This window comes from Pogonomyrmex barbatus, unplaced genomic scaffold, assembly GCF_055798465.1.
Source record: "Pogonomyrmex barbatus isolate J1 unplaced genomic scaffold, ASM5579846v1 scaffold16, whole genome shotgun sequence".
NCBI lineage: Eukaryota > Metazoa > Arthropoda > Insecta > Hymenoptera > Formicidae > Pogonomyrmex > Pogonomyrmex barbatus.
The window spans coordinates 7,122,338-7,194,426 of NW_028297112.1; the positions used below are offsets into that span (position 1 = coordinate 7,122,338).

General features: G+C 40.2%; 2 protein-coding genes, 1 long non-coding RNA gene and 2 pseudogenes across 3 annotated transcripts; 4 read left to right on the forward strand and 1 right to left on the reverse strand.

The window, feature by feature from the left end:
• The first annotated feature begins 818 nt into the window (after positions 1 to 818).
• LOC148937186 (uncharacterized) lies at positions 819 to 3,400 on the forward strand. The gene is made up of 3 exons (XR_016138641.1): positions 819 to 924; positions 2,334 to 2,372; positions 2,464 to 3,400. It is a non-coding gene; the product is annotated as an uncharacterized LOC148937186 (long non-coding RNA).
• A 20,516-nt stretch (positions 3,401 to 23,916) lies between these two features.
• LOC148937187 (uncharacterized) lies at positions 23,917 to 29,450 on the forward strand (annotated as a pseudogene).
• Positions 29,451 to 35,120: 5,670 nt separating this feature from the next.
• On the forward strand, positions 35,121 to 38,067 carry LOC148937188 (uncharacterized). The gene is made up of 2 exons (XM_089074149.1): positions 35,121 to 36,079; positions 36,195 to 38,067. The coding sequence occupies exons 1-2, from the start codon at positions 35,121 to 35,123 to the stop codon at positions 38,065 to 38,067; spliced, it is 2,832 nt and encodes a 943-aa protein (XP_088930275.1).
• A 7,267-nt stretch (positions 38,068 to 45,334) lies between these two features.
• On the forward strand, positions 45,335 to 46,567 carry LOC148937189 (uncharacterized). The gene has a single exon (XM_089074150.1). The coding sequence runs from the start codon at positions 45,335 to 45,337 to the stop codon at positions 46,565 to 46,567; it is 1,233 nt and encodes a 410-aa protein (XP_088930276.1).
• Positions 46,568 to 47,952: 1,385 nt separating this feature from the next.
• Positions 47,953 to 49,796, reverse strand: LOC148937190 (stromelysin-1-like; annotated as a pseudogene).
• Between the last annotated feature and the right edge of the window lie 22,293 nt (positions 49,797 to 72,089).

A 72,089-nucleotide genomic window follows, 5' to 3' on the forward strand; every position in this document is an offset into this window, starting at 1 on the left:
TGTCAAAGATTTTAATCATGATATATACATGGACTTCGCATATGATTAGAAAAGTAAAGCTAACATATCGAGCTCCTCTGTTCTTCATTTCTTTCTATGCGAAAAATGATGCAATAAGAAAATCAGCTTCTTTATTTTCATTCTCTTTCTAGATGTTCGCTTTACTCGATTAAATGACAGAGCAAAGGATGTTCGTTTTAATAATAAAATTAATAATAACATTGCAGTAAAAGTTTTTAGTGATACAAATCGGTGTAAGCATTGCTTTATTCTTACTCATTGAATGTCAAGAATAAAATAACATTTGTGTTAACTTATATTATTAATTTATAGAGTTTCAAAATTAAATAGTAAAGCATTAACTAGAAATTATATAATATAACTTTATAATAACTTTTAAACCTCAGAAAAAATGTAGGTGATTTTCTGTAAATCTTAGGCTCGAGTGCACTAACATTATTTTAATAAGTGATATTTAATATATAATATTATGTATTATATAGAAAGAAAGAAACAGACAGAGAGAGAGAGAGAGAGAGAGAGAGAGAGAGAGAGAGAGAGAGAGAGAGAGAGAGAGAGAGAGAGAGAGAGAGAGAGAGAGAGAGAGACAGAACGTGAGGAAGAAAGATCGATAAAAAATAAGGAAGAGAAGGAGAGAGGTAAAAAGTAAAACTAAGTAAAAATAATCTTAAAATAAAAAATTTCATTAATTTGTAAGGTAGTGTAATTTAAAAGATAATTGTTACGCTGTATTGTCCAGAATGATTTTAATTTTTATATTATTTGCAAAAAACAAATTTTTTATTCTTATAGACAGAAAGTGAGAGAGAGAGAGAGAGAGAGAGAGAGAGAGAGAGAGAGAGAGAGAGAGAGAAGAACAAGGAAAAGAAAGATAGAAGAATAAAGGAAGAGGTAGAGAAAAAGGTATATTTAACAATTTAATCTTAGAATCTTAGAATCTTAGAATTCGAATACTCGTAAAAGATTCAATTTTTATAACGAAAAGTATTTATAAGTAATATTTCGAATCTTGCAAGTACTTGTTTGTATATTATTGGGGTTTGTATATTATTGGGTTTGTATATTAAAAATGTGTTAACAAAACTTACATGTTTCAAAACATCTACTTAAATTTTTTGACATATGATAAATGTGTTAAATAAAAATAATGATATTATGTTAATATTTCAATAAAAAAGAAATATAATCTCAATTTTAATTTAAAATAAACTAATTATGTGTACGATTAACTCAAATTTTATGATAGAATAAATATATTCATAAATGTAATAGTATATTTTTAATTCATATAATGTGTAATTTATGCCATTTATTTGTTAAAAATTTTATTTCTTAAAGATTTATTAATGTTACGTTTTGCTTTTGTTAAATAAAATGGCGTTTCACATTCTATTTATTAATGTTAAGTTTATAAATAATACATATTTTAATTTAAAAATAACTTTTTTAATTTTTTTTATAAATACATTGTACTTGCGAAATAATCAATCCCGATTAATTAATTTCAAATCTTACAAATAAATACTTGTTTAAAATACTTTTTATCGTAAAAAATTGCATCTTTTATTACAAGTAGTACTCGAATTCTAAGAATTCAATTGTTAGTTTATACATATTGTTACGTCTTGCATAATGTCCACAATTCCTTTCTTTCGAACAAGGGCTTCAAAATATCTCGAAAAATTCATTTCTCGGTGAAAGTTATATTGCCCACTAAACTTTTTTCTCTTCCTTGAACAAATAGTCTCGGCGCCAACAGGACGGTAAAACCCGAAAAAGAAATTTTCCTAACGAGCCAATAAAACGGGGTAATAAACAATTGAAATTCCATCACGTAACGGAAATTGCAAATCTTTTTTTTTTAATATTTTTATTTCCCCCTTCCTAAAAGTCGGAGGCAGGAACTCAACTTAACCAACCTGGAAAAGCCGAGAAGTATTTTTCGAGATACGCACTACCTTAGTTGGTAAGTTAGATTTAATACGCCGAAAGGCCGTTAAGGCCAAAAATCCAAAAATTCAATTAGATATAAGGGACACGCCCTAGAACCTCCCCCGTATCTCCAAAATCCTACATAAGCCGCAACTCTGATCGCGGCTCGTTCTCTGTCTCTGTGCTCCGCAACTTCTCTGTGCTCTGCAACCTCTCTGTGCTCTGCAACTTCTCTGTGCACTGCAACCATCCTGTGCTCTCCAACCTCTGCAATTACAAGGTTTCTGTCATCCAAAATTCTCACCGTGCTTCCAGGAACCTTCCTAGTGAACAAGTTCTCGAACGTGTTTTTTTTAATCCGAGTGAATGTGTTCCAGCAGACCAGGATCTCCAGTACCAGGACTGTCACCACATCCAAAGTAAGTTGAATTATTTATTTACTTCTGGTTTCCTTCCGTGCTTATCTTCGCAACCCAAATTTAACATCCGTAACTTATATTCATTTAATAGTGAACAACTTAAGAATTAATCGGAAGACGGTTAGACGGCAATGGCGGGAAGCTAGATTCCAAGCACGAAGCCTGTTGGACCAGGCCTATCGAAAATTCCTTCAGTCCATCAACCCGAGCGTCGGAGCTTCACCAACATCCGAAGATAGATCTCACACACCACCGCCGCGAGTCCCAACACCTTACGCACCGTCCCCCGAATTTCCGCCGTGAGACTCAATGCCTCGCATTCTATCCTCCGTTTTCCACCGAACCTCTCCTTCACCCTCGCGAATCTCAACACCTCGCACTCCATCCCCCGTTTTCTGCCAAACCTCCCCTTCACCCTCGCGAATTTCAACGCCTCGCACTCCATCCTCCGTTTTCCGCCGAACCTCTCCTTTACCCTTGCGAGTCTCAACGCCTCGCACTCCATCATCTGTCTTCTCTCTCTCACTTTCGCGGGCCTCGACGCTTCACGTTCCGTGGCCACCTCGCCCACAAATTCCCCCTTCACCAACGAGTTCCACGTCAAGCGTGGAATTCATTGGCGAGGTTCCACCGGTACCGCCGGTACTCTTCGAAGAGGACCTTACGTTCCACGACATCCTTTCCCTATCTCCACCGAGACTCTTCTCCCGGGGGCATTCACCATAAGCTCCGAATTCATTAACTTAACCACACTTTGGGATCATGTAACACGCAACCGACCTGACAACATCCCAATATACATCACTGGTGTTCCTTACCCCTATTTAGTCCCTGTCCGATACTTTTATAGAATGTTTCCACTTTCAACCTTGAGAATCCGCGAACTCAATTGATAATCCCACCGAATCTTCCTTTTATCTCCAACGCATGCACGCACGCACGCACACACGCACGCACGCACGCACACACACACACACACACACACACACACACGCGCGCGCGCGCGCGCGCGCGCGCGCGCGCACACACACACATCGAACTATGTAAAAAAAAAAACACCATTATTGAATGTTAACTATAAGTTATTATTATTATTATTTTTATCCGAATATAATAATTTTTACTTGACTACACTACATTCTTTTTCTATTTATTATACTTCATTAAATTTAATGTTAAAATTAAAATTCGTATATTTCATTTAAAATAAAACCTCAATCATTCCCCCGCTCCAAGGATTGCGCGAGATCCTGTCCCGGGTTAAAGAGATTCGGTTCTCTTAAAGTGATTCGGTCTCGCCGAGACGAGATGAGATTAGCTCAAGTCCGTCTCGGTCTCGATTTGGTCTTAAAATTTTCAGTCTCGTTTTGGTATCGGTTTGGTCTCGACAATGACAATCTCGTCTCGATCTCCGTCTCGAGTCGAGACTCTCGGTCTCGATAATCATAATAAGTATTTTTTCAATTGTTTTTATGCGATTAAACTTAAATTATCCACTATTTTATTAATTAATTAAACTTTTAAATTATTCACTATTTTATTAATTTAATTTGACTACAAAGGGGCAAAGAAATGAAAGCAGAATCAATAAAACAGTTTTTAGAATTTTACAAAAATTATTATGATGAAAAACAAAATGATAGCAATGATTGTACAGAAACAATTGAAACAGACGAAAATGAAATATGTATTGATTCTCTATACACGAAACAAATTAAAACATCAATTCAAGAATTCGAAACGTACATAAATGCGCTAAGAGCATCGAAAGAATATGCAATACTAAATTGGTGAAAACAAAATGAAGCAACATATCCTATTTTATCAATAATGAATAAGAATATTCTAAGGAATTACCGCCACTTTTGTTCAAAAAGATTATTCTCCAAAATAGTTTCACTCTCATTAGTTATCAGAAAACATAGAAATAGATTGAACGGAACATCGGTACGCATTATTTCATGTTTAAATTCTTAGCTGACTTGGAGTCTTAAAAATAAAATTCAAATATTATAATAGTATATAAGTATTAATGATAAAATTAAAATATATTGTAACATATTACACACACACACACACACACACACACACACACACACACACACACACACACACACACACACACACACACACACACACACACACACACACACACACACACACACGTGTATATATATTGTTGCGGCCGTGCAATGTTCCGCTCGGCGCTGCCCCCGAGGAATCAATCAATATTAATCAATGAGAGTTTTAAGTGAGAATCAGCCCTTGGCATGCGTCGTTCTGCGATTGTTTTCACGGCCAGATTCCGCAGCGGTCGGACGCGTTTCTGTGCCGGTGTATCGTTGGCTTAATAAAGAGCGTGTTTTTCTTAAAACAGTGTTCTCCTTTCCGGAAGTTTCACCGAGTACCACGATCGCGAGAACAACGCCGCGAACGCGACAATATACCCATAGTGTTTTTAAAAATTTTATGAACATTTATAATCACATTTGTATATTATGATTATTATTATGTTTAAATAGAAAATTTGTAAGTCGCCATTCCGTCAGAGACATGACTCCGACACATTCCTCGTGCCTGAATTATTATTAATAACATTATTAATGAATAATTATTATTCTCATTAACGAATTAGGATTCATAGGTATTATTAACCTAATAATTTTTTTGATGGTTTTCTTATCTTATATATTATCAGTTATCTTATATATCATAAAATTCGAGAGTCTCGATATCGTCGAGACTCTCGGCACAAAAGGTCTCGTCTCGGTCTCGAATTTGTGCCTTAAGTCTCGTCTCGCCGAGACCGAGACCAGTCTCGATATCGTCCGAAACATTAGGTTCTTTGATCCAAAAACGGATCACCGATCACGTTAGCGCAGGCACGAGTTACAGCGTCATCGTTGATTTGTTACCTTGTGCTCAAAGGGTGCGCTCGACTTACAGGTCACTACCTCAGCGACGATCTGAGAGAACAAAAGCAGTTCCGTCGTCCACCCGAGCGTCCTCTCTCTCTTAAACAATTGACTTTTGCTTTCCTCCGGAGCTCGTAACAATATTATATCGTATTATCACGAATGATTTACACGGTCCTTGCATCGTACACGATGCATCGTTACACGATTTTATGTATTTTTATTTTCAAACATTTCGAAATGTTTTTTATTTTAGCATTTAATTATATGCTTAATTATATACTTCTTTATTTATTTTTATCACATGAATATACACAGAAAAAATTTTTTATTAAAAAGCAGAGAGATACGATCTTAGTATAAATATACATAAAAATATATAAATTAAATTTGAAAAATTTTATTAAAAATAGTTTATAATTAAAAAAGCAAAAATAAAACATAAAAAAGCAGGAAAACAGGTTGAATTTATTTTTAGATGTGCATAATTGAGATTGGAACATATAAAATATCAGCATCTTATAACAAAATAACGGAATATTATAACGCGTTAGATCTTAACATAAATAATATTATTGAAATACAGTAATATTGAAATATTTCGTTAATTGAGTCATAATTAAATATAAAAAATAAATATATTGTATATACGTTGTATTTAACCACGATTACATAATGAATTGCCAAAATTTATGGCATGCCATCAAAAACTTCTTTTATATGAAAAAAGTATTAGGAGAAAGATATATTCATTATGATTATTAAATACAACGCATATACAATGTACTTATTTTTTATGTACTTATTTTTTGATTAATCAAATATTTCAATATTACATTATTTTAACATTATTTATGTTGATATCTAACAAATATTATAATATTTCGTTATGGATTTGATATTTTGTAATATATATATATATATATATATATATATATCTCCTAAGTTAATCTGAAAAAAAAACATAATTAATAAATTTTTATCTAATTAATATACGAGGGTAATCTGAAAAGTTTTGAGCCTTAACATGACGTTACTCACGAAGATGACGTTACTCAAAACCATTCTAGTACTACTATAGTATATGCTTTGAAAGACTTTTGTGAAAATTTCAGCCATTTTGGATGCTCAGTTGTTATTTGACAGTCGTTTGTGCCAGTTGATGTCAGTGTTTTTGTAAAAATGGAAAAAATTGAATATCGTGCCGTGATTAAATTCTTACATTTGAAAGACAATACGCCTGCGCAAATTAAAATCGAGTTGGACACTGTTTACGGGGACCCATCATTTACCACCGTAAAAAGATGGGCAGCTGAATTTAAACATGATCATATCAGCTTGGTTGATGATGAGTGTTCGAGACGGCCAAAAACTGCGATCACCGCTGATAACATCGAAAATGTTCATCAAATGATACTGAACGACCGTCGAATCAAGGTTAGAGAGATAGCAGAGGCTATGGACATATCGAAAGAACGCGTTTGTCATATATTGACTGAAGAATTGGATATGCGCAAACTATCCGCGCGTTGGGTGCCGCGCTTGTTCACTTTGGACCAAAAACGAATTCGAATGAACATTTCCAAGGCCCTATTGGAGCGGTTCAAGCGAAACGAGTCAGATTTTTTGCGTCGATTCATAACTATAGATGAAATTTGGATCCACCACTACACTCCAGAGACAAAAGAACAGTCAAAACAGTGGACTGCAAAGGATGAACCTGCTCCGAAAAAGGTGAAGACGATTCCATCAGCTGGGAAAGTAATGGCGACTGTTTTTTGAGATAGTCACGGAATTATGTGTATCGACTATCTTGAAAAAGGTAAAACAATAACGGGAGCGTATTACGCATCATTACTTGATAAGCTGAAGGCAGAAATTGCAAAAAAATTGGCCTCATTTGAAGAAGAAGAAAGTGCTGTTCCATCAAGACCTGCTCACATTTCGGCGGTCGCCATGGCCAAAATTCACGAAACTGCACTTCGAATTGGTTGAGCATCTACTGTATTCACCAGATGGCTCCCAGCGATTTTTTCCTGTTTCCTAAGCTTAAAGTTTCGCTTGGAGGACAGAGATTTTCATCGAACGAGAAGATCATCGCATACGTAAACGCTTATTTTGCGGAGCAAGACGCCAACTACTATTTGGAGGGGTTAAAGAGGTTAGAGTATCGATGGGAAAAGTATCGACTTAAAAGGAGGTTATGTTGAAAAATAAAACTATATTTGACCGAAAAAATACTTGTTTCTATATTAGGCTCAAAACTTTTCAGACTACCCTTGTATATTACAAAATATCAATATTAAATAATGAAATATTACAATATTTGTTATGGATATATATATATATATATATATATATATATCCATATATCGGCTGTTCAGCGCTGTATAACGGCTGCCACAACATTGAAAGATATCGGCGCTGTATAACGGCTGCCATTGAAAAGTACCGGCTGCTATTAGCATTGATTTTGATTATCTATCCGTAGTATGGAAATGTCTGTACACTGTTACGTGCGAGTCGCGACGTAATGTGTAGAGGAATTAAGAATTCAGAGAATTCATAGGATTGTTGTAAGGTTGAATTTTATTTCTCGCACACGATACACTTGACGAGATTGCGATGTTTTTCCTTCGAGTTTTTGACGAGAACTACTTTCGTGTTCAGGAAGGATCTTCGTCCAAGATGAGGTATTTTGCTGACGTAATAACCAATAACGCGACGCGTTTTGATGCAAGAATATAACGGTTGGGACGGTTTTCTAAAAGGAGAAAACTACATGAGAATTTTGGAAAACGTGATGATGTGTTATGAGTTGTTTGGACAGGACTAAAGTGAAAGTGTGTCGGAAGAGGAAAAAAGGAAGGGATGTCCTGAATTACCTAAATAATAACGCGATACTTAAAATTTGTTCGACAAAGGGGAACAAAAAAAAATAATAGTTTTCAAATCCCGAGTTTCGGCACGTAACACCTCTCCCCTTAAATTGAAGATCCTTCTTGATATACCGTAAAATACATTCGGGTTTCATAGATATAATTATAATCAATTTGCGTAGCTTAATAATAATAATCTGAACGTGACAGTATGATGGTTTAAAATTACAATTATAACATATCGACACACACACTAAGTTAATTACTTAATAGTTTAATATAATCATACGCAGATATTACTTATATATATATATATAAGTAATACTTTCACTTTATATATATATATATATATATATATACGTGACTTACAATTAGCGTTAAGTTAGATTTGAAAGTCGATCATTTCGAGAATGAGATCGGCGTGTCTCTGTATTTCTTTTGGGTTTAAAAATTAAATTATCTTGGGAGGGTTCATTATATTCAGTAGGAATCGCAGTAAATGTAACTACTTGTCGATTATTATCTTGCAGATGCGTGTTAACATTATTATTGAAACATTTGTAGAAATATTGAGTACAACCTTCTTTTGGTACGCAACAGACTTTAATAATGTGAATGATTTTGCTTATTAATGAACATTTCCCTATTATATACAAAATAACTAGACCGACAATGGTATATAATATATAATAAAACCAACTAGTTACCTTTCGATAAAACATTTCTGTTCGATGATGTTTACCTAATTCCTCCGCTTCTCTATAAATTTTGTCTAAAGCAGTGCTCGCTGTTTTTAAATGGACGTCTAAATTAGGAGTTTTACCAATATTTAATAAAGGGAGATCTGAAATGTTTACATTATGTTTCTTAAGGTCTTCGCATAATTTGCTCGTATTAAGTTTAACATTAGGTATGAAGTCTTTTTCAATGGTATTAATAATTCCCTTTTTTCGACTTCGTAACAGAGCATTATCTGAAATGGCATCGCAATTCGCCGATAATTTAATAAGTCCGGTAGAGAATAATTGGGTTTGTCGTGGTTTGTTATCTTCGCACAAAATATGAAGAGTTTCATTACAAAGAGCAGTGTATAGCCATGAGTTTGTAGTTTTTAATTGATACCAAACTGTGTTGTGAATTCTCATTACTCGGATATCGCATTCTTTTAGTATGCTTTCTAATCTAGCTGATCTTAATAATTCAGATTCACAGTTATAAATCGCCGAAATTTGATATAATAAATCCGTTTGTTTGCAAATCATCACATTATTAATGTTGTACCCCGGATGGGCTACAACGTTAATTTTAGAGATAGTCGGGTTCGTTAAGCCTAAGGAGTTAGGACTCCGAGCAGGATCAAAAGAATGGAAGGAAATCTTCTTGAAATCACTAACATGCTTTCTTTATGTTATTTGGTTTATTTAACAATTGCACAATTTCTTGGATTTAATATTGCTTATTTTATTTCTTTCACACACGGTTAAACGTCGGCGGGCGCGTATCGCGTTACTCTGGCGGCCGTCGACCGAGTATGTCACCTGAGACGTTGATAGTACGGCTCGCGTGAACTTCGCTGTACTCGTGTAATATCTCTTATAATTGATAATTATAATAACGATTCCGAACGACACGTTATGCTTGATTGATTCCCGACTCTATCTATTCCGCCTTGTGTAACCGGTTATATAGTCTGATCGATGCCTGGTCAGCATTCTGATCGATTGCGTCGATCGGTTGCGTGATATTGATTAATCAATATTACGCTCGGTTTGATCATCAAGTTTAGGAATTTGCTGATAGGCTTTTTCGCAATGTTCTCGCGATGCATTTCTGCGGTCTTTCGAAAGACTGGTCGCGATTTCGGCGGTCACACATTTGTGTCATCTTTCGAAAGACTTTTCGAGGTTCATGCGACCTAATTTTGTTGCCATGCGGACTACTTTTATTATTGGTTGTAGACCTGGCTACAACATTAATTTTCTTACATTTAGATACATTATGCTCCGTTAGATGAGTATACAGTTGTTTATCGGATCTAATACCTAGGTAAGTATAAATTGGATTTATGAACGCATAAATACTCCTTTCGCCCTGCTTGATTGGTAGTGGGATTGTGTGATATAAGGTGAAATCTTTTTGTTCGATTAACGGCATTTCTATTACATAAATTAATCGATGATTTTTATAAAATACGTTTACATCGCTAACATCTATTAGATTAGTAAATTCCAAGGCTACAGGCAATCGCTTATCATCTAACGCATATCGGGTCGCTTTTAAATTATTGAACAATTCTTTTGATGTGAGTATTTTTGGATGAATCAAGTCTCGACGTGCTAATAATATGGCGTCTGTTAATACTCCTAATTCTAATTCGTATTCAAGCATCATTTCCGAACACTTCATAAGATATGAATTAATTTTGGTATTTAACTGTACATCAGATAACGTTTTCGTGTTCTTTAAAATTTCTTTATTAAGAGTATTTAAGTTAAAATCTACTTCTTTATATTTTTGTTTGCTTGCTTGTAAAAGCATTTGAAAAATTACCAATAGCAGACTGAATAATAGTTATTTGTTTTTTATATAGATTTGTTAGTTGTCGTGAGTTATTATATACGAGATCTATTTGTTCATTATAATAATCTGCATCGGATGAATCTAATGTACCAAAAAGAATTTTCGCTATTTGACCAACAAAATCAAAAACTCCTCGTTTGGATCTGCGCTTGAATTCGTTTACATCATCGGCTCGTCCTATTAAATCGTTAATGGTTTCTCTATCAATTTTTAAACTTGCTATTTTACGTTTTAAGCGCTGTAATTCTTGCGCTCCCGAGCATGTTGTACCACGCTCGAAGTTATATGTAATGTAACACAAAAGATCTATCTTATTAGTATAAAATTTTAATATTTCTTCTTTTTCTTCTAATGGCGCAAGGTTTACATAATTTACAAATTTCCAATGGTCTCTAAAAATATGTAGTTCTCCTAAATTTTCGAAATAAATCCCTGCTAATTTCTTTAGCGATTGATTAACGAAGAGGTTTGTTTCCGAATACCATCCTTATCATCCTGCAAAGAGAAATTAGCGCGTTTCAATTTATTGACATGTAAGATTTGATTACGTCTACCTCTTTTAATTTCATAATTAACATCGTTTATTCGATGCAAAACTTCGAATGGACCATCGTACTGATCCGATTAATTTTTTACTGCCTGTTCTAACTGTCTCGTGGAGTACGTAAACATAGTCTCCAGAATCTAGTATTAAAGGTTTTACGCGTTTGTCATAATATTGTTTAACCGATTCTTTAGCTTTTTGGAGATTTTCCGCTGCGTGTTTTTTCAAATAAGTTAGTCTGTCAACTAAATCTACGAGAAATTCTCTATGTGTTATTCCTCGTCGTGGCTCAACAAGAGTAATCGTAATCGAAGGTAATCGTTTGCGATCAAATATTAATTCATAAGGAGATATCTTTATACTTTCATGATACGAGGTATTATATGAGAACATGCGGCGTCTAGAAACGAATCCCAATTATTCTGATGCTCATTAATATAAGGTTTTAAGTATTCGGCTAATACATGATGAGAACGTTCCAATGATCCATTTGATTGTGGATGATAAACGCTAGTTTTGATTTGTTTTATTTTAAAAATTCTGCTAACTTCTTTCATTATTTCTCCGGATATGTTACTACCTTGATCGGACAACAATTCTGCAGGTGAACCAAAAGTATAAATAAATTTATTAATTATTATATTAGCTATCGTTGTACTATTAGTATCTGATAATGGATATGCTGTGCAAAACTTTGTCAACTGATCCTGCGTCGTCAATATATATTTATTCCCAGTTTCTGTTTCCGATAGGGGTCCTACAATATCTATCGCAACTTTTTGAAATGCCTCGCTTGACGTGTCTGTAATTAACATAGGAGCTTTCGTCTTTTCGCGGACTAATTTTCGGAAAGTTTTTGGCAATCGTGACAAGCTTTTATATATTTTTTCACGTTTTGTTTCATACCATCCCATGAATAATATTGTTGAATTCGTTTTAATGTTTTCGTGACGCCTTTATGACCACTGATTTTTGAATTGTATAATTCTTTGAGTATATCTTGTTTTGTATTCGGATCAGTAATTTCTTTAGGTACGGATTCTAATAAAAATGCTTTAATTGGTGTGTCTTTAAATATATATTTAATCATTTGAGTGATTCTTGCTTTATTTGTAATATCTCCTATCGGAACTATTGATATTATCGTTTGATTATTCAACATAGCATATTCTTTTAATTTAATTAAACACTCGAATATAGTTTCTAGATTTACAAGTGCCTGTTCATTTTCTCGTGTAATAAGATGTATCTCGGTTGAGCGTTTCTTTTTTATTACGTTAATATCTCCTGGTATTAGTGTTATATTTTTCGCTCTGTTTCCGTCAATTTTTGATAGTGTAATTTTAATTTTGGGGAAAGGATCGCTTCTTTTACTAATAATCCTTTTATGTTGCCTGAAGTCTGAGGAATTATATTATTTGTCTTCCATGAATCATTTAATGCATGTTATAGAAATAAACTATAACTAGGATTTACGTGATTGCTACTCGAAGCTTTACTTTGTAAGGCTGATATTTGCGGTATTCGAGAAAGAGCGTCTGCATTAGTGTTTTGTTTTCCTTCTTTGTATAAAATTTCGTAGTCATATTCTTCTAATTTTAATCTCCATGGATCTTTAACGTTAAAAAGCCAAATCAATGATTTATGATCGGTTATTATTTTAAACTTTTTGCCGTACAAATATGGTCGAAAGTTTTGTAGCCCACACGATGGCTAAAAGTTCTTTTTCTGTGGTATCGTAATTACGTTCTGCTTTGTTAAGTGTCCGGGAAGCGTAAGTAATAGGAAGATCGTATCCATCTTTACCCTGTGATAGAACCGCGCCAATTCCTTCGTCGCTCGCGTCTGTAGTTAATATGAATTCCTTATTAAAATCCGGGTATTGTAATATAGGTTCGTTCAACAGTAATTCTTTGATTTTTCGAAATTTATTTGTTGTTGCATTTCCCATTTGAATGATATATTTTTTCTAAAAAGTGCTGTAAAAGGTTAGGTAATTGCACTAAAATTTTTTATGAAATGTCGATAATCCTACAAGGTCTAAAAACTGTCTGAGTTCTTTATGGTTTTTCGGGACGGGATATTCTTTTACCGCTTTTATTTTTTCTGGGTTAGGTTTCACGTCGTTTTCAGAAATTATATGACCTAGATAAAGCAATTCCTTTTTGAAGAATTCGCTTGTCCGGTTGTAGACTAAGACCGGCTTCTCTTAATCGTTTAAAGAGTTGAATAAGTTTTTCAGTATGCTCTTTCAATGATTCCGCATAAATGACAATATCGTCTAAATAAACAAAACAAATGTTTCCTTGTAAACCCGTTAAAACGTTGCCCATTAGTCTTTGGAATGTCGCGGGAGCATTCTTTAAACCGAAGGACATTTTTTTATATTCATAATGACCATTAGGTGTACTGAAGGCGATTTTAATTGAGTCTTGTGGATTCATAGGAATTTGGTGAAAACCCGAAGCTAAGTCGAAACATGAAAAGTATCTGGCTTTACCTAGTTGGTCAAGAATGTCCGTTATGTTTGGCAAAGGGTATGCGTCCCCGACTGTTTTTTTGTTTAGTTTACGGAAATCTATTACCAATCTCCATCTTTTGTTACCATCAGCGTCGGGTATTTTCGGTACTACCCATAACGGAGAATTAAACGGAGAAAGTGAAGGCTGAATAATATCTTGATAATATCAAGCAGTTTATTTACTTGTTGTTTTATTTCCTCTTTATGAACAGGAGGGTATCTATATTGTTTTACAACTATCGGAGTGTCATCTGTGGTGAAAATGGAATGTGTAATTCTATTTGTACCTTTTAGTTTATCTCCCTGTAAATAAAATATATCATTATAATTTTCGATAACTGGTAGTATAGAGAGCTTTTCTTCTTTATTTAAGTGTTCTAGTCGTAAATTTTTTTTCAATATTTTCAATCTATCCGTTAAATTATTTGAGATAACCGAATCTATAGAATATGGGGCTGTCCCTCGGGCTCGTGTCGATTAACACTGCTCTACATTAATTGTGGGTCTCGATGTTAATTTCTTCTTCCGTTGTATTAATTACATACGTACGAGTTTCATTATTAGTTACTTTTACAATATTATTTATAAGGAAAATATCACGCAAAATTTCTTGTTGATTTATTGATCCGTTTTCGATATTATTTTGTTTTGTTTTAATTGTGCATAAACATGCTTCTAGTTGGTAGGGTTACTATATTATTAAATTCTAATGGATATATTTTATTATTTCTGATTGTAACGGTTCGCTTTTCAAAATCTATTTTTGCATTTTCCTGCCGTAAAAAGGTTGACCCTATAATTCTCTGTTCTTTTAATGGAAATTTGCTAGGTACTACGTGAAATTCATGAACTCCGTTTTCTGAGTTTAAGTATACTGTCCCAAGAGTTTGTTGCTTTTCTTCTGTTATGCCTTGAATTTCAACTTTGTTATCCTGATATACTAACGTGTCGCGAAGTAAAGAGCTTGCTTTAATAATATTAATATCAGCGCCCGTATCTAACAAGAATTGATCTGATGGATTTGTGAGTTCGTTGAAGGGGACAGTGATAAAGAAGATTTCGGGAGGTTGTTCGGATTGTGTACGTTCTTGCGTTGTTTCTATTATGTGGATTGGATTCGCGCGACTCGTTAATTGGCTTAAGCGTTGTGTGCTCTTCGCTTGGCCTTGGTAGTTTAAATGCGAATTATTAGATTGATTGCCGTTATAGTGATAATTATTTGGTGAGTTGATAGAGTTATTTCGATTATTATAATTTCGTCTACTATTTTCTTGATAACTATTAGTTTGTGTATTACTATTATTATTATTAAATCTGGATCTTGAATTATTGTCAAAGTTTTGCACAGTATTAAATTCGTGATTATTATAGCGATAGTTATTGTGTGGAAAATTTGAGTTTGTATTTCGGTTTTGCATATTAAAATATTTTTTCCTGCATTCGTTTTCGGAATGACCGATCTTTTTACAATAATTGCAAGTTACATAATTTGATTGATTGTGATTATTAAATTTAAGTTCTGTCTGTATTCTGTCTGTATGATATTGAGATTTTCTAACAAATCTAACAGTACTTTCTATCGCATCTTCTAAAGTATTAAATTTTTGCACTAAAAGATGTTGCCCTATATGTCTATGCAATCCACCTATAAAATGATCTATTAGTTTATTAGTAGCAAATACTTTTAGTCCTGTTCTTGCCGTCGGATCAGGGTAGTTAGAAATCGCGACAATCATTTCAGAATTTAATTTTCTTACTTTATTAATGTTTTCCTCCAAGGATTCATTCCTATGCTGTCTGAGATTATTTATTTCCAATTCCCAATTATCAAAAGATTTGAAATTACCGAATTCTTTTTCTAACGCGCTACATAATTCGTCGGGATTCGTTATGATATATATTGACCTAATTAACCCAGCGTCTCCTGTTAATTTAGTTTGTAAAACAGCTCTAAAGAAAAATAATCTTTCTTCTGGTTCAGTTAATTCGAGGACTTCTTTAAAGTCAGATGTGAATTGATGTACCGGAACATTCGTATCATTAAAGATCGGCAAGAGTGATAAGCTATGACGAATAGAAAAATAACTATTGCTTGTCGAAGTAGAAGATCTTCGATTTTGTTGGTCACGGGTATGGCTTGGTTCATCCATAATGTATACTAGTGATGACGCTCGATCGTTCGTAATTGTCGGTTTTTCTTTCAAAGATATAGCGGACTCGAAACTATTATTTATAGAGCTACTTTCGGAACTATCTGTATTATAGTGCGCTTTGGAATTTCTATAACTCATATGACTTCGTAAGACTTACAGTAACAGCAGAACGTAACACGTGGTTATCCGGGAAATATTCATCGCTAATGCAGAATCTCGTCGTTCGATGAGGTTGTTCAGAATGCCGTCGTTCAATGAAGTCCTTTTTACGTGTCGGTTGTCTACGGAGTCTCGTCGTTGCCGTCGGCGTTGTCTCGAAAGGATTTGTTTTCGTTCCGGGATGTCTCGTGGTCCTTTTCCGCGCGAAACTGCGGGGTTTCCGTCTGCGACGTATCGGCTCCTTAATGCCTTTTACCTCAAGTGATTTTTTTTTTTTGCTTTTATGCCACAATTCAGGGTTTCATCGGACTATAGGTAGCCAAATCGTACAATTATGAGGAATAATCGTGCCTATTGTCGCCTTCGTCAAGTGGGAACAATAATCGTCAACCAGACTTTAATCTTCTACTAGATTGCGAAGTTTTCTCGATTTTAATCTTGATTGACTGTGTTCTCTTCCTTCGTGCTTTGTTTCGTTGACTCAGTCTTGTTGGCAAAACAGAGGGGTTGGTAGATGCTTCAACCTTCTTAAATGGTTCGGTACCGCTGCCACCAGTTGATACGTGTGAGTCGCGACGTAATGTGTAGAGGAATTAAGAATTCAGAGAATTCATAGGATTGTTGTAAGGTTGAATTTTATTTCTCGCACACGATACACTTGATGACATTGCGATGTTTTTCCTTCGAGTTTTTGACGAGAACTACTTTCGTGTTCAGGAAGAATCTTCGTCCAAAACGAGGTAGGCGGTATTTTGCTGACGTAATAACCAATAACGCGACGCGTTTTGATGCAAGAATATAACGGTTGGGACGGTTTTCTAAAAGAGGAAAACTACGTGAGAATTTTGGAAAACGTGATGATTTGTTATGAGTTGTTTGGACAGGACTAAAGTGAAAGTGTGTCGGAAGAGGAAAAAAGGAAGGGATGTCCTGAATTACCTAAATAACGCGATACTTAAAATTTGTTCGACAAAGGGGAACAAAAAAAAATAATAGTTTTCAAATCCCGAGTTTCGGCACGTAACAACACTCAAAGAATCTCATGACTTTAATGCCAAAAGAGAATGGTATCATTGTTCGCAGTGAATGATTGACAGATGTACATATGGACCATTTCCAACATCTTTTACGAAGTTGTTCAGAATACGCCTGTGGAAACATGGCGAATACAATTACCTGATACCATACAAACTATACTGATAGATAAAAAACATATACAAATACTATATTCATCTCAATATAGTAATGTTTATTAGATGGACATGTAGTTGGATTGGATATGTAGTTTTATTATGATAGAAAAAATATTTATATATGAATTTATTAGGTGTACAAAAAAGTTCTGAGATTTAGATTTCATACAACCGAAATAACAATTTAAATTTTATATATCTTCCCGCTCTTTTGCGGTTTTAAAGCATTGACATTTGGCCTTCTAAAATGCCATACGGTTTGGCGTTTAATGCACATAACCTCAAAAATCAGTAATGTTCACGATGGCAATAACAAAAGAGCATATTCGATTTTCCATCCACTTCGCGTTTCATCTGAAGAAAAATACTGCTGAAGCCACTGCAATGATTTGTGCTGCATATGGAGAGAACGTTGTAAGTCATACTACATGTAAAAGATGCTATCAAAAATTTCGCCAAGAAGATTTCAGTCTTGAAGATGAACCGCATGCTGGACGCCCTCAAAGGTTGAAACGGACGAATTGCAAGCACTGCTGGATATAAACTCTGCGCAAACTGAAAAGGAGCTTGCAGAACAGCTTGACGTTACGCAGCAAACCATTTCCGTACGTTTACATACGATGGGAAAGGTTCAGAAGGAAGGCAGATGGGTTCCGCATGAATTGTCCGAAGACAACAAAAATCGTCGGCGTGACATTGCACTCACTTTGCTTTCAAAGTTCCGGAAAAAAGATTTTCTGCACAAAATTATTACAGGCGATGAAAAGTGGATTCTTTATGATAACCCTAAACGTAGAAAATCATGGGTTGACCCTGGTCAACCTTCGACATTGACGCCAAAGCCCAATATCCACGCCAAGAAGGTTTTGCTCTGTATCTGATGGGATTGAAAAGGTGTGTTGTATTACGAGTTGTTACAACCGGATGAAACAATCACGGCAGATCGCTACCAACAACAATTGACCAATTTGAGCGATGCATTAGAAGAAAAGAGGCCATTTACTGGCCAAGGACGTCGTAAAGTGATCTTGCTTCATGACAATGCTCGACCACATGTTGCGAAAGCGACTCAGGACCATATCTTTGCGTTAGGCTGGGAACTTCTCCCGCACGCGGCGTATAACCCAGACATGACGCCTTCCGATTACTACCTCCGGTCGCTGCAGCATCATTTGGCTGATACACATTTCGTGAGATTTGAAGAGATACGAAAATGCATTGATGACTTTATCGCTTCGAAGCTGTTGAGCTTCTAGGAATTCGTCAAGGAATTCACAAGCTACCCGAAAGATGGCAAAAGGTCGTTGATGCAAACGGGGAATATTTCTCTGATTAATGTTTTTTTGTTTGTTTTTGAATAAAAATTGAATTTAAAAAAAAAGCTCAGAACTTTTTTGTACACCTAATATGTATGATTCTTTAAATAATAAAACTTTACATAAACATCATGAACAATTTTTAAAAAATTATTTCCAATATATGATTTTCAGAAACGTCCTGTCAAATTTCCTATTGTACAACGTCAACCGAACTAGTGATGTTCGCTATAACTTTTGCACTTTCATTATTATTTAATATTAAACCCGATAAAGTAAAATATGATCAAGTTGATGCGTTCTCATTTGATATTCATTTGAAATTCTTGAAACAAATGTAATTGAGTATTTTCCACAAAATCCACAGAATGTTGCTCAAAAAGTACTTCCATTACCAGTAATACGAGCGAGAGAAGTTGAAGCAATTCGTATACGAACAATAAGTCAATACGAAACGGAACAGCAGAATCGATTAAAAAGATATCGCGATGTTTATGCTACTAAAGCTACAAGAATTAAATAAAATACAGTCAATGTTTCAAAGTACAATAAAGAAAAGACATTTATCGCAAAGCATTTCTAAAGAAATATAATTATTTACGCAAATTAATAATATTCAAACTGAACAAAATAAAAATGAGTGTTCTCAATATAAAGATCAACATTTATATCCACAGATTTTACAGTTAATGCAAAATGTTTTAAACAATGTGGAAGTACTAGTCAATAATGTTCAGACTGAAAGAAAAATAATTAAATGTTCTCAGAATAAGGAAAATCAAGAAAATTTAGAAAATAATCTTACTAAAAAACGTCATCGATATCTACAGAATTTAGAAAATAATCATGCAAAAAATGTCGTTGATACGAGCAGAACTTAGAAAATAATCGTATTACAAATGTATCGATACAAAAATGATTTAGAAAATAATCGCGCAAAAAAACGAATATGTTATTTAAAAAATTTCCAGCACAAACAAAATAGACAAAAAGAAGTAAATTATGATCGTATGATTATATAATAAACGATATTATGAAAAAAAAAGAATTGAAATCCACTCTTGTTAGAAGTAATCGATGTTGCCAAAAATATCAAAAAATAGTGAAAAGTTTTTGTCATGAAATAATATTAAATTTCATAATCCTAAAGATATTGAGGAGATTTATAACAAACTTGATATTAAAAATCATGTTGAAAAACGGTTAGAAGCCGAAAAAATTGTTTGTTGTATGCATATTCGAGACAATTATATCCGCAGTATGTATAAAATGTTAGATGTACTAAAAAAGAAATCAGAAGTTTGAGTCTAGCTCTTAAATGTAAAACAATTAATGTTAAATTAGTTGCATTTTGTGGCAAATCGAGGCTGTTACGTCGCAGGCGAGACGTGCTACGCGTGGAGCGAGTCTGCTCGCACTGGGCTGCGTGTTGGTTTTTTGCAAAATAACTTGACCGGATTACTGATATAAATTGCGGTTGTATAATCCGTATAGAAAAGTCGATAGTCTCCTGGAAAAGACGATATCATGCGGTCCTATCTCTGCGTCTACGTCAATGACGGTAGGATTCGGTAAATCGTAAAAAGAAGTACTTTCTTCGCGTAAATATTCCAGAAATGCCACGAATGCCTCGGAGCAGGGATCGCAGTCGGTTACCTCGCGCCAAATAGCCAATCCAGTGCCGCAAGAATTGCAAAGCCTTTCTTCTCGAGTAGTCCCAACGTTAATATAATGTCTTAAGATAGCGGTGAATTGTTGATCGAAATTATACTGGGATTTACACTCTAGGCATATAAGACTGGCGGAATTTGTATCGGTAGCTATACCGACAAGACCATAACCGAATTCGACTACACACCGAGAGATACTTATTTGGTCGTTAAAGACGGCGGCTGGATGTGTTCTTTCCTGACGCGAGCTTTCCGATCGTCCTCTGCACATAACGCGTTTCACGAACAAGAAATGAAAATTCACTTACCTTTCGTTGGCCCGGTTCCTGGATTCGGGCTTCCGATTCTCGTTGTCGGCCTGGCGGATCTCGGGATGCACACTAGGATGCGGCGTTGCTGGATTCGGAGGACTTGGAGCCCACAGGCTGTTCTCGAAATACGCTTCGTATTCCGGCTGGTAGGTTTCTTCACACCCGAGCAATTCACTCAAATCACCGGTGAGCGCGGATTTAATTTCGTATAAGGCGCGGCGAATTGCACGCTGACGTCCGGCACGGTTTTTACGATTCTTAGGCATCGGGAGTGACCATGAAGGGAAAATACTACTTCCCTTACAAGTTACGAGTATTAAATTGAACTTTCTAACGCGATGACAATCTGTAACCCTCTGTGGAGAGTAGTGCGGGTGGACGCACAACTTGCTAGCCAAGAGGCGGGACAGGTTATCAGATATTTCGTAATTTGACGGTTTAAAAGTGCGTGAGAAGCGATACCTCTCTTGGGGGTAGTGCGGGTGGACGCACAACCTGCTAACCAAGAGACCAAGCACGGCCTCTCTGGACGCTTGCGTTTGATTGAATTGCGCGTGGTCACTCTACCTCGCGAACTCTGTCGATTGTACGTTTCGCTAGGAGGGGTGGAAGGGTTTGGATTTATTAATTATTTAACACTGATCACTTTTCACTTATATATATATATTGTAGAATATTCAGATACAAGATTAATACAGAGATTGATTAAATTGAAAACGCTTTTACAGTTAAGTTTAAATTGAATGATGTTAATAAAATTGGAATTGATTCGAATTTATTTCTTAACACTAGAATTGGAATTGATTTGAGTTAACACTTAGAATTGGAATTGATTCGAAATTATTCTCTTAGCACTAGAATTGGAATTAGTTTGAAGTTATTTCCTACTACTAGAATTGGAATTGATTTCTCTTAACACTAGAAATTGAATTGGAAGAGGGAGTTCACGGACTGCAGGTCCTCTCCAGTCGTATTCGCGGGATGAACTGAATGCAGTCGGCCGTGCACTGATGTGCTTCGATTCGGCGGCTCGAAACTGCGGCGACGCTATGGTGGGGTGCGCGCCCAATGTGGGAAACGCTGGCGGTGGGAGTGCGGCGCTCGCGTGGGAGGCCAGAGAATTGCCCTGGTGGGGCTCGCGGTGGCCTAGGGACGTATCACGTCTATTCCTTGTTCCGTGCTATACAAAAATTATCTCTATAAATTTGAAAGGAGTAACATTTTTACCATAGGGCATAAAATTATTAATTTATTCGTTTATTCTGACGCGACAGACGTGACAAGGCATACAACTTTGTCCGAAAATTATTTTAACGATTCTATGTATCGTAATATTACTTTATCACAATCTGTGGACTTAAAAGATCAAAATACATATGTATTATCTTTAATGAAAGAATAAACATGATCATACAGAGATCCTGTACCAACATCAATATTTCTTGACAATAAATTTCGGGGAATGCTTGATTTTATTTGTTCCAAAGATCATCCGATCGGAGAAATAACACATTACTTTTGACGACGAGAATATCACGGTAGAGGTATTCAACATTTTCATTTATTACTTTGATTTAAAAATGTACCAATTATTGGTACATTTTGGAACATATTGATACATATTGGAATCTTCTCCAGAAGAAGTGTCTACATTTATTTTACAACATATAACTTGTAAATTGCCAGATAAAAATATTTCACCATTATTATACAGACGAGTCAACACATATCAATAACACAAACATAATGATTATTGTCTTCGTTCTAAGAAAGTAGGACGTAAAGTTATTCGTATGTTTCGGTTTTCCGAGTTTTGTCACAGAAGTATTTGTTATGAGAGATGTCGTAAGTTCAATAGCAGGTAGGAAACAATTAAAACATAAAACATAAAAATAGGCTTTTGACCTTCCTCGAACTGATACCGAAATTGGTATAAATGATTATAATTTCATTCTTCTTACCGCGTGGGAAGGAAACATGGATATACAATTTATAGGTAAAAAATCATATTTACTTTTTATGTTAGTATATGAATAAAGGCAGGAAAATGTGAATTATCTGATACTGTCCTTAATAATAAAAATAATAAAAACAAATCGATGGCGAGCTATCTTTGGAATATTGCACTTCATGAATAATAGGAAATGTGGAGCTTTTGAAGCTGCTGATACATTGTTGTATCAGTATTCCGTTATATCCAACGGACTGATCCAAATACGACTGTTAGGTGGTTAGATGTTAATCAGATACAGAAAAATCAAAAGCTATAAGGAAATTAAAATTCTTGATAAAGATTCTACAGACATATTTTATCCATCTTTAATAGATAATCATTATCCAGAGAGACCAGAAGAATTAGAATCGATGTCATTATATATATATATATATATATATATGAATTTGCACAGTAGTTTGACATTATGAAAATAAAACCACAAAATAAAAAAATTGAGTTTTTTAAGATGGCTAATGGTCGTTATCGTCGTCTTAACGACGATAGCGTGGATATCTTATTAATCACTATAGATATGATGTCAAAACGCGACCAAAGAATTATTTCTTCTCATTACTCCTTATGTTTAAATCATGGCAGAAGATTGAAGAACTTAAAAATGGATATAATACCTATGCGGAATCATTTCACAATGTAAAATTACATCTTGTGAATGCATTGCAATATCACGAAAAGTTAGAAGAGTTGCAAAAAGCATTTGAAACTGCAAAACAATTACTTTAAGAACATTTAGATAATTTGACAAAACAAAATGTGTCTCAAGATGATCCTGATAATCCAATAGGTGTTCAAAATGTTGAAGCTGGTGAAGCAATGCAAGATTTTAAAGATCTTGACAACAAATAGGAAATAAATATATCTGAAATGATTTCTAAACTGAATGTAAATCAAAGAAGGTATTTGATAGAGTCATTAATACCGTTACGTTAGATAAATCGTTACTACGATTATATATTAGTGGAGAAGGAGGTACTGGCAAGAGTTTTCTGATTAAAACAATTAAGTATTGGAAAACAAAATCTTAACAAAGATATTACCATAACAGCACTCACTGATATAGCAGCATTTAATATAGATGGTTTAACAGTTCACAGATTACTGTAGTTACCTGTCGAACATGGTCATACTCCTAAATATAAACAACTATCTGATCAGGTTTGAAAATTATACGAACTGATCTCAAATATGTTATTCTTATAATAATTGATGAAGTATCAATGAGATTGAATTTGATTTTAATGTATATACATTTACGACATCTGAAATATTCGATACTACTAACTGTGATGATGGTTGGTTTGGTCAAAAACATATCCCATTTATTTGGAGATTTGCTTCAATTACCTCCCGTACATGAAGATCCTGTTTTTATTAGATGAAAAAATTCATAAATATCTTGGTTTTTTAAGTGCTACTAATCTATGGACAATTTTATTTGATTATGACGAATTGACGATTAATATGCGTCAACAAGGAGACGGATTTTAGTGTGAATTACTCTCGAGAATTCGCGTTGGTTTATTAACAAAATCTGATTATGATGTGGCGGTCACTGCCTCGCGAACGCACCATCGACACACCGTCGCGCGCAGTCCCGCGCAGCATGGTAGTTCGCGCGCCCGCCACTAGATGGCGAATTGACAAACCACTTTCTCGTGTCTGAAACGCTACAACGGAGCTATATAAGAGCGGCACTCGGCATCGCTCTTCGCCTCAGTCGTCTCGAATCAGTTACTGGTAAGAGCTACACTGAGACGCCCTCCGAGCTCTGGAGGCCAGCCCTGGCCTCATTGCTCATCATACGGCAGTTTTTGGCCTGCTGGAAATCGCCGACCAACATTCGGTCGTACTTCCCGCAGCAGTTAACGCCACGGCCTTCCGGCCTTACGTCTGACGGCCGTGAACGCCGCCAAACCGGCCATACATACCTCTGACGGCCGTGAACGCCGCCACATTTTTCTGGCTTACGTCTGACGGCCGTGAACGCTGCCAAACCGGCCATACCTCTGACGGCCGTGAACGCCGCCATCCTCCCGGCCTTGCCTCTGACGGCCGTGAACGCCGCCATATCCATCTCGCCTCTCTCCTACGGACGTGTTCCGGTCAGCCGTGAACGCCACATCACGTCCAGGAAGGTCTCTCGCGGCCAGCGACGCCGTCCAATCCGCCCGTGTCCGGGCGACCTGCTCCAGGCCGCAGTCTCAGCACGCCGATCTCCATCAACTCGGGGAGCCGCTGCGCAACAGGCGGACCTCCGCCGGCGTATCTCATCTCCAGGGGCCGCCCACGACGACTCGTCATCCCCGGGACGATCGACGCTGCCTACCATTCAGAAGGCACCGGCACCACAACGCTCGCCGCCGCCGACCGCGCCGCTACTTGGGCATACACCTCCCTCGCCGTGCACCGACGAGGAGGGGCGAATCGCTGAACGACGAGCCAGGCGCCCAACCGGTCGCTGCAAGCAACGACTCCTGGACTTGTTCGGGTCGGCTTCCTCTTCCGAGGACAACCTGCCCCGACCACCGACTCCACCCGCAGGGGACGCGTCGAGTCCCTCGGCTTCCTCGAGCGCTGCAGCACCCGAGCGACCACCGACTCTTGGCCGCTCCTTGGAACTCGACGCGCAACAGGATAGGCCGTGGCAACTCTGCGCCATCGAGCTCGGCCACGTGCAGCATCGGCCGCCGCGCCGTGACACTCGCCGCTTCTACACCGAAGCCGCCATGCAGACCGCGGGACTACCACCGGCCCAGGTCAAGCCTCCAACACTCATCCCCCCGGCCGCGCCGAGGAGGAGCCGGGGCTCGTGAGAGGCGCAGGGAGCGGCTACAGGAACTTGCGCGCGCAGAGACATACGCGACCGAGTCACCCACACGTTTCTCTCGCGGGACCCAAACCAAGTCCCGCCTGCCTTTGTAACATTTTCCTTTGCGTTTACAAGAATATAATGGCTTTTAATTAACTCAGCGTTCCTTGATTGTTAGCATGCATGCAATCTTCACATATCCTTCAGTTTGCGCTCCTATTATTCAACGCATAGCGATACTTGGCTGATAAAACCTTCCGCTTTGCTTGGTGCTGACACTCACACCGTTGGTCCGCCACACAGCTGATCGAGGATATTCCCCTCGGACCGAGAACCAGCTTTCACAGCCGATTGCGAGCGATACAGTGCAGCAGGCCACACTCACTCTCGAGACGCGGCACACACACACACACACGCAATCGTCATCCACGCTACCAAGCACAACATCCAGCTACACATCAACAGCCATACACATCACAAATTGGCGACAATAAACTGGTGACCACTAAATGCTACACCCATAATGAGAATTATTCTCGAAAAAAGAAAAATATCTTTTAAAGGTGAATTTTCCGAAGAAAGAGTAAACGAATTGTATGATTTTATTAATAATTTGCCATCTGATACTGTTTGTTTATTGCCTTGTCATATGTGTGACATTCTTAACACTGCAATGTTAAATCGTATTGCTTCAAAAGAAATATTATTAATAGCTGAAGATACAATTGATTGTGTTTCATATATGAAAAAAAAGGATTTCAAAGATATTGACAGATAACAATGATGATAATACTAGAACAGCTGGACTTTCAAAATAAATTATAATTAAAATTGGAGCGAAAGTTATGATAAGACGCAATATTAAAGCTAATTTGGGCCTTGTAAATGGTACAATAGCTACAGTTATTTCATTTATACATAGGATACAACTACTGACTATATAGAAAAGATAAAAAATAGAAAAGATAAATATATAAAAGATAAAAAATATAGAAAAGATAAAACTTCTTTTACCATCTGGTTTGGAGTATTTTGTTGAAAGAGTGAATGTTAAGTTTCAAGTGATGGATAGAGCATATGTTATTAGAAAACAATTTCCATTAGCCTTGAGTTATAGTATCACCATTCATAAAAGCCAGGGATTAAATTTGCAAAACGCTATTATGGATATAGGTAACTCCATATTTAATTACGGTCAGGTTTATGTTGCTTTATCTCGAGTAACATCTCTGGATGGATTGCATTTAATTAATTTTGATTCTTCATCCATATTTGCTAGTGAAGAAGCTATTATAAAATATAATCGGTTAAAACGAATACATAATCCAGAATTAGAAATAATTACTATTTCGAAGGAGCGTCATCATAAAGTTAAAGATGTTTCATGGATATTATTGAAAACAATTACTTCTGTTCAAGAGTCAGATCAAAAAGCTCTTTCAAAGGGTACTAATTGGATTATGTATGGTTTTCAAAATATAGACAAGGTTTCATGTTATGCAAATTGTTGTGCGGGTCGTTTCGGGGATCGATCAAGGAGTCGGCGGGAAAGAGGCGCTCACCACTTTGTTCGATAATCAATAAATTTTATTAGAACTTGATACAGATTGTCCTTTTTAATTCGGACCGCGACAGACGTGACGGCACGGCGGATCTCGACGAGTCTTCTCCTAGTATCGGTCTCCCGTTTTTATCCTGTTCCAGGCGGCCGGTCCTTGCCGTGTCATTAACATGTTCGTCAGCGTTCGCGGTATATTTCTGGGTCGCGCGGCGGCTTTCCGCGTAAGGGCCGCGCAACCTGGTTAGCAGTTGCTTCACGTGGAACGGTTACACAATATTTGCGCGATTAGCACGGTAGTTGGTAATCGCTATCGCTTGATAAAATAATAATTCGTCGGATAAAGTATCGCTTGCCGCAATCCGCTTTGTTAGCGGGCGTGATTGCGTTCTCGGCGCTCGCGACAAAATACAATATTACAATGTTTATTGCATTTATATATTATCAAACAACAATTATTAAATTGCGATAAACTAGATGTATTAAATTTACTTGCACATCGATATGAACATAGAATGAACAATTTGAATATCTATGAAATACGGAAATCTTTAGGAGAGAATTTTTCGATTGCTATAAAACGAGATGCATTCGAATTTCTTACATCTCTGTACAAAATATGATTACATACAAAATCTAGTAAATCATCAAGTTATTGCAACTTGTCGGTGCAATTCATATGGTGATACAAAAGTTACTACTAAAAATAATACTCTTCTTTCCATTTCTATTAACAATATGAAAAAGAAAAGTTTTGATCTTAATCTATTAAAAACTACATTTTCATCACACTGGCGTCAATCGTTTGACAAATCATGTTGTGAAAGAAATGACATATTGTTTAAAAATGAATTGGTTTTAACGAGACATACTTATTATACATTTAATATCATTTTCTTTACAGGATGGTAAATTAGTAAAAATACTACACAAATTTAGCTTGCGTGCAGTACCGACAACTAAATTACTAATAGCTGGATAAGCATATAAAGTTATAACGGCAGGGCCGTTACTTGTAAGGAAAATATATATATATATATACACCTGGCTTATTTGTCCTGCGCTGCCTATCCTTCTTGCACGCACACCGCTCGCACTATTCCACTCGCTTGCCTGTACACCGCACGCGCCGTCTCGCTCACGCTATTGCTCATGGTACCCCACACGATACCGACTCCCCACCGCCGGACCGACACAGTGGGGAACGCCGGCCGGATATATAAGCCCGGCCGGCCGAGACATTGAGACATTGAGATCCCATCCTGCGATCCGACTCCTGACACTGACCTGACCAATATCTACTACCTCTCGGGGCCAAGGTTTCGCTTGGCTCTGCCGGGTTTCATCGGCTTTCTCTACCTTCGGGCTGAGGTTTCACTCAGCTCTGTCGGATTTCGCCGACTCCTGTCACCGCTCCGCGGGCTGAGGTTTCGCTCAGCTCCATCAGGTTTCGTCGGTTTCCGTTGCGAAGGCAGGGCTCGACGTGGCACTCAGCCCTGCCCGCAATATCTAAACGTCCCGCCTGACATTAGCTCGTAAGTGCATGCGAGTAAGGCCGCTAGTTATAAGTCGGTAATTCGACGATCTTTAGTTGTAATCGCGTCGTAGTGATTAAGCCGATCGCACGCCGCACCTGTCTAGCGCTTTGCATCAACCGCTTTGCGTCAACCGCTTTGCGTCTCCGCTTTGCATCTCACCTCCTGCTGCTGCCAACTACATTGCGACATCTCCTGGCCCTGTACGCTGTATCTATCTTTCGCTAAATAAACTATCTTTTTCATGTCAATCTGTGTTCTCATAAGCTTGAGTTTCTTCTCCTCTCGAACCCGGACACCGACGAGCCGATCCGAACGTCGAGCGAGGTGACCGCGTCACAAAGTAATAAATGCTATTTTTCATCATGGAACTTGTATCAAAAAGGATCATTATATGAACATGTGTAGAGAAGGAACATCTAGCACTTGGTTTGAAATTGATGATGCGCAAGTTACAAAAAAGCAATGGCCTAAGGTGCTAAAGATATTTATATATTATTTCTACAAAAAATGGTTACTAAACACGTATATGCAAAATATCATAGTTATATTTAACAAAAAAATTATTTATATAAAGAAAATGTCAATTATATTTATTATATAAAATGTGTCAAGCGTAGGCGCACTTCTCAAACACGAAAAGATGCTTAACACTACAAAATGCTATCACTAAAAAAATTATCTTTTTAAAAAAAGGTAAAAAAAAGATGTCAAGTATAAGAGCTTAAAAAAAAAGAAACTGTTGTACCAAGTTAAAAAATAAGATTTAACTGATAACATCTTTTAACGTGCTTGAAAAAAAAAAGAAACTGTTGTACCAAATTAAAAAATAGAGATTAACTGACAATATTTTCTATTTTAAAGAAATAGAACTTAAATGATACGTATCTCTGTATTCTATATTTTCATTGAAGATTCTTTTTATTCCAAATTCATGTGGTAATAGTTTTAATTCTTTAAAAAAAAATTATATTACGAAATTATTATATCTAACTTAACTCTAGTTGTGATGAAATTGAAAAATAAAATCTAAGTGCTAAGTGTCTTTATTTGTATTCATTGAGGAGTCTTCCTATTCTAATTGAAATGGTACTAGCTTTAATTAAAAAACAAAAAAATTTGTTTCCACATTACCAATTCGACTCAAATGATATCATGTGTATAAAAGATTTGATATAAAAAATGTGGCGCCAAGTTCCATTACCTCAAAAGTTAAATGTACAATTTTACAAAATGTAAATTAATCAATAATTCGTATTCTCATTAAAATCTTCTTAGTCTAAAACTTAAGTGACAGTAGCTGTAATTCTTTTTAAAAAATAATATTGTTACGATCGAGCGATGTTCCGCTCAACGCTAACCTCATATATTTCCAACCTGAAGATCGTTCCTTGTCGACGCGGTCGTCAAGCGAGCGTCAAGCGGTTGTTTTGGCGAGAGAGTCGTCGGCGCGGTGCGAGTGTGAGCTGTGCCGCGGCGAATTATTATTAAACTGTGAAAAGCTCTTGTTATCGCTCCTATGCTTAGTGTTTAATAAAATATGTTTTCTTTTTAACCATCTCTTCCTTTCCTTGCGCGAGAGTGACGCGAGCGAACCCGCCGCGAGTGCGGCATTTTTGGGGGCTCGTCCGGGATATAAAAAACATGGTGGAGCGTCAGGTAGAATTAAAAGGAAAGGAAACAGTGAGGAGGGACAGGAAGGAGCGTCGGAGAGACGGGTTGTCTCGGCTAGAAAGAGAGCTTGTGTGCGTACGAAGGAACCGGAAACGACTCCGAGCTTGGAGATGGTTCTTCGAATGACTATTGAGGAGCTTCGCCTTCTTAGAGAGGAGCGAGCGGAACGGCAACGCGGAGCGGAAGAGGAAGGATCGGTGTGGCAGTCTGAGGAACATGAACCACTTATACCAGGCCAGTCAAATCCAATTTTAAGTCTTGGTCTCGGTTTAAAATTAAAGTCCGATATATATGACGGGAGTGTTCCTTTGCGAAAATTTTCATCTCAATTCGAATTGATCGCTCGGGCAAACAGATGGGGAAATTCGGAGAAAGTGGTTGTATTAGCTTCCTGTTTGAGAGGGAAAGCGCGTTCAGTTTTAAAAGGGGGAACAGAATTGGAAAATTCGCAATATAGCGAATTAATTTCTAGATTAGAGTTACGTTTTGGGGAAAAACTTTCGGCGCAAAATTATTATATGCAGTTTATAAATCGGAAGCAGAAATTTGTGAAGGAATTGGCTGCGCTTGGCTCGAACTTGGAGCATTTGTCTCGTTTAGCCTATCCGGAGTGTTCTCCTGGTATACAGGATAAAATTGCGTGCTCGCAATTTATTGTCGCGTTGGCAGATGGTTTTATTAAGCAGACCCTTCAAATGGAAGGGCATACATCTTTGAGGATCGCTGTGGAAAAAGCCGGTAATAGCGGTAAAAGTTATTAAAGAAAATAGTTTTCTCAAATTTCAGAAGAGAGATCGAAAGATTAAAATTAGTTTTGAGGTCGGACATGAACGGAACTATTTGAACAAAAGGGAAATTTTCACACGTGATTATAAGCAAAATCGTGGGAAATTTAGTAATTTTAATAGTAAATAAAAAGAAACGTCCGATCCTAAAAGAGCCAACGAATGGTGGCAATGCGGAGTAAAGGAACACTTCCGAACGGAGTGCCCTTTATTAGTTAATTCATGGAAAGGAAACTCGGGCTCGCCGAGCTTTGCAGCGGTGTAACGCAAGGCTTGACGCGGAAATGTAATACCGCAGGGGAAAGGAATTTTTCTTTCAGAAATTTAAGTGGAAAGTAAGGAAATTTTTGTTTTCAAGATGATCAAAATTGTGTTTTCAAAATTCGGACTCAGATGTTTCAATTCTTAATAAAAGGTTGGTTAGGCCGGGAAGACAACAGTTTTGGGTAGGAAATAGAAAATTGAGATATCCAACAAGAAGTTCCCACTGATTTTACAACAAATGTAAAAGTTAGGGAGTCGAAAGGGAAGTTTTTCTTAGAATTTCCGATGTATCTGGTGGAAATTGAGAATGAATACATCTTGGGAACAGATTTTCTTGTTAAAGTCGGACAAAATAGGATCTTTAATTCCCTCTTTAGTAATAACGATTTTAGAAAGGAGGGAAACCTATTTTGTTCTCGTATTAGTTTTCCAGAAGAAAAAATTCCTGAATTTTTAAATTTCTTCAATAGGAATTCGGTAGGGTTAGATAATTTGCAAAAGAAAAGTTTTTCTGAATTTCTCGAGGAATTTCAGGATGTCTTTTCGGAAAATTGCTAATAGAGCACTCCATTTCTGTATGAAAATCAAGTCCCATTAAGTAGACTCCTAGACGTATTCCCTTACAGATGCGAGATGAGATGGAGAAAGTTCTTGAAGAGATGAAACAGCAAGGGTGATTGAAGAATCCCACAGTCCTTGGGTTTCACCTGCGGTTATGATGAAGAAGAAGGATGTTGAGGTTTTGTGGATTACAGAAAGCTCAATGCAATCACTGAGAAGGATTGTTACCCATTGCCAAGAATTGATGATCTTCGTGATTGACTGTCAGGAAATTCTTAATTTTCCACGTTAGATTTGAAAAGTGGGTACTGGCAAGTGAAGTTTCATTCAGAAGATGAGGAAAAAACGGCATTCTCAATAGGTAACGGTTTGTGGCAATTCACTGTGATGCCATTTGGATTATGTAATGCCCCGATTTTTGAGAGATTAATGGAAAGGGTTCTTCATCAGATATTAAATAAAATCTGTTTGGTTTATTTAGATAATGTTGTGATTTTCAGTAAAACCTTTAAAGAGATGTTGGCTAATTTACGGGAGGTTTTTCTTCGTCTCAGGACAGCAAATTTAAAAATAAATCCAAAGAAATGTTCTCTGTTTGGAAGAAAAATTAAATATTTAGGACATGAAGTCTCGGAAGAAGGAATCTCTACTGACTCTAAAAAGATAGCTTCCGTTCAGGAATGGCTTGTTCCGCGGAATAAGAAACAAGTTCATAGTTTCTTGAGATTATGCTCCTATTAAAGGAAATTTGTTAAAGGATTTTTGCAAATTGCAAAACCCCTATTTTCCTTGACGGAGAAACAGTGTAGGTTTGTTTGGGATGAACAGAAGGCATTTATAAAACTTAAGCGAAGTTTGATTTCTTCCTCCGTTTTATCCTTTTCAATTGAGACAAAATTCATTTTGGATACTGACGCCTCGAATCATGGCATTGATACTGTTTTATCTCAGATTCAAGAAGGAATGAAGAGAGTAATTGCTTATTTTAGTAAGGTTTTAAGTAAAACTGAAAGAAATTATTGTGTAATTCGAAGAGAGTTGTTAGCAATAAACTCTTTCAAAAGTTTTCATCATTATTTATATGGACGAGAATTCTTAATAAAAACTGATCATGTTTCTCTCCGTTGGTTGATGTCTTTTAGGAAACTGGAAGGTCAGTTGGCCCACTGATTGGAACGTCTTCAGCAATATAATTTTGAAATTTCTCATCGAGCAGGGAAATTGCATGGAAACGCTGATGGATTATCAAGACGCCCTTGTGCGGAAGATGATTGCAATTATTGCGCCAGAGTGGAAAGAAAAGAAGAGGAAAACAAAGGGGATTATTTAAGAAGGATAGTTTTAGAGGGAAGAGAATCGAAGAATTGGCGGTCAACGTTAGAAGATTCTTCGATTGTTGAAATTCTTCGGAATAAGGTAGACGCCCTCTTCGACATGAGATTATTTCCGGGAATGCTTCTTCGAAAATTTATTGATCTCAATGAGATTCTTTGCTTATTAAGGATGGAATTCTTTGTAGGAAATGGGAGTCTCCTGATTTAAAAACTGTTATTCTTCAAATTATTGTTCCTCATAAAATGCAACAGAAAGTGGAAGATAATTCTCTTACAGGGGGACATTTTGAAGAAAATAAAACTCTTGAAAAGATTTGGAAGCGTTTCTTTTGGGCGACTTGCAAGCAAGATGTGGAACATTGGATCAGGACCTGCAAAGTTTGTGTAGCTAAAAAAGGTCCTGCTGGAAAGGGAAAATCTGCTTTTCAGATTTAATAATGTAGATGCTTCCTTTGAGAGGATGTGTTAGGCCCTTTATCGGTTTCTTCTTCCGGGAATAAATATTTATTATATTAGTAGTTACTGATTGTTTTTCAAAATGGGTGAAAGCTTTTCCACTGAAAAATATCAAAGCCTATACGGTAGCGGAAGTCTTTATAAGTCAGAAGTAGGATAACAAAGGGGGGCCGTCGCGCAGCCTTGGGCGCTAACGTCGCGATTAGTCGCGCCGTCGAGACGACTCGCGTTGTTGACAGGATGTTGCGGTTTGTCTGCTTTCCATAACGTCGCGCCGGTCGAGTTCCGCCTCAATGTGAGATTTCGCCTAAAAAGATAATAGAGGCGTGCGTATGTCATCATTATCGAGGGATGGCATATAATCTGTTATTGGAGGTACTCTACAAAAAGAAGAAGCCGATCGAGATTAGCAGGCGACAGGAGTACATGGTGAATTTTTTACGAAAGCGGTTATTACGATGTGTTTAATGATAACGATGACGACGAGATGTTTTTTTTTGCGCTCATCGTAAGTATGGGAGGAAAAGCGGTGTCGTCTCGTCAGCCGCGTACGAAGAGGAGAGAAAAAGAAGAGAGCGCGTTGACAACAATTGGCGACAACTAAGTGTGTGCGCATGTAAGTATGTATTATAATCGTAATATAACTGATTTAATGTGTAATATCAAGGACAACGGTATTGGGAATGTATGAGAGAGATGGAGGTTGTTCGAGGAGGGGGAATTGTCGTGTAAGAGTATTAATGATGAGAGAATATTTTATTATTCTATTGTTATTATTTTATTATTCTATTGTTATTATTTTATTACTCTATTGTTGTATTATTGTATTAGGCATATAAAAACAGGAAAGAGCTATTTGTAGCGGAAAGACGTGCGTTTTGATTATGTAAGATATCACTTCGACGCTGTCTCGGGGGTATATATTTAGTCGTGAGAGGCACTTTTTTTCTCTCATTGTTAGAAACGTATATGGAAACAGTCGCATCTAATGATGGTTCGTCTTCGAGCGAGAGCGACGAATCGTTTTTACGCGCGTTCGATCGTAATTTGACGTATCGCGATTCCGATGACGATCGTTGCGAGTTGCTTATTGAGAGTGACGACAATTTAGAGTGTCACGAGACTATTGCGCCCGGTAATGACAAGGAGTGGATCGTGACGAGAGAAAATGTTCGCTGGAATGTGGCTACGTATCACTTGCGACGGGAGATCAGTACGGAGAGTTCGCGAGAGAAACTGTGGATCGGAACGTTGCTCGCTCTGAGCGATAGAGCGGTAATCTACGAGAGAACAGCGAGAGAGAAAAAAATTCGAAACGTTAAATTCGTCGTTCCTACGGACAATTGGGGTAACACAGTGTGGGAAGTTGCGACATGAAAAAGAGTCGCGATCTTCTCGAACGCGCGGCGGGAGTTGAAGGGGTGTGCGCCTATCGTATTTGGGAACAGGAGTGTATCGAGTGTCTCCAGATCTTGAGAGAAAGATGTGAGAATAGAGTCGATCCTACGGTTACCGGAATGATAAATTCTCTAGTCTCTCGAATAGCGCAGTTGGAGGGTGCGAGATTCGCTTTGAGTCGACGTTTTAGTTACTTGGGTGCAGGATACGACGGTTCGAAGGGATTCGAATGGGTGGATATCGAGACGGCTTTCGCGAATCGTGTACGAACGGGTGCTGTGGTAAACATCGAGTACATTGAACCTCGACGGTTTCTTGAGGACGCGAGGGCTACGGTGCTCGAGCGAGTGCAAGTCGATCTTGATATGCACGCGTGTTTAAAAATCAACACCGTGTTTCACGGGGAGTTTGTCGCGAATGATAAAAGTGCCGTTAAGAGCATTCGTACGAAGAATTGTCAGCTATTCGGTATGTCCGATCTACGAGAATGGTATGACGAGAACGTTATGAATGTTGTTCTGACGTCGCTAGAAGAATTTCAGGAACGTGATAGCGGTTGGGCGTTATTTCGAATATTAAATTTGATGATTAATATAAATAAGTGTAATCTTATGCACGCTGGATGTTGGACGTTACTTCCTCCGAAGATAAAATATAAAAGAGCCGTGATTAATGTACGTTCACACGATAATGCGTGTTTCGCGTGGGCGGTGATGGCCGCTCTATATCCCGTTGATATGCACCCGGATAGATCGTCGTCGTATTCTCACTATTCGTTAGTGCTAAATTTCGATGGTATTGATTTTCCTATGACACTACGAAATATCGCTAGATTCGAACGTCTCAATGATTTGTCTATTAACGTATTTGCTATTCGAGAGAAAACGGAGAGAAACGATATCACGATCGTTCCTTTGTCGCTTACGGAAAACAAAAAATCTACGCACGTGAATTTGCTCTATTTGTCGAACGAACGGTGCGGCGATAATGTCGGTCATTTCGTATGGATAAAGCACTTGTCTCGACTGTTAACGTCGCAAATAAATAAGCATAAGGAAAAAAAATACATATGCGATCGGTAAGCGTAAGAGAGATTATTCTCGTTGTGAGATAAATTTTGTATTAATTATATATTGTATTCTTTTCAGATGTCTACATTATTTTTATTCAAATGAGAAATTGGTCGCGCATAGTATCGAGTGCGGAAAAGCGAACGACTGTGCTGTTATTCTTCCGAGCGAGGACGATAAGTTGCTCTCGTTTCACAATCACGACAGAAAGGAGAGACTACGATTCGTCGTGTATGCAGATCTGGAGTGTGTCCTAGAAAAGGGAAATCAACGATTCAGTGGAAGTCTCGACAATAGATTCGCCTATCAACACCACAAGGCGTTTAGCGTAGGATATTATTTGCATAGCACGTACGACGGAATCGTTTCCGCGTATAGATTTCGCCGAGGCGACGATTGCGTCTCGTGGTTCGTCGAGGAGCTGCGCGCTCTCGCGTGTCGCGTGAAGAAGATTCTGTGCGCTAGTGTACCGATGTCGGAGTTCACGTCGAACGAATGGAACACTTTTCAAAAGGCGACAAATTGTCACGTGTGCGGAAAGAGCTTTGAGTTGTACGATATTCGTGTGCGTGATCACTGTCATCTTACCGGACGATATAGAGGACCCGCGCACGCGAGTTGTAATTTGAATTATCAGAATGCGTTTGTTATTCCTGTTTTTTTCCATAATCTATCCGGTTATGATGCACACTTCATTATTAAGGATATAGCGAACGCTTTTGAGGGTAAAGTCGATTTGTTACCGTTGACTAAGGAAAATTACATCGCGTTTTCGAAAATTGTCAACGATTCGACGCACGGAAAATGGAAGACTTGTGTTAAGCTACGTTTCGTGGATTCGTTTAAGTTTCTTAATACTAGTTTAGAAAATGTAGTTTCGTATCTAGATCGAGAAAAATTGAGGATCTTGCGATTCGAATTTTCTGATTTAATTGCGAAGGATTTCGAGTTGCTCACGCGCAAGGGCATATTTCCTTATGAGTATATTGATAGCGTTGATAAACTGTTAGTAATCGAATTACCGCGGATTGAAGCTTTTTACAGTTCTTTAATTGGTAAAACTGTGAGTGTTAGTGATTATGAACATGCGCGAAGAATATGGGAACGTTTTCACGTGAAAACTCTCGGCGAATACAGCGATCTATATTTGAAAACGGATGTGCTTCTCTTGGCGGATGTCTTTGAAAATTTTCGAGATACTTGTATGGAAAGTTACAATTTGGATCCAGCGCATTATTTCACATTACCAGGATATACGTGGGACGCTATGTTGAAATATACGAACGTTCGATTCGATCTGCTCACTGATATTGATATGGTGATGTTCGTAGAGCGCGGTATACGCGGCGGGTTAAGCCAATGCTCGAATAGATACGCGCGAGTTAATAATCAATATGAATCATCATATGATTCGTCTCAACCGTCGTCGTATCTTATGTATTACGATGTGAACAATCTCTACGGTTGGGCTATGTGCGAACCTTTACCGTATGCGGAATTTCGTTGGGTCGAGAATGTCGAGGGTTTCGATATTATGTCCGTGCCATCTGACTCCGATATTGGTTATATTCTAGAAGTCGATCTCGAATATCCGCGACATCTTCACGACAATCACGCGGATCTTCCGTTTTGCCCGACGCGCGAGAGACCACCGGGAAATCGAAACGAAAAGCTACTCGCCACGCTCTACGACAAGTCGCGTTACGTGACGTATTATCGTAATCTTCAGCAGTGCGTGCGACACGGTTTACGCGTGACAAAGATCTATCGCGCGTTGCAATTCGCGCAGTCTCCTTGGTTGCGCGCGTATATCGAGCTCAATACGGAACGGAGAACTCGCGCGAGCAATGAGTTCGAGAGAAATCTGTATAAGCTGATGAACAACGCGGTTTTCGGTAAAACAATGGAGAACGTACGTAATTACGTAGACGTGAGACTCGTGACGCGATGGAAGATATGGCGCAGAAGCGCTGATCGCGAAACCGAATTTTCATAGTAGGAGCGTTTTCGACGAGAATCTTATGGCTATCGAGTTACGCAAACTCGAGGTTCAATTTAACAAACCAATCTACGTCGGTATGTGTATTCTAGAAATATCTAAGATGCGATTATACGATTTTCATTACGATTATATGATACCGCTTTATCGCTCTAAATGCAAAATTATGTACACGGATACCGATAGTTTGATATATTTTCTGGAATGTCAAAATGTTTATGAGAATATGAAGCGAGATATCGTGAGATTTGATATTAGCGATTATTCCGACAACAACGCGTACAATATACCGCGCGCGAATAAAAAGGTTCTTGGTTTGATGAAAGATGAGAACAACGGAGCGATAATGACGGAGTTTATAGGACTCAGGGCGAAGATGTATGCTCTGAGAGTTTTGGGAAAGAACGATACGAAGAGAATAAAGGGCGTTAGGAGGAATACCGTCGCGAAAACGATAATGTTCGAGGATTTCGCGTGTTGCTTGAACGAATCTTTGCAGCAATCGAGACGTCAGGCGTGCATACGCTCGATGTTGCACGAGGTTTACACCGTGTCCGAATTAAAGCTAGTTTTGAGTCCTTACGACGACAAGCGATACTTAATACCTGGCTCCACTAATACATTACCGTGGGGTCATTATAAGATACCATTATAATAAGTAAACTTTGTACTAATATAGAATAAGTGACACTGTACATTCTTTATTTATTATAATACGGCTGTTTTGTGAATCCAAGAGTTATGTGTATTGTCCATTCCTAACCATTTGACAAAAACTTTATCGTCCTTTCTACGTAATACTTTCTCAACGAGATAGATATCAGGATTGGAAACTCGCAGTAACTCGTGTTCGTAAAACCCTCCGGCTATTGGTTCCTTACGATAGTCTTTTAGCAGATACGTCACAGGATTCGTGTGTTGCACCTTAGCGATTCGAAAAATCTCAGTCGTCCAGTTAGGCGTATATCCTTTTTCGAAAATCGTTTTGAACTTGCTGACGCGTACCGGATCGTTCACCTTGAATTTTGCGGGAGCTGAAATCTTAAAGTGACTGTATACCGTGGAGAGAAGTCTCTTGGCAATGGTTGGAGTTACGTCCGCCGGTCGCATTCCGATCGTTCGATGCGTGCGATTGTTATACTCCGAGATTAAACGCGGTAGAGCATCGAGCCATCTGTACGATCCGTTTAGCGTAAAGAGTTTCCACATGTTGTTCTTGAGCGTGCGATTAAATCGCTCCACAACCGCCGCTTTCATTACCGAGTACGTTGAGTAATGGCGTATATCGTATCTGTCAGTAATCGCTTTTACGGAGGCGTTGTAGAACTCCTTGCCCTTGTCCGTTTGTAGATTTCGCGGATATCGAGCGTCGTCGCGAAATAACTTAGATAACGCCGCGGCTACCTCGCTTCCGCTCTTGCTTTTCAGCGGCACAGCCCACGCGTATTTGCTCAACACATCGATAACCGTCATCACGTAATTGTAGCCTTTGTTTTGTCGCGCGTACGGACGCATCTCAACGACATCGGCCTGCCACAGATCGTCGTAATCGCGCACTATGACTCGACGACGCGGAAAATTTCTTCGCGCTGGCTTGTGAAGCTCTTCGACGAGTCTTCTCTTCTCGATGCTCATCGTTGATTTTTACGAGGAGGCGCGATTCGCGTTGGTTTTATTCGTGCGTATTCGCTCCTGTTCCTCGTTCCAAATGTTAATCGTGTGTTTCATAATATTTGTAATATCCGTTTTTTGGTGTGCTTAGTAATTCGTTTATTGTTTCTCTAGTCACTATTTTATCCACGTTCAACGAGGCCAGCGTCCTGTCCAGGGTCTCTCTCGTTATCGTATTATTCGTCAGCTCTCTCGTGATTCTCGTCAGATCTGTCACGCTACGCGCGAGATTCTCCACGGTCGTCGATATTTTCTCGCGGCTCTTCGACGATGCGTCGAACTCGTTTCGCACGGATTTCTCTAATTTATGCAGTGATTCCTCTAGGATCTGTGTTCGTTTCTCCTGAACGTCGCTGATCGTCTCGACAGTCTTTCGAATCTCGCTCGAGTCTCTAGTTTGCACTTTGTCCTGTTTTTCCTCCATTCGTCCTAATTCACGTTGAAACATGAGCAGATCTTTAAGTCGTTGATTGTTCCGTTTATCGAGTAGTTGTTTCGTTTCTCTTATTCGTTTTATCGAGATCGACGAACAAAGCTTCCCTCCTTTCCTCGATCTGTCGCAGTGATTCCTCTAGATTTCGCGTTCGTTTCTCTTGAGTGTCACGGAGCGTCTCAATGATTCCTCGGATCTCGCTCAGATCTCTCTCTCGCGATTCGTTGTTTTTCGAGCTCCTGTTCCACTGTGTCTCTCGTCTTCTCTATTCGTTTGTCGTGATCAACGAGCGAGGCTTCGCTCTTCTTCTCGAGATGCCGCAGAATGTCCACCTCGGTTTTTACGTCGTAATACTGCAAGAGAATATTTCGAATTCGCTTGTTCATATCTTCTAGCTGTTTTCGTAGTTCATTCGTTAGAACTTTCGATTCCTCGCTCCTTACGCGAAGCGCTTCGTCGACATAACTTTTGGTTGTCGCGTCGGTATCATCGATCGGTGTATCCAAATGGCGTATCTTATGTCTGTTGACGTCATAGTCGTTCGGAATCTTATATCTGTTGACGTCATAGTCGTTCGGATTAAGACAGAGCGCGCTGCGACGCACGTATGCCCGCAGGGATTCGATCGTCGAATGATCGTTAATGCCGCGTTGCTTCTCCAGAGATTTCCCGAATTTATTCACGGACATCATGCTCCCGCGGGTGACGAATCTACCGCGCGTGATAATCTGCTCGTAATCTCGGCGATCTGCATATCGTATTTGAGAAACAATCTGGCTACGCGCGTCATAGATTCCTCCAAGTCACCGATCGATTTAACCGTGCTCTCATTCATCTTCGACAATAAAGTTCGAGTGCTTGTCGAGAATTCGCTCGTCTCGGAGATTTTCGTTTCCGCGTCTCGAAACGCGCTGTCCACGTAACTTTTACTCGCGGCGTCGGTATCGGTTCTAGGTGTAGCTAAATGCCGTATAATTTTGTCTCTAGCGTCGTAGTAATCGTCACTTAGACAGAGAGCGTTATTACGTATATAGCGACGTAAGGAATCGATCGACGGTCGCGAGCGTACCCTGTCACCTTCGCCGAACGACTCCAGCGGTCTTCCGAACTTGTTCACCAACATAACGGGAATACCGGTCGCCACCAGCGCGCGCCACGTTTTACTCGATCGCGTCGATCTCGCGAAGTTCCTCGAGTATCGATAGAATCTCATTGTCATGAGCGTCGTTGCCAGCTCGTCTAGAGGCATCGAGCAATCGAAGACGATCGACTAGTTCGTTGGGATCGTCCCAATGGACGTACTCGATTCCTTTGTTTCTCACCCGCATAGCGGATGGAATAGAGTCGATCTCTTTTTTTCTCGCTTTACTAATACCAGCACCACTTTTATCCTTATCGAGCAATAATGGCGCGATGATATGTTTGTACTTGAAACCTTTGTTTCCTAGAATAGGCATAAGCGCATTGTGGCCACGTCGATGTGCGTTTGTAATTAACAGTATACTCTTGTACGTTTGCTTGTCGTTTTCCGTGTACACAGCGTCGTCGGGAAGTCTCTTGAAGATCAACTCGTACAAGCCCGGGCTACCCGGATATCGCGTGTCGCCCACAATCACGCTGTCATCGGCGGTCACGTCGAATCGCCTATCGCCAAGCATCGAGCCGTCTAAATCGAAGTACACTCCGTAAACGTGATCGATCTCGCTCTGTTTGTCCCCGCTTAGAAGCGCACTCATATATTTGCGACCTAATGGTCCCCATTGTGCATTCGATATTGATTCTTCCGATTCATTTCTAGTCGCGGGACTCACCGTCTCGATCAAGGGCGATCTCGTCGAGAGGCGTCTTCTCGTCGATCTAGACGATGGCTTATCGTCGTCATCGGTTTCGCGTTTTCTCTTAGCACCGACGAACGTGATCGGATCGATTCCCTCGTCTCGCGTAGTATTCTCGGCAATTCGTTTCAACGGCTGAACAATCGGCTTGAGTCGTCTCTCCAGCGCGATCTCCTCTTCTATCTCACCGGTCTTTAACTCTCTGTACTTTTTACGTATAGAGTTCTGAGTCTTCGCGATCTCTCGCGCCATTTTTTCCAACCGCGCGACATTTGTACCAGCCGCAGCGTCAACGTCCATTTTTTCGTAGCACAACTGATCGCTTTACACCACGGCGAAATCGTTAAATCCTCGTCTATATCTACCATTTCTTAACGCGCTGTCTTTATCGATGACTACGAAACCATATTTGCGTTTCCAACACGCGCGACATAAGGCATAAAAATTCTCATACGACATATCCGTGTTCACATGCTCGTTGTAAACGTGCTTTAGGTTAGTGCCATCCTGTTTAAACAGAATTAAAAAATTCGCGTTGTCGCGTATCAAGTGTTTTGGAATTTTAGCATATGTCTGACAAAGATAGAAACAATCGATGCTCGAGTGTCGACCCATGGCAAAATATTCCCTGATCGCGTTCTGCTTGTCACAGGCTACGTCGTCGAACACGAATATCGAATCGGGAAGCGCCTCGCTCGGCGGCACGACGTCGCTATTGTTTGAGAACGCGTGATAACCAATCTCGTCCATCGACTCGAGTAGTTCCGCCAGATATCGATATTTTGGTTGTTGCAGAGATTTCGAGTAGACGTACACATTCTCAAAGCGTGCGCCATGCGGACTTTCGAGCATGCTTATCAACACGTTCGTTTTACCGCAATTGGAGGGGCCGCAAATGATACAACGTATCGTATTCGGCAGTAGAGGACCGTGTCTGCGCGCCCTCCCGATCGCGTCGCCCGAGATTCGTCGAGCCTTACGATCGAGATTGAGCACTCCTATAGCTGGCGATCGTCGAACGAATCGCATTTACTCGCGCTCGCTTCGAGAAGACGCGACCGATAATTTCTCCACTTATACTCGACGGCGATTCGATCGCGCACAGTGATCGGAATGTTTCCTCTATTAACGGACAAACGCGATATTCTCAATCTATCCGCTCAACAGTTGCAACTTATTCCGAAGTTCGTTCTCGTGCGTGATTTCGATAGATACGTGGAGCTACTGTGGGACAAGTTACCCGATTATCTCAGAGCGGATCCCGAGGTACAACGTTGTCGCGTGTGTCTGGAACATTATAATCGTTCGTGGCAACAATCGCATATAGACGGTCCTGCACCTCTTATTAAAAATTGTAACGAATGTTTAGTGGCGTGGGATTACTCAATGCGACGATAAACGCGCTTCCCTTCGAACTACATATTCCCGGGTATCAATTTTGTGGGCCCGGCACCCATCTCGCGAAACGATTGGCGCGCGGCGATCGAGGCGTAAATCCGTTGGATGCGGCGTGCCGCGAGCACGATATCGCCTATTCGCGAAATAAGAAACTCGCCAATCGCCACGACGCCGATCGAGCTCTCGCCGAGAAAGCGCGCGAACGTATAACAGCCGGAGATTCCACCTTCGGCGAGAGAACTGCCGCGACCGCTGTATGGGCTGCTATGAAAACAAAGACGAAGCTAGGCATGGGTTTGAAAAAGAAGAGAAGGAAGACGACAACGAGAAGGAGGATACTTCCAACAGTGAAACGTGGAGGCTTGTTACCCATTTTTCCGATATTAGGCGCGCTCGGTTCTTTAATCGGTGGAGCGGCGGGTGTCGCGAAGGCAGTAAACGCCAGTAAAACTGCACGGCGTCAACTGGAGGAGTTGCAACGTCACAATCGAGCGATGGAGGGTCATGGATTGCATCTAGCGCCTTACAAACGTGGCAGCGGTGTAACGAGAAGAACGAAAAAAAAAATCATGGAAAGAAACGTTAGGATCGCTTAGGTTACCGGTCTCCGGCATCACAACGAACGAACAATTGAACCGTTCGGCGCGTCGTCTACGAGTACCTTTCTTCAGAGGAGTGTTTATGCGTGACGCATTACCATTAAAGGCGCGATGTAACGAGAGTGGCATCGTGAATCTCGACGACTCGATGGGTTCGGGTACTCACTGGGTCGCCTATGCGAAGAGGGGAAACGACGCGATTTACTTCGACAGTTTCGGCAATCTTCGACCGCCGAAGGAACTCGAGAGATATCTCGGCGGCGTAAATATAATGTACAATCGCGGATCGTATCAGACGTACGATCAGAACATTTGCGGTCAGTTGTGTCTGCGATTTCTCTGGAAAATTGGTCGCGATGTCGCTGAGTCTTTCGTTCACCGGTAGGAGTAGCGTTCTCACGGCGTGCTATTTTCCCGCTTTAGATCTGAGCGACGACGATTATGAATTAGGTCTCACGAATTTCGAGACATACAACACTATACCGAATGTCGATTCCACGAATAATAAGTTCTATTACGACGACAAAACGATCGTGATTCCCGAAGGTTCGTACGAATTAAGTGCGATAGACAGATATCTAAATGCCGCTATCTCTAAAAAGCGAAAGATCGACGAAAGCAAAAGGACGAGCGACGATGACGAGAGCGACGACATCGTCTATGACGAGAGCGACGAGGGCGAAAGAGGCGCGCGGTCTCTGATCATTCGAGCCAATGAAAATACTATGAGAAGTGAAATTAAATGCGAGCATCAAATCGATTTCGCGAAACCGAACAATATCGGTTCGCTCCTGGGATTCTCATCGTCGCGCGTGCTACGACCGAACAAATGGCATACGTCCGACAGATCCGTGAATATTATGGGCGTAAATATCATTAGAGTGGAGTGCAATATCACCGCAGGTGCGTACAGCAATAACGAGCCGGTTCACACGATACACGAGTTTTCGCCGAATGTTCCTCCGGGATATAAACTGTCGAACGCTCCAACATCGATCATTTACTTTCCGATCATCGCGCGAAACGTTACCGATATCACGCTTCGAATCGTGGATCAAGACGGGCAACCGATCGATTTTCGTGGAGAAGAGATAACGGCGCGACTTCACGTGCGACGACGAAGACATTAGAGAGAAATGCGCGAGAGCAAAAGATGCTCGTTCTAAATGAGTGGTACTCGAGAGGAAGAGAAGAAGACGCAAACGCTACATCCGCGATTCCATCGCAAAACGACGCGACGAGGAAGGCACACGAGGGAAGAACAAACGAGTTGAACGCCGCGAACGTTGCATTTTTAAGATCTTTAGGTTTCGTCGTGAAAAATCAACATGGCGAGCGACATTTTAAGTATCGGAGGTGCTCCAATCTTTGACGATCGTATCGTGAAAATAGAAACTCACACTTACAATCCATATGCTAACACTACATTCGGATACAGCGACGAGATACGAATACCTATTCAGCAACAGGATCTGTATACGTTGCCATGTGAAAGTTTTCTATACATCGAGGGAAAATTTGCGACGAGAGAGATCGCGAAGGAAGGCACGGCGAAGGAAGGCACATCGAAAGAAGTTATGAGAACAAAGCTAGTCAATAATTGCGTCGCGTTTATGTTCGACGAGATTCGATACGAGCTTAATGGCGTAGAGATCGATAAGAGCAGAAACGTCGGCATAACAACCTTGATGAAAAACTATGCATCGTTGAGCTACGAGAGAGATAGAGTTTTACAGAATACCGGATGGGAAATACCGCCTATAGCGTTAGACGATTTTAACTTTTGTGTGCCTCTCAACATACTCCTTGGTTTCTGCGAGGATTATAAACGCATAGTGATAAACGCGCGACATGAACTCATTCTGATACGCGCTCGCAACGATAACAATTGCGTCGTAGCGTATTCAGATCAGAGACCGAAGATCACCTTGTTAAGAATACAGTGGCGAATGCCACACGTGATACTTAATGACGTTAACAAACTATCGCTTCTGCGAACATTGGACAGTGGACGATATCTGAGCATGGGCTTTCGTTCGTGGGATCTATACGAATTTCCGTTGTTGCAAAGTACGACCAAACATTCCTGGGCGGTAAAAGCGGCAACGCAATTGGAGAAACCGCGATACGTGATATTTGCGCTACAGACCGGAAAAAAAAATGTACCGTCAGAAGACATTTCTAAATTCGACAATTGTAAGCTGACTAATGTAAAACTCTATTTGAATTCCGAGTTCTATCCCTACGATGATATGAATCCAGATTTCGAGCGAAACAAGTTCGCAATATTGTACGATATGTATCTAAAATTTCGAAAGACGTATTACGGATGTAAGACTTGCGAACCATTTATGTCTGTCACTAGATTTCTGCAATATGGTCCGCTAGTGGTCATCGATTGCTCCCACCAGAACGAATCGATCAAGAGCGCCACCGTCGACGTTCGCGTAGAATTCGAATGCAAAGAGAACGTTCCGGTTAACACAACGGCTTATTGTCTCATTCACGATAGAGTTGTAGAGTATAACCCACTGACGAACGTCGTACGTAAACTCACGTAATCGCGGTTTTCCTACGAGAGCGATAACATACCGATCTTCGTCGATCTGCAAGGTTTTACCGTTCGAGAAAAATTTACGGTTAAAGAGGAGGCAATATTAAAAAATGGAAAAGAGCTGACCCATCGAATATTTCGAGAAGCGATGCCTTGGAATCTTCTTACAAAAACAGAAAAATCTAAAGCGTGTTGGATAACCTCCAATCATCACGGCTTGCAGTGGAGCGACGGCGACGTCGCGTACAGACTCTCGAAGAACGTGATTCGAAACAGCGTGTGCGATCAATCACGAGACGCGCCTAAACAAGTGTATGTCAAAGGCTTGGAGAAAAAAAAATGGTTAGAGGAAATTCTCGGCTGCGACGTCATCGCGGATCACGACGTGATCGTCGAGACTATTGACGCGGATTTCGAGGATATAGGGCGCCTAAGCACTTTGGACGACGTTCGAGCATTTCATTGCGAGCGTCACACGAAGCATTGCGCAATGGAGAACGTGTGCAAATTGTACGACTGGTGATCAAAACGACGGGAATGTATCATCGAATTGTAATATCGCCGCATTAACGACTTATATCATATATCCAATTAGTTTTTAATATTATAATTAGATTCATTGTTTTATATTATAATTATATTCATTGCTTATACTATAATCGAATTGAAATTAGTCTCAGTGCTTATATGCTTATACTATAATCGAATTGAAATTAGTTTGTAATCATTATATTAGATTCAGTGCTTATATTATAATTAGATTCACTGCTTATATATTATAATCGAATTGTTTTATCGCTCGCTATACTTATATACATGCTTGAAAAAAAATACACAAAACATTGTTTATAATATATCTCACTTTTATTTCATCTCAATCTTACATCCCAAAGTACAGAGCAACGAGTTCGCAATCGATAATGTCGTTACGATCGTAGGCATCGCTATCGCGTATAACTTTCGAGATATTTTCCTTATCCTTAGCGGTTAACGCAATATCCTTGAAACGTGCCAATTTCGTATTAATTTTTCCTAATATCTTGGTCAACGAGATAACGAGTCGAGTGATGCAATGCTCGAGCTCGAACATATTTTTCACTGTTTCCCTCGACATGGCCAGGCGAGCCACGGATGTTTCCAGGCGTAATATCGTCAAATTGTTGATTTTTCCAAAACGCACGGTCATATTTCCAATATCCAACGGGGCTGGAAAGGACGGTTCTCCGTTGATACTCTGCAGATACTTCAAGAGAAGAGTCTCGTTGCTCGACAAGCTGCCTCCACGTATCGGGTGACATCAAGATCTCCTTGCCATGACTATCTCCCAGAATAATATTCACGTGCGACGAGCGCTCAAGAGTAACACATACATTAAGAAATTTATATCCCGTCTTAGTCAAGGAATATTTTCATTCTAGAATTCTAACTGAATTATTCGTATAACCAGCGTTACTATGACTCGACGCGACCGATCTGTCATCGTCAAGCATCCTCTTTCTCCTTTTCGCGTCATCGCTCTCGTCGACTCGGCACGTCTCGGAATCCTGCGAGCGCTCGATATCGTACATCTTTACGATCGAAGAGATCGCGCAATACTGTTCGTAAACGTTTCGTATCCTTAGCTCTATACACTATGCGAAAACTTCCGTACCTCTTCCTCCTCCCTCTCCTCTTCTAAATCGTCCTCGCTCGAAAATACGTTCCTCATCTGAGCGAGTCTTTTCAAAAGAGCACGCAATTGCTCTAACAATCCGTCCTTTGGACACACGATACCAAAAATGTCCGAATCAAATTTACCGGTCATAATTACACTTCTAGTAAATTCATTATATTTAAAGAACTGTCGTTTAACAAAAAAGTACAGATTACCATCGATATATCGAACAGCGGACGTTACAGCAGGTGGAATCCCAGGAAATATCACGTGCAACGAATTATGCCTGACGGCTATCATCGAGCAATCGTCGATCTCGGCCACGATCTCGTCGTTGTAGATCGCGAACGTTCGTCCCGCGTTAGTATTAATCACAGCATTAATTTTCGCATTAGGAGGAAGATTCATATCTCTCAATTTCCTCGGCCAACCCGACACTAACTCAAAACTCGGATATTCTATCATATAAACCGTATTGTCAACAAACAATACGAGTTGGCCCGAAGGTCGTCGATACGCACTCGCCAAACGCGTAAAATTATCGGGAAGAAAACGCAGATAGTCCGTCAATAATAACGATCTACCGTAAGATTTTCCATTTAAATCGACCGACCATAAGTAATGTCGATACGCCACATACATTCTATTTTCTAATACTAATACCGCATCAACGCGTCGCAACGCGCAAAGATCCGCGGAATTCCCCGTATCGCGCGTCGCAATCGTGGTCGTCGCAATCGTGGTCGTCATAACTGGTCCCGCAATTTCGCTCTTATTTCTTAAACCGTATAAATTCTGAATGGCAAGAAAATCCGCCTCGCTCAATCACACGGGAAAAGTCTTAGAGGGAACAAAAGCGTACATTATCGCATCTTTTAAAGGACTGTGCTGTAATCCTAATGCGTGACCGATCTCGTGCGTCAACGTATGCAACAGATGAATCGTATCGTCAGGATTAACAGTTAACTCGATGTGCCACTTCTCCGCGCTATCCACGTGCATCCTCTGACACTTCTGACGATGGTAAAAAAGCTTGAGCTAACACGTTTCCTGGTCCGTCCAGCAACGACGGACATATTCGGCTACCTTTATGCCGAGGATCTACAAACGTGTGAAAACCTTTCCGAAACGATATCACGATATCGGGATTCGTCGAATTGCGCTCGAACGTCAGCGACGAATTCGCAGCCCACATTTCGAACGCGATTTCAGTGACTCGTAGAACGCTCTCGCTCGCCAGATGAAAGTTCCAAGTGAGATGCGTCTTCGCCCATTTCCTCGGAGAATCGTCCAAGTCATTTAATATATCTTTAACACCGCATCGCGGTTTACGCATTTGTTCCAATGTAGCTTCGTTAAGAACACCATCACCAGGTACACGATAATACTCCTGAAAAAGCGCAATCGCGTGTCTCAGAGCCAACGTCGCGTTATCTGATATCGTTTGCACATTATCGCCATCCAGATATCCGTAGGTTTGCAAAAACCGAATCGCCTCCTCGTCTCTGTCAGCGACGGAGTCACGAATCGTCGCGATAACGGCTATCGCGCACGCGATCACGGCGATTCCACGAGCGGGCATCATTGCGCGAGACAGAAGTCAACTGCGCGTCGCCGACTGAAATACGCGCGAACCGTTCGATCGACGTTGCCATCGGTCGTAGGAGGGGCGAGGACCGACGCGATGAATCGATCCAAGTCACGAATCAGAAATTAAAATCGCTTAATTTCTATTCCATATCACGTGAGATTATTCTCGTCGAACGAATCCAAATATAAATAGCGCGATTACACAATGAATGACGATCTCGCTAAAGATCCCAAGCAATATCAGTCATAATACAAAAATAGAGAACAAAAATAAAAGCATGACAACGATAAAATAGCAATAGAATAAAACGAAGAAATAAACAATAGACTGATTAATCTTTCATCGTTGCGGTCAGACTTCCCGTAGTCACGCGTAACGAGCGCGAAAAAATGACCGCTAAAGATCCCAAGCAATATCAGTCATAATACAAAAATAGAGAACAAAGATAAAAGCATGACAACGATAAAATAGCAATAGAATAAAACGAAGAAATAAACAATAGACTGATTAATCTTTCATCGTTGCGGTCAGACTTCCCGTAGTCACGCGTAACGAGCGCGAAAAATGACGCATCGCGCAACATTCGCATTCCCAATAAAAAATATTATCTTCTTATTAATACTCTTATGATAATTTTCATATTTTACGCACACTTTTACATATAGATTCGTGTACATATTCTTACACATATATTCGTGTATATTCTTATACATATATTTGTATATATTCTTATACATATATTCAATTAGTATACATAATACCATATATTCTTATTACATAGAAATATTAGTACATTTTTTTTCTTTTACATATACTCGCGCTCTTCGCCACAATCAATATCCCCCCCCTGACGATAATTCGCGCGAACATCATAACGATACATTCTACTCGCTATCGCACTCGACGCTTCTCGCCTTCCCGCGCACTCCGGGTACTTTCCTCAGATCATCGGTGACTCGATCTATCAACTGTCGCATCAACTGCTTCTTCCGATCCGACACGGAGTTCAGAAATTGAACTCTTAATTTCGCATACTTCCACCAGTTACGTTTCTTCTTCTTAACTATATCTTTGACATTATACACATACATTCGAACCAATTCGCAATCGATCCCTTTCTCACCCGGAGATCTCGCCTCGAGCTGTCGTCTACCCTGCAACTTCGTCACATACTGAACGAATCGATCAGCCTCCTCCTTATCTCCAGATAGAGACGCGAACAATGCGTCTAAACCACTACCACAACTCTCATCATTCCCTCTCGTAGTATTCAAACGCGCAAGATATTTCTCGTACTCGTCATCGAGATTCCCTTTCATCGTTTTCAAACGCGCCAGATATTCCCAGTAGTCTTTTATCCAATTCGAAGAAGCCTCTTTCGTTATCTCGATCTCCATAAGCGACGCACGCTCGTCCGGCGTCGCGGAATTCTCGACCAAGCGAACCATGCTGTCCCCAGAGCAGTACGAGTTCCACGGACCCTTTCGACTCCAGATATCAGTAATGATACGTATAGCGTTCCTCATACGCTCAGCCTCGCGTATACGCGCGATCGGCTCCGTTCCTCGATGAATCGCCAGATGTTTAGACAAAAACGCCATCATTAGCCGCAAATTACACGACGTCGAATGCATAGACGTCCACATCGCGCGCATCAACTCGAGCGACTCGACCGCATCGCTCTCGACCGCATCGCTCTCGACCGCATCGCTCTCGACCTCCGCCAATGTCTCGTTCTCCTCTTTCCGCTCGATCGTGGACCGTTTCTCACGCCCCTTCGTCATCGCGTGTTTCTCCCGTTCCACTATCTTGCGTTCCATCTCTGTCGAGAACTCGAGCGAATCTTCTAAGAGTGATATTATCTCCGGATCCTTTAATTGACTCTCCAAAACATTAAATTGACTCTCCGAGACATTAGACTGACTCTCCATCTCGCAAACTACTAACAATATATCGTCGACACTCCTAGTTAAATACTCTCTAAAGTAACGTAAAAAAAAAAACATGTCAAATCACAAACAGGACGCGCTAGGCCCCGTCGAAAACGACGCGAGACGCGCCTAATCGCGACGTACGAGACGCGTCTAATCGAAACATTATGGAAAACAGACAAAACAAACGCGAGTCGCCTCGACGGCGCGACGCAACATCCTGTCAACAACGCGAGTCGTCTCGACGGCGCGACGCAACATCCTGTCAACAACGCGAGTCGTCTCGACGGCGCGACTAATCGCGACGTTAGCGCCCAAGGCTGCGCGAAAAGCGCTAGACCGCGATACTTACGATGAGCGCAAAAAAAAACATCTCGTCGTCATCGTTATCATTAAACACATCGTAATAACCGCTTTCGTAAAAAATTCACCATGTACTCCTGTCGCCTGCTAATCTCGATCGGCTTCTTCTTTTCGTAGAGTACCTCCAATAACAGATTATATGCCATCCCTCGATAATGATGACATACGCACGCCTCTATTATCTTTTTAGGCGAAATCTCACATTGAGGCGGAACTCGACCGGCGCGACGTTATGGAAAGCAGACAAACCGCAACATCCTGTCAACAACGCGAGTCGTCTCGACGGCGCGACTAATCGCGACGTTCGCGCCCAAGGCTGCGCGAAAAGCGCTAGACCGCGCGGAAAACGTTAGGGCGGCGTCGAGAACGCGCCCAAGGCTGCGCGAAAAGCGCTAGACCGCGCGGAAAAAACGTTAGGGCGGCGTCGAGAACGCGCCCAAGGCTGCGCGAAAAGCGCTAGACCGCGCGAAAAAAAAAATGCTAGGACGACGTAACGCACCCACAGCTACGCGAGCCCGAAAAAAACGCTAGGGCGGCGTCGATGACGCGCCCGGGGTTACCTAGCGGGAAAAAAACATTAGGACGCGCCCCAAAAAAAAAACAAACGCTAGGGCGGCGTCGAGAACGCGCCCCGAAACAAACGCTAGAATAAAAACGCTAGGGCGGCGTCGAGAACGGGAAACCGACCCGGGGAAACCCCCGCGACCGCCTTACCGACAAACCTGTCACGACGACCGCCAGAGGGATCCATCTTCTCCCTCCTCGGATACGAACCCTCTGAAGAAAGAGAATCGTCTTACCGACTGAAGGAGCATCTTACCAACTGAAAGGGGGTCCGAGGCCCCCTTAGGATCCTACGATTTCCCCTCTCACCCCAAACCCCCCCCACGCCCCTGGGAGGCCTCGGCCCCCCTTTGTTATCCTACTGTCAGATAGTATCTAGGCATGGAGTGCCATTGGAGATACATACGGATCAAGGAAGGAATTTCGAATCGCGAATGTTTCAGGAATTATATCGAATTTTAGGAATAAAGAAAATTCGCACTACTCCTCTTCCACAATCTAATGATCAGGTGGAACGACAACATCAGACTTTGTTAAATTATATGTCTAAATTTGTTTCAGAAAACCAGAGAGATCGTTGGGTTCTTTTAGGATTATTAGCTTACAGATCTTCTAAGCATGAAGTCACAGGTTTTACTCCTGCAAAGTTGAATTTGGGTAGAGAATTAAGATTGCCGTTAAATTTTCTTCTTGGTTGTCCTCCTGAAACCAATAATGTCCCCCAAGAAGGAGGATATTCATTTAGATTAAGGGAGAGAATGATTCATATCCATAATGTTGCGAGTCAACGTATGAATTTAAGGTCGCAAAGAATAAAAATGAATTATGATCGAAAGGATAGGCGATTAAATTTTGTGCCTGGCCAGAAAGTTTGGTTTTATAATACTCAAAGAATGCGAGGTAGGGCTCCCAAGTTGCAAAGTAATTGGGAAAGATTCTATGAAGTGATTAGGAAAATGAACGCTGTAGTTTATTGCATTCGAAAAACGAAAAGGCATAAAAATAAAGTAGTACATTTAGATAGATTAGCTCCATTTGAGGAAAGGAAAAGAATCGAAACTGAGCCTGCGAAAAAAAATATGTACAAAGATATGTAAAGAGATATGTTTAAAAAAAGTTCTTTGGTAGTAGATACTGAAGATATTGTTTATGTTTGTGTTTCTTGTTTGAGGCTTGTTGGCATCGCTTAAAGAGGAAGATCTTCTATTATCTGCGAACATCCGGCTAAGGAAATCTTTTTTTAAAAGATCCGCCTCGCCCTCGGTTTTTTTGAATCGTGATTTTTCCGAGAGACTTAGGGGAAATGCCGAGACGGGGAGATGTCTATAAGGAAAGAGTCCACGGAAGCTTCCCCCCCCTTGTCCGAAGATTCAAGAGAGAAGTGCGCAAGGCACAAGCACAAGTTAAAGAAGCATTCAAGAAAAAGAAGAGAGAAGTTGACCTCGCAGCGGCACGGAACTTCCTGGAAGGGTGAAGTTTGGGACTGGTTCGGCGCTCGGTAACCCGCAGCAGCAGCTTGGGGTAGAGCAGAAAGCCGACAGATTCCCTGAAAGCTTCATCATGGAAAAAGAAGCCGACTTTTCTGCGAGAGAGTTCCCTGGAATTGTCGGGACAATTTCAAAGAGGAGAGGGATAGTGTTACGACCGAAGGGTGTTCCGCTCGACGCTACCCTCATACATTTCTAACCTGAAGATCATTCCTTGCCGACGCGGTCATCAAGCGGTTGTCAAGCGATTGTTTTGGCGAGAGAGTCATCGGCGCGGCGCGAGTTTGAGCTGTGTCGCGGCGAATTATTATTAAACTGTGAAAAGCTCTTGTTATCGCTCTTGTGCTTAGTATTTAATAAAATGTGTTTCCTTTTTAACCGTCTCTTCCTTTCCTTGCGCAAGAATGACGCAAACGAATCCGCCGCGAGTGCGACAATATCATAAAATTGCATTTAACTTAATTAATATGTATATCATCTATATAAAAAATTTCATATAAAAAAAGTAGCGCGAAGTTATAGTCCCATTACTTCGAAAGTTAAATATTAAATATAAAATTGTTATGATATAAAATCACGTTTAATCTAATTAAATCTAAGTGTTATATCATCAATCTCATTAAATTCAAATAGTGTTATATTATCAATCTTATTAAATTCGAATAGTATCTAATATTTAACCCTAATATGTACATCATTTATATAAAAGATTTGATATAAAAAATGTGACGCCAAGTTACAGTTCCATTACCTCAAAAGTTAAATACAATTTAAAAAAAATGTAAATCAATCAATGATTCATATCTTTGTATTCTCATTAAAGTTTTCTTATTCTAAAACCTAAGTGATAGTAGCTTTAATTCTTTTTCAAAATTATAATAAATCGTTTCGCGATCGTAACCGTCCCGTTGACCGCTCTAACGCGGAAAAATGCACGCTAGACCTGGAATGCAAAAACGGACAAAGCATTTACAGCGTTGAAAATGCAACTAACGTCCGCAATACTTGCGTGCCTAGATTTTACCGGCAATTCTCGCTACAAACCGACGCCAGCACGCATGGCCTTGGCGCCGCACCTACCCTACTTACGCAAAACTTCCTGAGGACAAGCGCGTTATTGCCTCGCACGGAGCCGAGCGCAATTACAGTGTGACCGAGCTTGAATGCTTGGCTGTCGTATGGGGCATCCGAATGCATGAATATCTCAAAGATACCACTTCACCATCGTGATCGACTATCAGGCTCTCCATTGGCTGCAGAAACTAGAATCGCCCACCGGACAATTAGGACGATGGTCGCTGGAATTGCAGCAATACAATTTCGAAATTAAATATCGAAGAGGAGTTTTAAATAAAGTCGCCGATGTCCTCTCGCGCCAGCCCAAGCTCACCGCCGTCACGCGCCTGCCGTTGATACCATCGAATATGGAAACAGGTAGAATCCGCACCGCACACCGCACTCGATTATACACGAGAGCAAATTGTATCGTCACATATTACACAGTTTAAACTTCCGCAAAACCCGCCGTCGAATAATAAAAAATTTGCGTACCGTGCGACCAATGCGCCGAGATTATGCAACAATACCACGACGCTGCTAGTTTTCTGGGTATCGTGAAAATGATAGCGCGAATTATACTATTGGCCGGGAAATCGCACGCTACGTGCGCGCGTATAAAAACTATATCGCGTACAAAGCCAAATAGCAACGACCGCCCAAATTGCTCCACACCAGCGACGTAAAACGACTCTGGCAACAAGTGATGATAGATCTGGTAGGGCCGCTACCTCAAGTAATGGTTACACGTGGCTATTTAACATGCAGGATCGTTTTACGAAGTGGGTGGAAATGCGACCGTTATGCAAAACCATCGCTGACGTCGTCACAAAGAGCTTCGCAGATGTCATCATTTACCGCCACAGGCTGTCCAGAAGAAATGTTAGCAGACAACGGGACACAATTACGTTCCGAAAAGCTGCAGCGAATGTTGGCAAGCTTAGGAATCCGTAAGAGATTCACACCGGCATATACACCACAATGCAACCCTGTGAAACGCACTAACCGCACGATGAAGACGATGATTACACAATATGTCGACAAAAATTATTGTCGATGAGACGAGCATATAAGCGAACTACAATTCGTTTACAATCGCCGTAGACGCCATGGGTTATATGCCGGCCTATTTAAATCATGGCCGAGAACTAGCTATACGACCACTATGGGACCCGACTGGACGACCGTCGCTGCACATCCTAAGACAACAAATCGTCACCTCTAGGAGGCATATAAGGTGGTGCACATAAACCTAGCCAGAGCCTTTCAATGGCAGACTCACCATTTCAGACTTACAATTTCAGACATTGAGATTAGAAACCAAAGATCGGCGAGAAAGTGAAAAAGAATGCACTTCCTATCCAAGAAAATCGATGCGTTCAATGCTAAATTAGCGCCACGCTACAAAGGACCGTATGAGATGCGAAATAATATCATCCGTAATATTTGAAAGACGCACGAAGACGCTGGCACTGGCATATATATATATATATGCGTAATTTGCGCCCCACTCCAACTGAGTACTGACGAAGACTCCGAAATTAGCGGGGGAAGAAAACAAACAAAGAGACTAAAACGACTGCTAGAAAAAAATTTGGAAAAGAAATCAACCACTTTTTTTGCGACACCGTCGAGGATGGAAAAGCAATTGAAAGAGCTCGAGGAGATTCTGACAGAATGCCAATCTAGAATACGATCTCGAAAATCTCGAGATCGGGAAAGAATGTTCGCCTAATGACGACCAGCCACTCCAACCATCACAGCAACGATCACCACCACTACGATCGTCGCAAAACTGGCCACTAACCGCCCGGAACAACCGCCAAACCACTGCCACACGATGCCGGCAATCGGCACCCAAATACAAAGGTCCGACCAACAGCAGCAACAGAAGATGCAAGCGCTGCTGACATTGCCGCCTTCACGCCGCTGTAGCCACGGAAGCGCCCAGCAACCGAACCGACACCACCGAAACCGACGCTGCAGCCCGAACGAATCCGAGGGGGGATCCGAGCCACCGTCACCCCCGTAGAGGTAGTACCCGGGATCATCATTGATGTGCCTTACTTTGCCGCGCACGTCAGCCGCCGTTACAAGGCCATGGCAACGAGCGATGGCTGATTCGGCCATTTCATTTCAACAACGGCAAGCTGCGAATGATCCACCGAATGAATTGAAATGTGCCTCGAATTCAGGCACTCAGAAAGGGTGGGGAATGTAATGCACCTCGTCGCATCGTTCCGTCTGATCCTCCATTCTGCGGACGAAAGGCGACCGACTACCCATCAGTTTAAAAGCGCAAAAGCGCTAATAAACTTTTTAATTATTTCAATAATAATTATGGCTTACGTACGGGAAATCTGCGCTATTTAGCGACGCGGCGAAGATACCCGAACGCGTCCGGAGAAGCTCGAATGCGATACTCCAAATTTTATCGAAATAATAAATAAGATTGTTTATTAGTTATTTTGTCGTAAATTATTACGATAATACCCTCGGATCGATCCGAAATATTCCGAAATCAACCGAATTATCGGTGGGATATAAAAAGCCCGATCCGACCCTAGAAGAGACAGAATCATCCGTCGGGCTCGCTCTAGCGAAACCGACTGTGATCCCGACAAAGAATCCGCCAAGAAGATGTTGCGAGTACGCAACCCCAGCCAGAAGTTATTGGCCGAAGTCGATCTTTGTCTTCTATCCGATCCGCTGAATCCGCTTGCCGGAGACACTCGAGGTAGCGTATTCGCTGCCTCAGCCAAAAGTTACTGGTGCCGGTCAAAGCATCTCCTCCATTATCCGAGTTAAACGCAACGTACGGCAAATCGCCACGCCAGGTGTTTCTTCAGGCCGTTGTGCCCTGTGACTGAACACGCTGGCTCTCGCCGCCGTGAATGGCCTCTGCCTTCCTTGCTTCCGGGAATCAACCCGCGGTCCACGCTCGCGACGAATCGCTACTACATTTGCGCCGCTCATTTCCCACGACCGCTGACCCATATCCGTGTCCACTATCGCGCCGCTCCGACCTCCGCGCCGCTCCGATCCTCAACCGTGGCCATCGTAAATATTTATATCCGCGCCCATGTCGCTATAAGTTTTCGCGTCCGCGTCGCTGTAAATAATCACGCTACCTGTTAATTACTTATCATCGCTGTACATAATCGTGTCCACTCCATTGTATAGTAACTGCGCCGTTTTCTTAATAAATAGTAAAATACGCTGCGATCGTTGCCATCACGATTGACCATATTAATTTGTCATTTAAAATCCCTTACTGAATAAATAATTGACAATCAAGGATAATTTATTCGTCTTGCCGTCTTTTCATCCCGAATCCGGACAAACTGACGAGCGAATCCGGACAAACTGACGAGCGTATCCGCGTACTTATAAAAACTTCGCAAATTACGAACCAGCGAAAGGCGGACCGTTTTACACTGTATATTTTTAGTGTTGTAGCCAAGCCTACAACCAATAATAAAAGTAGTCCGCATGGCAACAAAATTAGGTTGCACGAACCTCGAAAAGTCTTTCGAAAGATTACACAAATGTGTGATCGCCGAAATCGCGACCAGTCTTTCGAAAGACCGAAGAAATGCATCGCGAGAACATTGCGAAAAAGCTGATCAACAAATTCCTAAATTTGATGATCAAATCGAGCGTGATATTGATTGATCAATATCACGCAACCGATCGACGCAATCGATCAGAATGCTGACCGGGCATCGATCAGACTATATAACCGGCTATACAAGGCGGAATAGTCAGAGTCGGGAATCAATCAAACATTACGTGTCGTTCGGAATCGTTATTATAATTATCGCGCAAGATATTACACGAGCACAGCGAAGTTCACGCGAGCCGTACTATCAACGTCTCAGGTGACATACTCGGTCGACGGCCGCCAGAGTAACGCGATACGCGCCCGCCGACGTTTAACCGTGTGTAAAAGAAATAATATAAGCAATCCAAGAAATTGTGCAGTGGTTAAATAAATCAAGTATCCTAAAGAAAGTGTGTTAGTGATTTCAAGATTTCCTTCCATTCGTTCGATCCTGCTCGGAGTCCCAACTCCTTAGGCTTAACGGACCCGACTATCTCTAAAAATTAACGTTGTAGCCCATCCGGGGTACAACATTTTGGTGGCAGCGGTGGGATAGTCAAAACCATCCCCAAGAACAACTTGAGAGGATCATTGTTAATCAAGCCAGCAGAATCAAACTCGCAATAAGCAGAAAGAAATAAGACCTGCAGTAATAGACAGGCAGAAGAAACCAAATTCTCAATAAGCAGAAAAAATAAGACCTGCAGTAATAGACAGGCAGAAGAATCAAATTCTCAATAAGCAGAAAATACAAGACCTGTAGAAAACAGGCGGACGGAGAAGACCCCGTCAAAAAATAAGCCGCCTACGAAATTGTGTCAAGTGTACAGTGCAATATTAGTAGAGTGCCGACCTACGACAACGAGTGTCCAGTGGCAGCGGAGCAACGACCAGGGAGTCCACGAGCACCGAGAGCCAGCCAGCGCTGACCGTGTACAACGATACCAGGCAGCAAGGACGCTTCACCGACACGCACTACTACACGCAGCCAATTGACGCACCAGCACAAGCAGCGAACATGCGAGCGTATGCGATTTATCTACTAATGTAAGTCAAAGAAATTATATTTTAAAAGGCGAATGTCCGCAGCGAAGGACAGCGTAGCAAATGCGACTTGGCCAAAAGCGCGGTCAATAAATAATTCTGTAAACTTCCCGCATACTATCTCCGCGTTAAATACCGCGAGAAACGCATTAAAAGAAATACGCGATAACGTGCGCCGCGTACTACAATACGATAGTGACGAAGACGTCCACGTAATAACAGAACGCGAATTTCCATACGACGAAAAAGATTACAGCTTGCTCGAACCGAACGACACCGACTCTCACACTAACACACACATACAAGCGCGAAAAAACATACATACAAACCTACGAGACGGAAGCTTATTCAATTCTTTTAATATATATCAATCGCTAATAAACGAAATGGCTCACTCACCTGTCGAACAACAGAATGAAATCGACAACGAAATTTTACAATTACGACACTCGGTCGAGAGACATGGACCGCAAGAAAGTCGAACGAACCGCCGCGTCACAATCGACGCACCGCCCGATAACAGTCTCATTCGAGAATTAATGGACGAAATACGTGATCTCCGTGTGCAAGTCAACGGATTAAGACAACAAACACAATTGCCTATGGGCGAACGAACGAGAATATCTCAGGATTTTCTACCACACCCGTTAGATCTAACTTACGGACGTTCGTATCAAGATATACGAAACCAGCCGGGAAACGCACTGGCATTCCTCACACTGAAAGACGCGCGTAACATGATCCCAGAGATCGACGGCACGTCACGAGGACGCGTATACGAATTTCTAAACGCAAGTACGTACGCGATAAAAAATATACATCCCGCGGATGAACATTCTCTATTAGAAGCAATTCTTTGCACTAAATTCAAAGGCAAGGCCATGATGGATTTCCGTACGCGAGATATAATAAACTTTGAACAATTGAAACGAGAATTAGAAAAAGAATATTTGAGCAAACGAAGCACCGCACATTTGCAACTCGAATTCAACTCGCTCAAACAAAAAGCAAACGAGAATGCACAAGAATTCGGCAGACGAACCGAAAATATAGCCATGGAATTATACGAATCCATGGAAGAAGGAAAAAATCATACGGTCGAACAGCAACGCGCGATCTTAGAAAATATAAAAGAGCAGGCGCTCCACAATTACCAGAATGGTTTACACGAAGAAATTAAATTACTTGTACGATCGCAGCGATATCAAACAATACAGGAAGCAATCGCAGGAGCAACCGCGGAAGAAAAAACGCGAGGACCTAGCATGCGAACGCTAACCTATCGAAACCGGCCAGTATTTAAAACGCATACACCTAGTCCGCGTTGTGAAAAATGCGGAAAAATCGGTCATTACGGATACGATTGTAGGACTAGCCGTTTTTCAAATAGATATACTCTGCCTAAGCCAGAAAGGCAACCACGAATAAATACAGTAGAGAAACAGTGTAGCTATTGCAAAAAGATAGGACATTTACGGCACGAATGTTGGACATTAAATGGAAAACCGGAAAACAGCAAAATTTCCGGAAAAATTTTTTCGAATTCGCGAAGAGAAAATTCCGCGAAGAATTTTAAAAATAAAAAGAGCGAAACCGGCGAAGATAAATCGACCGTCCCGCGTCCCGCGTCAGAGTATCGCGTGGCACACGTCAAGGGGACACCGCTCGTTAACACTGGATTAAATGCAATCACATTACCGATTGCAGAAGCCAAAGGTAGAAAAATAAATTTCTTGTTTGATACAGGAGCATCAGCAACAATAATAAAACTGAAACATGTTTTAGACCACGTCCTAATCTATGAAGAAAAAACTAAGCTAACAGGCATAACAGGACATGAAATAATAACATTGGGCAAAACACATATTACGGTGCAACTGTCGCGAGAAAAGATACGACACCCCGTATACATAGTGCGAGATAATGCGCCAATGGAATATGATGCAATCCTAGGAGCAGATTTTATTTGGAAATACATGACTGCGTTCAATCCAAGAATAAATTTAGTACAATTTCAAAATACGAAATTCAGACTGTACCCATACAGGCGCGTAACCTTAGGGCCGCGCAGCGAAACAATCGTACAAGTCACGACTAACCAAAATATAATGGGATTGACAAAACCAGAGGAAATGATACCTGGAATTTTTATTGGATGTTGCCTAGTCGAACCACGAAATTATACGTGCCCAATAAGTATAATAAATATTACAGAAGAAGAAAAAATTGTGCAAGTACCACAAGTAATAATAGAAGAAATAAATACACAAGAAAAAATAATACAAGAATCTGTAAACGCAATACAGACAAAAAATAAAGAGACAAAATCAATAGCTCGAGAAGAGCAAATAAACAATTCCTTGCGCACAGAACATTTAAATGAAGAAGAACGAAAATCTATATTAAAATTATGTCACGAATACAATGACGTGTTCCACCTAGAAGGGGATACATTATCATGCACAACAAAGATTAAGCATGAAATATCTGTACGAACAGATTCATCACCAGTAAACGTACGACCTTACCGTTTACCGGAAAAACACAAAGACGAGGTAAATAAACAGATTCAAGAAATGTTGAAACAAGAAATTATCAGACCGAGCGTCAGCCAATGGAACGCACCACTATTAGTCGTGCCCAAAAAAACAGATGCGTCAGGAAAAACAAAATTACGAATTGTAATAGACTTCAGAAAATTAAACGATCTCACAATCGGAGATTCATTTCCGTTGCCCAATATAACGGATATACTTGATCAGCTGGGCAACGCAAAATACTTCACGACATTGGATCTCGCATCAGGTTACCACCAGATATCAATGACGGAGCGAGATAAAAATAAAACAGCATTCTCTACACCACACGGTCATTATGAATTTAATAGAATGCCATTTGGTCTGAAAAACGCACCTGCAACCTTCCAACGATTAATGAATTCAATTTTAACAGGGTTGCAAGGAATTAAATGTCTAGTGTATCTGGACGATATTGTAATATACGGTCCTAGCTTAATAGAGCATAACAAAAGATTAAAATTAGTTCTCCAAAGACTAAGAGAGAACAATCTAAAGCTCCAACCGGACAAGTGCGAATTTTTAAGAAAAGAAGTGATTTATTTAGGACACATAATTACGGAAAATGGAATTTCGCCAGATCCATCAAAACTGCACGCCGTAAAAAATTTTCCTATGCCCAAAAAAGTAAAAGATGTGCAATCATTTATCGGATTAGCCGGATATTACCGAAAATTTATCGAAGATTTCTCACGAATAGCAAAACCTCTAACAAAACTCACAAAAAAGGGAGAGAAATTCGAATGGACCGAAAAACAGCAAAACGCATTTGATACATTAAAAAATAAATTAACGACGGCACCGATATTAAAATATCCAGACTTTACGAGAGAATTTCTCCTAACAACGGATGCATCGGACTATGCAATAGGAGCCGTCTTATCGCAAGGCGAGGTAGGTCAAGACCAACCCGTCGCGTACGCCAGCCGTGTACTATCGCGAGCAGAACAGAATTATAATACGACTGAAAAGGAATTACTCGCAATAGTATGGGCAGTAAAACATTTTAGACCTTATTTATACGGGACAAAATTTAAAATAATTACCGATCATAAACCGTTAATATGGTTATTTAACGTAACAGATCCCGGATCACGTTTAGTCAGATGGAGATTAAAATTGGAAGAATTCGATTACGAAATAATACATAAAGCTGGAAAAGCAAATGCTAACGCCGACGCATTGAGCCGTAACGTAGCAACAATAACAGAAGGGCAGCAAACTGACGACGTCGCGTCAGAAAAACAATATAAAGAAGAAGAAAAGAAACAAATATTATATGAATATCACAACGCACCTATAGGAGGGCACCAGGGCGTTGAACGAACAATAAATAGAATACGATTACACCACAACTGGCCAGGATTAAAAAGAGACGTTGAGCAATACATCTCAAAATGCGAATATTGCCAGAAAAATAAATTGCAACGACGCGCTAAAGCACCATTAATGATAACAGATACGCCAACAAAACCATTTGAGAAATGCGCGTTAGATATTGTAGGACCTTTGCCTATAACAACGATGGAAAACAAATATGTATTGACATTCCAGGACAGTTTAACAAAATTTAGCAAAGGAATACCAATACAAAATCAAGAGGCGACAACAGTAGCGAAAGAATTTGTCACAAAAATTATATTAGAATATGGAATTCCAGATAAAATATTGACCGACCAAGGAACAAATTTTACAAGCGAATTATTTAAGAATACGTGCAAATTACTAAAAATACACAAATTACAAACGACGGCCTATCATCCAGAAACAAACGGAGCACTCGAAAGATCACATCGGACATTAACCGAATATTTAAGACATTATATTAATAATGATCAGACAGACTGGGACGAATGGATACCGTATGCGATGTTCGCATATAATACGACACCGCACACCGCTACGGGATTCACGCCGTTCGAACTGGTATACGGGCACCAGGCACCACTACCTACGGCCCTAACTAGCTCACCGAAATCATCGTATACATACGATGATTATGCGCAAGAACTCCGTGAAAGAATACGAGCCGCGAATCAAATAGCAAAGGAAAATATAAAAGAAGAAAAACAAAAAGCCAAGGAAACATACGACAGGAAAACAAAAATACGCACGTTCGAAATAGGAGATAAAGTCCTACTACACGACGAAACAGTTCGGCGAGGGAGATCAAAAAAGCTAGACGCGTTATGGATCGGACCCTACACAATTCTAGAAAAACTAAGCGAATTAAACTATAAAGTAAAAATGGGCCGCCGAACGATAAACGTACACGCGAACCGAATCAAACCGTTCGTGGAAAATTAAAAAGGAAATAAAAAGAAAAAGCACACAATAAAATATAAAATAATATAAGAGAAACAAGAAAATAAAAATAAAAACATTGAGACTTACTGAAGAAGAATCTCAGCAGGAAAATAAGCCAACATCCACAGGTCCGAAAAATAATAATCCAAGAGTACGAAAACACTACACTACAGTACTACACTACACTAAATAACTACACTACAAACTAAAGTATGATAGTACGAGGCGTGCACCACATCAGGCCCCAGGACAGCGGTCCCTCGCCTGCACGGGATCGTCCGGGTCCTCCACCTCCTCGTCCTGAGCAGCTATTTCGACAGGATCGTCCGGGTCCTCCACCTCCTCGCCCTCCACCACCACATCGGCAAGTACGGCGTCGGGCATCGAAATAAGAAGCTCATATAGCTCCACGGACCAGGGCAGTTCGAAAATCCTGCCGGGAGCCTCATTGGTGACGAACCATATACATTCGTCACAAACATGCAACACACCATTACAATAAAAGCGGTTGACGATCATCAGCCACTCACGCACACGTCGGAAATGGGCCTGAGCGTCAGGCTGGCCCATAAATTCGTCAACGTCATCATCGTCAATCTCAACATCGAAGCCCTCGTCATCAGACGAGGCTTCCACCGCGGCATCGTCATCGAAAACTGGCGGAGCACGATTAAAATTCGCGTTGTGACCCATGATGTCACAAGGAAAGCACTTCGACAACTGACGAAATGCAGCCAGAGAGCTCATCGCAAAAATGAAATATTAGAAGGATCACACCGATATAATAAATAAGACACCAAGAGAAACGATATACGTCGTAAAAAAGCAAGCTAAACAGATTCACAGGAGAATCGTTTAACTAAGATAACAAATTCAGAATAAAGTAATATTACACCTGGGAACAGGATAAAAAAGAAAAAACGCCGAATTCGAGCATCAAAAAATTTTTCATGAGAAATAAGAATTTTTTTTAACATTGCAGAATAAGGATATGGATAATCAATGGAGAAGAAGAGAAAAAACTACCATTTGAGGTAGAAAACTTCAAGCATCACCCCGGAATATACTTCGAGGAAATAGGAAAACTAAACATAATCGAGTCGTTCTGGAAGATAATTATAAAAACAGATATTTCGCCAATTGAAAAGCGAACAGAACAAATAGAAGAATACATTCAAAAAACGCAAAATATATGCACAATGTTACACCTCACAAACAAGGGGTCATGTCAAAACTATAATGTCATAATTGAAAACAATTATCAACGTTTAAAACACTTAATAAAAAGAATAAACGTTCTGTATAAAACACGAGAGACAAAAACGAAACGAGGACTAATAGATGGAATAGGAACTATTGCCAAAACATTATTTGGAACAATGGACAATGAAGATAGAAAACTAATCAACGAGCAACTAAGTATCCTAGACAACAAACAAAAAACGACAGAGCACATAATAAGGAATCAAATCAAGATTATAAACGCGACAATAGCGCACATAAATAACCACGAGGAAATAATTCAGAATAACGAAAACATTTTAGCCAATGCAATCAAAAAATTAGAAATGACGTTAACAACAGAAATAAGTAACGAAAACATAAAAGAACACTTTATAATCACCAACGCAATACTTGCAGCAGTGACACAAAACGCGGAAGACACGCTAGAATACCTAACGGCGATAAAAAATGGAATATTACACCCACGACTAATACCGTTAGAAGAAATAATAAAAAGTCTTAAAGAAGCAATCACGCAAATACCACAAGGATCATATTTCCCCTTTAAAATAAGGGAAGAGGATTGGCAGACAATAGAAAAAGTAACGACAATGAGCGCGCACTGCGACAAAACAAACGTATACACAATCCTACATTTCCCATTAATTACACTTCCGCTATATGAAATATTAAATGTAATACCACTACCGGTACCATACAAACAAAATATATCCGCATTAATTGAGACGAACAACCCATTAATCGCTTTGGATACTAACAGACACACGTACGCAAAACTAACTCACAAAAAATTAAAACAATGTAAGCAAATAAATACAAATTACTTGTGCGAACAAATCTTTCCAATAAGAAATGTAAAAACCGACCCACTATGCGAAATAGATATATATACAGAAAATGACAACTGTTATAATAATTGTAAAACTAAGTATGTAACAATAAAAAATAGCATATGGATAGCCTTAAGCAATTCATATTCTTGGCTATATTCCACACCAGCGAAACAAACTATTACAATTTCATGCAAAAATAGTAAAGAAACACGTACAACCATTACAAATACAGGAAAAATAATGTTGTCAGACAATTGCAAAATAGTCACAGCAGACGCGACAATAAAATCTACAAGCACCAATAAAGGAAAAGAAATAAAAACATATCTACCGAAATATAATATTACGCTACTAAGCGAAACGTTCAAGACAAATAAGACAGAGAAACTAAAATTAAAAGTTATACAAGACGCAACAGACCTGACAGAATTAACAAAGAAATTAAATGACATGAAAAACGAAATAAACAATAACGAGACACCCTTTTTTCAACAAAAACACTTTGTATATCCTGTATCAATTAGCAGCTCATTAATAATAGTCATTGTTATCGCAACAATAATAATTGTATTAAGGAAGAAAAAACAAAACGAAACAATAACGCACGCAATGTAAATCGCGCCGTTAGAATAAGCAAAAGTATTCGATTCTAAGCAAACGATTATACCAAAAAATGTACCGGGAAAAAACAAAAATTATGTAAGAAGCGAAAACCTCGTACCTCCGTTTTCTTTTAATAACAGGGGGGGGATGTTGTAGCCAAGCCTACAACCAATAATAAAAGTAGTCCGCATGGCAACAAAATTAGGTTGCACGAACCTCGAAAAGTCTTTCGAAAGATTACACAAATGTGTGATCGCCGAAATCGCGACCAGTCTTTCGAAAGACCGAAGAAATGCATCGCGAGAACATTGCGAAAAAGCTGATCAACAAATTCCTAAATTTGATGATCAAATCGAGCGTGATATTGATTGATCAATATCACGCAACCGATCGACGCAATCGATCAGAATGCTGACCGGGCATCGATCAGACTATATAACCGGCTATACAAGGCGGAATAGTCAGAGTCGGGAATCAATCAAACATTACGTGTCGTTCGGAATCGTTATTATAATTATCGCGCAAGATATTACACGAGCACAGCGAAGTTCACGCGAGCCGTACTATCAACGTCTCAGGTGACATACTCGGTCGACGGCCGCCAGAGTAACGCGATACGCGCCCGCCGACGTTTAACCGTGTGTAAAAGAAATAATATAAGCAATCCAAGAAATTGTGCAGTGGTTAAATAAATCAAGTATCCTAAAGAAAGTGTGTTAGTGATTTCAAGATTTCCTTCCATTCGTTCGATCCTGCTCGGAGTCCCAACTCCTTAGGCTTAACGGACCCGACTATCTCTAAAAATTAACGTTGTAGCCCATCCGGGGTACAACATTAGGTTAAAATTACGCGCAGTGAAAAAAAAGAATTTTTCCAAATATGTAATTATATCAAATATTAACTATCAAGTTACGCTATTTCATTTTTCAGGTATAATAAATTATATTTATCATTGTTTCTTTTCGTTTTATTTGAAGATGTCTCAAAGATCTTTTTGAATTAATATTAGATGTAACAGTACGTCCCTGCGCGGTCGGATAATGTTCGGTACGGATGCGTGGCTCGGGAGCTCGTCGGATGCCGGGTTCAGAAAAAAAATTGCAGACGCTTGGGATGAATTTGTAATAAAGTAATTAGATTTATTCTAATTTAAAAGTTGGTAGTTTAGTGAATACAAAGTGTCTCTCGCAGCGCAACGTCATTCGGATAGATTTTGATAATATTTGCTGAATTTGAGATTGCCGCAGCGCGGTCGAATAGTGAATGCGACAAGATGTATTCGCGTGATAGTGCGCGGGTCGGATACGCGGCGCGTTGCTAAGCAATCGTAGATGCTTTCGCGACACATGTTGTCGCGTATGTCGAAGGAAAAGTCCGAGAACACTCCGACTTTTGATGAACAGGAATACGGAAATATCGCGAGTGCCCGATATTCCATAGAAGAAAAGTCCAAGAACGCTCCGACTTTCCGGACGGAAAGGAGACGAGAATATCACGAGCGCCCGATATTCCGTAGAAAAAAATCCAAGAACGTTCCGACTTTCCAGATGAGAAGAACGAGGATACCGAAAACATTCGGTATCCCGTGGAAGAAAAACCCGAGAACACACCCGAGAACGATTTTTCGTGAAAGGATAGAACATGAATATTGAGAATGCTTGGTATTCGGTGCGAGAAGATTCTATTGTTCGGATCGGATCGATGATTTCGGAAGCGGACAGATCGGATGACCGGACAGGTATGATTATTTTCTGCAACAATCGTCGTTTATATATCTATTTTGTGCTGATGCGTCAGCATGCGATTTGTTAACATAATTTAAAAACAGCTGATCTGTCACACCATCGATGCGTGACAGAGCAGCGCGAGTATTCTTCAGTCGAGGATGTTCGGCGGCTCCGGAAGACGCGATCTGCATAGCGCGCGCTAGTAACGGAGCTTTCACGGATGCTCCGTTACATTATTAAAAATAATTAAAGGATTAAAAACATGTAAACCAAGTAAACAGTTGTCCAAGTTCTAAAGTAAACAAATGCGAACTCTTCCAAATTCAAATATTGATGCCGAAAGAATGTTTTCCATGCTGACGTAAAAACAAAGAAACGTAATAAACTTTCTCCGATTCACGTTCAATCTACATACATATTAAAATCATGTTTGAGGATGAGAGGACAAACGGTTCAAACTATGAAAATTGATGATCGACATTTAGCTCTTATGACAATCACAAATTTATGGAAGAAATGCAACAGAAGATACATTTATACGTTTTTTGTGTTTGTTTGCTGCCGATGAATGTGCCTCTACGTCCTCCGTTTTGTAATTGAGTTTTTCAAAAATCAAACTAACTCCATTTTTTGTTAATTTCTAAATTTTAATATTACAGCATATGTTTACAATTAATCGTATGATGCTACAATCAAATAAGTTAAATAATAATAAGTTAATAAGTTATATGGAAGTTTAATTATTGAGAGGTTGAATTGTAGCTTGCATTGCTTGGTGACCGTTAATATTGCTTTTGTATACTCGTATATAATAGTACATTCGTGTATATTTCTTTATATTTCTTATGTTTTTCATTTTTTTGGTTAGTTAGCGAATTTTTATGAAATGATTTTTCATATAATGGATTGGCAAGATATTCCACGTTCATCTCTAATTTCTCTGCTAAAATTAATCGTATGTTTAGTATGTATAAATATTAAACCTTAAACTTTATAGAATCGTAGCGCAATAATTCTTTACAATCAAATATGGAGAATATATATTCAAGAATTTTTCAGATTTTGGCCAGATGATGTTGTTTTACATCATTTATTCTCAGATCAGCTCTCTAACACAACTTCATGCAATGGAGAACATATTCTACAACCGAAAGTTTTTTCAGAATCTGTGCAGTTTCTCATTAAAACTGTGTAAGTCCAACAATTAATATTTTTCATGCAAAATTTTTGATGCAAAATTTGTTCATTTTATAACTCAAATCCACGTCTCGTAATGTTGCAAAAAAATCACCACTCCTTTGAATTTTATATTCATATATTGTTTAGTTTAAATTGAAATGAAGGGTTGACATACTTAATTCTAGAAAATCTTTAATTATTTTGCCACTGTTATTGTCAAATATACATTTCATTCATTGTCTATTTAAACTCTTTACGAAAATAAAGGATCTTGGTATAGATTTTCAGCTTAAAACCAAGCTATTTCTTAGTAAAAAAATTTTTATGCAAGAACATATGATTATACACGAAATATATTAATTTATATTAATTTTTTTCTTTTGGAAAATAATAAAAGTAACAATGACAGAACATAAGAAATAATTAATAGAATAAGTTTCACATTGATTCTTTTACAAAAAGTTAAGTTGAGATATGAGATAAAATTGAAATATATATAATCATATATATTTATGATTAAAAATATATGTGATTATATATGGACAATTTTATCTCCAAACTTTATTTCTTCAAACTTTAAACTTTTGTAAAATAAACAAAAATTATTGTAATTATTTTTTAATAATTATTTTTATTTATTATTATTTTATAACGGTCTCGCTTTTCCGCGCGGAGAGCGGTCAGTCGGTTACCAGGGGGAGAAGCGAGGACGTTGGAGACAGAAAGGCGTGATTAAATTGTGAGGCGCGAGTGATAATAAATAATGATATTTATTTAACTAAGAGGGGTGCGATGGAAGGCACCGAATCGTCGCGTTAAATGTTTCGTGGCCGTAGACGGGCGAGGCGGCGTTCGGCGCGCGGACAATGATAAATACAAAATAAGAGATCGCTCGGGCGGTCGGCGCGATACTGATCGCGGTGCGCAGTTCGGTGGCGCGGGGCGCGCGCGGCGGCGGCGGTGTCGCACGTGTTGTCGCGGGCCTTTAAATCGGCGATTTAAACGTGCACGCGTGTTGTCGCGGGTATTGTCGCGAGGGTGGATATTTCGCGAGGTCGGCGGATCGTTGAGATCGGAGAACGGGTGTGCCCGTTCCCTGCCGAGAGTGCTCGGCTGACGGGGGGTGTGCCCCTCGTCTGTTTGAGTGAACGCCGAGTGAACTCGGCCAGCCGGGGAGAGCCCCGGCTGTGTGCGGAGAAGAAGGTGGCGGTGCCGAGTGTACTCGGCTGACCAGGGAGTACCCTGGTACTCGGAGAGGTAGTATTGGGGAGAACCCCGGTACTCGGCGGTGAAATCTCGGAACGGCAGAGTCGGGTCGAGCGAACTCGACGCGCTGGGGAGACCCCAGCAACTCTCGGCTTGCCGTGCGAGCTACGGAGACGGCTTTCGGCCAGGCCAAGCGAACTTGGCGCGTTGGGGAGAGCCCCAACAATCTCAGGCTTGCTGCCGGTTTCGGAAGATCGTTTCCTCGAGGCGAGCTCTCGGAGACGATCTAGGAACAGGAGTAAACGGAGCGTGAGTGAGTGATTTCCTGTGGAGAGCGATGCCTTTTTATACCCGAGATCGACCTCGGTATTTTCGGTCGGATCGGTCGGATTGGTCGATCTCGGGGTTAGCATCCCTCTCCCCAGGAGCGGAAAAAAAGGATCGGGGGGATGATTGGTTTTTTGGGTAGGGAAGGAATTCGTAGGGAAGGTAGCGGCGCGGTGCGGGGTGGTTGCGCGCTTGTGGACGCGGTCGTGGCGCGGTGCGGGACGCTCGCTCG

What these genes read in the sequence shown, in the direction of transcription:
- LOC148937188 (XM_089074149.1), top strand. Translation starts at nt 35,121, where the DNA reads ATGATAAATTCTCTAGTCTCTCGAATAGCGCAGTTGGAGGGTGCGAGA. An exon ending in AAAAAATACATATGCGATCG is followed by an intron (nt 36,080 to 36,194) that starts GTAAGCGTAAGA and finishes GGTCGCGCATAG; the next exon opens with TATCGAGTGCGGAAAAGCGA.
- LOC148937189 (XM_089074150.1), top strand. Translation starts at nt 45,335, where the DNA reads ATGGCGAGCGACATTTTAAGTATCGGAGGTGCTCCAATCTTTGACGAT.